The sequence below is a fragment of the Myxocyprinus asiaticus genome, chromosome 15 (genome assembly GCF_019703515.2).
Source record: "Myxocyprinus asiaticus isolate MX2 ecotype Aquarium Trade chromosome 15, UBuf_Myxa_2, whole genome shotgun sequence".
NCBI classification, from domain to species: Eukaryota; Metazoa; Chordata; class Actinopteri; order Cypriniformes; family Catostomidae; genus Myxocyprinus; species Myxocyprinus asiaticus.
The window spans coordinates 16,515,759-16,576,706 of NC_059358.1; the positions used below are offsets into that span (position 1 = coordinate 16,515,759).

The window sequence follows — 60,948 nt, forward strand, 5'->3', positions numbered from 1 at the left end:
CAATTGTAATTTTACAAGCTAACAGTAACGAAGCTTAAAAATGCTGTGATAAATATATTGTTTATTGTTAGTTAATGATACCTAATGCATTAACTAATGTCAACAAATGGCACTTTATTGTAAAGTGTTACCATAACATTTTTTACTTGAATAAAACCAGTTAATTTAGATGTTACCACAGGAAGAACATTTTACATTACCTGCCCAAACATTTTTAGAGTATATAAGATATGCAAGACAGTCCCATTATTAAGAAGCTTTGGTTTCTGAAATACATTTCAGTCAAGATAATGACATATTAGTCGATGTTTTACATGTAATCTTGTGCGTCCTCATATTTAAATGTACTTCTAAATGCCTCCTACAGCTGCGTGGCGGATGTCTGAATGTTTGCAAACATTATGACGTTGCTCAGCTATTTTGAACTTGTTTTTGGCTCTAAACAAAGAACTTATTTGTAAGTATACTGGGGCCTTAATGTGCCATAAGAAGCATGCATGCACTAAATCCTGAGTCTGTTTCTATTTCCCCATTACAAGAGGCTATACTTCTTGTCCTATTTAAAAATAATTAGATTTTTGATTCATAGTGTTGACTACAATGTTACAAACTAATTAAAAGCATTTTCACATTTCCAGTACATGGGCCATGCGTTTAATGTCTGAATCCTCAGTATTCATGAAGCAGTAAGTGAGAAATACCCAGATGACCTTCTTTATTCGGCGAGATTCTGAAGTCCGAATCGACTGGCCACTTTACGATCCCATAATCCCTCAGGAGCTGTGGTGATGTCACATTCAAAATGCTAGTTTTAAAAGAACGCCGTCGAACCACGGGTCGGACGGCTCTTCTTAACTGAAAGTGTTATACACCAAGAAAGTTGTTTCTTGTGCTTAAATTGTGCGTTTAACAAACCCAGCGTGAGTTATTTCTGCAGTTGTTGTTCTTACTTCATATACTCAGGTCACAGGTCAATACCCATGTCGGCAGATGAAATATGTCCGAAATCTATTCATACTACTCACAAGCATACCTCAAATAACGTACTGTTACATACAGTATATACTATGACAGTACGCGGTTTTGGATGCAGGGAATAGTTACAAGAAAAAGTTGACATTAGCTGTGTCTCAAATTATGCACTATATACACTGTGCACTATGCACTCAGCCGTCTTGTATATGAATATTCAAAGGGTAGTATCGTTTAAAATGGTACACTATCTTTACTTTATTATATGGAAGCATTCACAATTTTTCACTTGAAGGAAGTGATGTTTCAAACACATGCAATGTGTTGCTGCTAGCTTTAGCACATTAGCCAACCTCTGTTAAATACTTTTGTCTTAAATAATGTACATAGGCACACAGTGTGGGGTGATGGTAGAGCACTGAACTCCCATTTGTAAGGTGTCATCTTCACAGAAGTTTCGGTAGTAGCAACATTTGCTATTAATGTGAGTGTAACCACACCATGTAACCTCACCCCATCTGCTCTGTAGGTACAGCTGGGACCGTTGAGTGCATAAAGTGTCCAATATTCCACAATCTGATTATGGTTGAAGAAGTTCATGATCCAGGTATACTCATAGTCATAGCACTCTTATGCACTCGCACTACTTGTAACTCTGCACTACTAGCATTATCGTTTGTGCTGAAAAATACGTAACCTTATTTCTCCACTCAATCGGTAAGTCACTGAATTTTGAGTGTGTTGTGAAAGTCCAAGCCAATCAGCATGCCGACACCATAATTAGCATTAGAAGAACTAAAGCCGTTTATTTCCAGATGCTACACAGCAGGGTTGAATGTGGATCTGGAGAGTTATTGTTGCTTTGGATAAAAAGAGTACTTAAGTGAGTGCTAAATAGCCAATTAACAATAGTATGCTCCCTAAATAGTAAGAATATAACATAAGTCTATGTAAAAACAATACTTCAAAAGTATTTGGCTAGCACTTAAGTCTAGTGAAAAATAGCAGAGGCCCATGTAGCATGCCACATACAATACAATGTTTTCTTATGAGATCATTGACCTAGAACTGTTGATTTTCGTGTACAACAGAGACATGCAATATTCCAGTTTCAAATGTTCTCTTAGAGAAATAAACAGAATATGCAGAAAACAAACAAGACTTTGGAATAATAAGCCTGTGTCAGTTGCTGCACTTGCTCACCATGGCATCTGCCCCAGTGAAACATTGAAACCACGAGATGAAGCTGGCAAACCTGTTGCTTATCCCCCGTCTTATTTATATATTTATACCACACAAAACATGTTGAAAAGTATATTTATGGAGCAAGATTGTATGGGTTGTTTCAGATGGTTTCAATTCATCAGTTGGATCATACATCTGTTCCTACTTCAGATAGTGAAAAACATGATTAACTTGAAAAGATATGGGTCACACTTTACAATAAGGTTCCATTTGTTAACATTGGTTAACAACATTAGTTAACATAAACTAATATTGAACAATACTTTTACAGCATTTATTTGCTATTAACTAACATAATTTAACAAAGAACAATTGTATTTTTATTAACTAACATTAACAAAGATTAATAAATGCTGTAAAAATATTTACTGTTAGTTGTTTTATTCATTATACCTAATACATTAACTAATGTTTATAAATGGAACTCCTTTGTAAAGTGTTTCCAAAGATATGTTTAGTTTGGATTACTTTTTCAACAGCCTCTTCCGTCCTAACAAGTTGTCAGTTATGTCCAATAACCAGATCTATGTGTGTATTTTGCACATGCTGAAATCTTGAGTGCAAGCAATGTAATTCGTCTACTTGTAGGGCTTTACTGGTTGTTTAGATCAGTGTTACTATCAGAAATAATTAATAATTATTTCTGTAGTTATTAATTAATATTTAAATTAATCAATTGCATCTAACTCATTAAAACCTCATATGGGGCTCCAGTAAATGTAGTGTGCTACGTTTAGGAGCAAGTTTGGTTATTAGCAATAATTAATAATTATCAAAGATAATTATTAATTATTAAAATCAATAGAATATTAATAAGGATTAACATTGATGGGGCACCACCCTGAAATCAGGGACTAATAACCAGATAGTAAAACAGTCTCAATATTAGATTGTTTTCTTAGGAAAATCGACATCCGAAGAATATCGATTTTCGGGGAAAAAAACAATGAATGAAGGTTTGAATCCGAGCACTGACATCCCGTCAGCATGACACAGGCATATGCAAAACAAACCAAAACACTTCTCTTTGTAATATAAACAAAGTTTTTTATGCAGTAATATCAATTAATAATTAATACAATGCAGTCAATAAACTTCCGACTTACAACTACAAACTAAACAGTGATATGATTAGATATGGAAATAAAAATAATCCTATAACACATAAGGTGTGTGTGTGACAGTGTGTGTGTATGTAAGGAGGGACGCGCACAAAATGGCGGGCGTGACTCTCGTGGAGAGTATGTTACGTGAGACTTCCGGCCAGGGAATATGACCACGAATGGGGGCGGAGAGAAACCAGTCAATGGCGACTGGCGTCTACCAGTTATCGCGTGTATCCACTTGTACGATAGCTTAGGGACAAAGCTGGGCTTTAGCATTTAAGCTATCTACGAGCCAAAATGTGTGCCAGAATGTTTGTGAGGGGTCGTGTGTGTGTGTGTGTGTGTGTGGTTAGTACGAGAGAGAGAGAGAGAAGTGACAGCCCTAAAGCCGATTTTGCGATCGTGGGAGAGAAAGCAGCTGTTAGTTCATCGCTCAGAGACGCGGTGGACGGCTCGTAAACAGTCCCGCGTACTTTGACTATTTAATGGATGAACTCAGTTTACCTGTCTCACCTGCGATGGCGAAATTGCACAACAGTCCAATTTGGTTGGACCACAATACAGCAAAACAAATTCGTGATAATTAATACCCTGAGTATTAATAATGAGCGGACATGGCGGTCCGTAAACTGTACAAGCAAAAACCTTGAAACACAAGAATAACACACTATAATATTCTATCTCTGCCCAGACGTAAACCTCTTACTTGAATCGCATGAAGACACAGGTAGAATGTGTGTTCATCCGTCCTTTAACTCTGACCCAGTTCCTTGAGGCTCGGGTGATGACGGGAGGCCGTTTCCTTGCTCTGTCGGCGGGCGGTACGGCTGTTGATTCTCGGCGGGCCGGCGGAGAACTCAGAAATGTCGACTTGATTGAAGATGGAAGAGAAATCTTTAAGCTCTTCACTTCTGTAGGCAAACGGATGAAGATGCGAATTGCTCGGCGGTCTCCTTCGGATCCGTTAGAGTGTTCGGTTGAACACAGAGTAATCTCAACTCGTCCAGCGAGATGAAGATTGTATGGCCACAGTTTCACGTCGGACGTTACTTCCTTGTGCCACGAGGTTGCACCTGAGAGCAGCGAAGAGCTGCGTCCACACGCTGCAAACAAAGTTGCTGGAAGCAAATCAGGAAAGCATTTCAGAGGTATTTCAACTCCTGATGATGTCATGGTTTGAGGTGCGTTCTGTTGTGTGCCTCATCCAATAGGAGTTGAGAGTTCGATCCTTTAGTGAGCAGGGCTTCATGGGATTTGTAGTCTGTTTTGGACTCCCTTTGTTTGATTTTGGCATGATTTTTATCAGTATAATTTACGACTTGGAATGTGTCAATAAAAAAAAAAAAAAAAAAAATTAACACACCTCATGATAAGATAATGCATTATGATCGATCTACATGTACAGTTCTATCATTATTTGTTCAGCATTGCTGGCAAATAATAAAACATTCTCAGATTTTTTTCCCCTGTATTAACGTCATCATATGATTAATCATATGATTTTGCAAGTTAACAGTGCTGAATTTTGAACTCAAAGTGAAGCAAAACATCCATCAAAATGACAATCAAGGTGTAAAACTAGACAAATGCATGAAGCCAAATGCTCAGAGGTGCTATGGAGTTTCTAACCATAATATCCATTCTACACAATGAACTCATTAGCCTCATAATGTGAAAAGCACAGCAGTTGATACTGGCTGGGACAAGAGGACAAAAAGTGAAAAAGAGGACATTTCAATTGATTAACACCGTTAACAGCTCCAGAACATCTGTGGAGAGGTATTAAGTAAAAATAATACTAATAAATTAGTAATAATAGTAAAATATGATGAGTCAGACATTTATTGGGCGATATGGAGCTTGGAGATTCATGGTGGGGACAAGAAAACATGACAACAGACATAAAAATATTTAATTGCCCCAGTTTTGTTATGAATTATTGCAACATTTAAATTGAATGTTTGCTATTTCAAATGTAATGTTTCTCCTTGGGCCAATAAAAAGAGCTGGTCTACATGATGTTCTATGGAGTAAAAAGAGTGAAATGTTCATCAGTGACTAATGAAATCATGTATGTCTGCATTCACAGCGGGTAAAAACTAATGCAGCATGCTGTCCTAAAACATATTAAAATAACTACAAAAAATAATGAATCCTTCATTTGCAATCACAGAAAATCTATGTTCCAACACTAGCAAAGTACATGAGTGATCTAACAGGACATTTGAGTGGGTATCCAACAAGATAAGATTCCCAAATGACATAGCTTTTTCTTTACGATATTACTTATCATTTTAATATTTCTTGTGTGCTTAAGGAGGGAGATTTTATTGTTTTAATAACTACACGTTTGGAAGCATTAAATATAACTCTGTGATTTCAGTACAGTCCATTCCAGGCAAAACACATTTAGGAAATGTAACAAAAAAATCCTTGTTTCTTTGATGTTTTCCAAAGCAGTGGAAACATGATATACATTGTTAAGAAGAAAAATAGTGGGAGCATTAGAAAAGTGCTTTACTTGGCAACATTTTTTGTTCTTGCCAATATTTGACAACAATAAAAAAATAGGAAAGATGAACCTACAGACAATAATGGTGTTACAAACATCACAAGGCATACCCTAGATTTCTATATGAATTCATTGATATATTTAGTCATTAATCCTTTATCCAAAGTTCTCAGTTCTCAGTAAAGACCTAAGTTAGAAAAAAAAAAAAAAAAAAAATAATAATAATAATAATAATAATAATATATATATATATATATATATATATATATATATATATATATATATATATATATATATATGTATGTATTTTAATCCATTGGTCCCCACACAGCCTAATACAATTTGCAATGAATCTTTGAAAAACACACTGCATGGGTTTGGATTACATTTGTTTTTATTCTGGTTAAGGCAGATGCTTTGTACATATTCGGTTTGATCAAATTCAACCCTCTTAGAAACGATTAAACCATTACAGAAAATATTTTGGTAAGGACAGGTTTCAAGATCACAAATATTCTTGCTCAAACTCTTATAATATTTGCAAACAACTTGAGAGGCTGTGGCTCAGTTAGTACCACAATCTTGTCTGGTACAAGTAATAACACATTTAAGGCCACTGCATGTTGCCTACATTTGTCACGGTGCGGGGAAGGGAGAGACCCAAAAGCAGAGGGAAAGTTCAATAGGAATTTATTTTCAACTCAAACTGTTCTTTTCAAAACTCAAAAGAGCAAAGTCCAGGCGAATCTCCCAAGACGTGGGTAGAAATGCGATGTGAGTGAATGCAAGCAGACAGGTAACCGCACCTCAATAAACAAGCAACCTGCAGACAAATGAGCTTGCTCCAACTACACAAGAGAGAAAGCGTTAGACTTGACCACAAACAATGAAACATGCGAACAGTCACAACTTTCACAATGACAATAACACAACAATGATCCGGCATCGGACATGACACAAGTGGGGGTTTAAATAAGAGAAACAAACACAGGGCAGGTGTCGCTAGCAGCTGAAGGTTGTAACGATCAGCGTTCCCATGGAAACGACCAGGGTTCCCATGGAAACGCTGATTCAGCATGCCAGCAACACCTGAAACACATAAGGGCCAAACATAAACACGCTTTGACAAAACAGACAAGGGATGATGATGCCATGGTCCTACAGGCGCACACACAACCTGGCAAGGTGCCATGACCGTGACATCAACGGAGGGCGCACGGTGGCAAATCGCGCACAACTATAACCCACTACCAGACTCCTGCGCCCACACAAAACATGAAACACAGGACAGACATGGGACGATGATGTCATGATCCTTGTCAGACCAAACCAAACCTGACCGGTTGACAGGACCATGACATCATTGGACAGCGCACGGCAGTAACACGAATCACCTCATTATCAATGATCTGAAATACTTTTGACTGTCAAATCCAAAGGCAATCATCCTTTTTAAAGAATACAGATACTGTATCAGGGAAAGTGTATATTGAATATGAGCTTTTTTCAGACTGAATGTGGGGTTGAATTCAAGAAGCTGATTTGAAAGTGCATGCACCTTTTTCTTTTATCTTTCTGGCATTTGAACTTTCATGCACGCTTTGCTCTATAAATGTAAATCCCGAGCTGTCTTCCGACACACCTGACAAGCATAAAGATTCTCTGCCTGATCCCCCAGAACAGAAACCATCCAGTGTGTATTATAAAAGAATTTGTTATTAGCCAAAAAAAAAAAAAAAAACAAACAAACAAAAAACATATATATATTTTCTGAGGCTTTTACAAATAGACAGAAAGTACACCAGTTCAGTATTGAAATGCATGTATTATACTTATAGTCATTATACTATTTTTTCAATAAATTGGTTATTGTTTTATAAATATTTTATCATTATCTTGGAAGGATATCATGGTTGAACTTGTGGTCAAATAAACTCTTATAGCCCTGAAAAACTGGCTTTTTCTCTTTCTTCAGGTAGGCAAAAAAAATCTTTAAAAGAATCTTCTGCAGTGTCCAATTTGTTGGTTCGCCACCCCTTTGTGTTTCTCTCTTTGTGATCAATGGAGTCTCACTGATACTTGATTGTTGTCTACGCCTACATCAGGTTGGCACACAATAATGTTAGCTATTGTTTGATGCTCCACAAGCTAGTATAGATCATCCTTTTGCACAAAAGCCAGGCAGTTCCTCAGCTTTATGGCGTTGATTTTCAGGGGCTCCACCGTCACCTCAGGCTGTCTTTGCCTCTTGGAGATGAGTAATATCGGTAAAATGAGGGCATAGACTTTGAGTTCAAGCCCAAAGATCTCCAATTTCACCCCAGACATAAATTGCTCTGCTTGTTAGGGCTCTGTAAAAAATGTTGTTGTCTGATTGAAGACAAGAACAGAGAGAGAGAGAGAGAGAGAGAGAGAGAGAGAGAGAGAGAGAGAGAGAGAGAGAGAGAGAGAGAGAGAGAGCAAAAGTTCACAATGATTGAATGACCACCAGTCTTTGAGAGAGATGATTAAAAAAAAAAAGGAAGCCTAATACTCTGTTCCAAAATTCAGTGAGCTGCTTTGCTATCTACAGCCTACATAGAACTGAACTTCATAGAACTACAGCCTAAATCCTAACTGGAATGAAACCTAATAAGGGACTGAATTAGAATGCTACATAGGCAGCAACACAAATAGGGCTCCTTGTGAGAAGTGCATGGGGAGGCTTAACTCACAACTGAATCACAGTTGAGTTTGATATTAGCATGTTGCTAAGCTAACGACATGATTCTTGACATAGCAAACATATTTTGGGTAAACAATCAAAGTATTTTTATCAATACTGTTTAGTATTTCAAAAAATACAGTATAGGTATACAGTCAACATTTCTCTCACTTTATCGAAATGCATTCTGCTGTCTCAGAGAAATTGCCTTTGAATGTGTTGAAACCAGGTAGGGCAGCAAAAGTTGTTGTCTACTTTTTGGGACAAAAGATGCTGGAAATGGCTTAACTGAAGTCTGAGGGTTTTTCTATAAAAGAACCGGAAATTTCATATTTATGAAAGGCCAACAATCTCACGACAGCTCAAAATCACAAGCTCGTCTTGACTTTTATTCACGTAGAGACCAACCAATGAACAAACAGAATTTCAAGTTGATACAATACAAACACATATTTTAGCTAGCCTCCTATCCAAAAATTTTCTTTCATCTGTAGTACACAACAATGATTTTCCAATTAAAATCATGGTTAGTTTAGGGTTTGGGTAAGGGGTTAAACTTATGAACATTCGTAAGAATGCTTTTTCAAAACCTTGATGTGTCAATTTCTTATGACGTAGAGACCAACCAATCAACAAACAGAATTTCAAATTGATACAATACAAACACATATTTTAGCTAGCCTCCTATCCAACACTTTTCTTTCATCTGTAGTACTCAACAGTGATTTTCCTATTGAAATCATGGTTAGTTTAGGGTTTGGGTAAGGGGTCAAACTAAGAATGCTTTTTGAAAACATTGATGTGTCAGTTTCTTATGATTTTACCATCTCGTACTAATTATTATAACATGTTAAGAGACAAGTTTGGAAAGGCCATTGTATTCTTCTGTGGCCTTCACAACATATGCAGGGTGTTTAATCAAGATGGCTCATTAATGCACCTCACTGCATTTCCCTAGTAGGCTAACCATTTTCAAATACATGGAATCAGACTTTATAGCTACAAAAACAGACCAGATCATTGTAATACTATTTTAAATTTCCCTATAAAAGCCAGTCATTTCTAAACACTTTCTTCAAAGGTATTTCTGGAATACCTTTGAAATTCTCCAGACAATACAATGTCTTCATGCTGTTACTTTGGCCCCAGAACCAGGAACTTAAAATGTACCCTATAATTTAATTTAAATGTTTTAGATCACATTCTGAAAAATAGTTTGATGCATTTACACTGATATAAGATTAAACTTGTGAGTGTTTCATGTTTTTCTTTTGAAATTTAAGAGCACATCACTCACACCTGTTTCAAATTGTCTGTGAATAGCACATGTAATGTTTTAGTGTCTCTTGAGAGACAATACTGAGTTAAGTTTGAGGAATGGAAAGGAAATTATAATAGACTGGGCTGCACGATTACAAAAAAACCCTGATGTTCTTGATTAGACATCACACTGAAAGGTGTGCTTGATACATGCTTCTGAAATGAACCTTAAATGATTCTTTGATTCATATCCCTAAGGAGTCATACCTATGTGAACCAAAACAAACAATGTTTGTATATACACTACCGGTCAAAAGTTTTGAAACACTTATTCATTCTTTATTATAATTATTTTTCACAATTTAGAATAATAGTAAAGTCATCAAAACTATGGAATAACATAAATGGAACTATGGGAATTATGTTGTGACTAAACAAAATCCAAAATAAATCAAAACTGTGTTATATTTTAGCATCTTCAAAGTAGTCACCCTTTGCCTAGAATTTGCAGACATGTACTCTTGACATTTTCTCAACCAACGTCTTGAGGTATCACCCTAGGATGCCTTTTAAACAGTATTGAAGGAGTTCCCATCTATGTTGGGCACTTATTGGCTGCTTTTCTTTATTATTTGGTCCAAGTCATCAATTTCAAAAACTTTTTTTAATTACATTTTAGTTTTATATTGAAATAAATTAATATGGTGGCACAATTATATTTTTGTCTACAAAACTAATTACAAACATTTAAGCATACGCCTTCAGATCAAAAGATTTTTAAGATCATGAGAAACATTTCAGTCAAGTGTTTCAAAACTTTTGACCGGTAGTGTATATATATATATATATATATATATAACCAGCAGGTTTGTGTGTGCATGTATTTTCAGTGTAATGTTTTTGTGGAAATATATAACATAGAAACTCTTAAATAAAGTCTTAAATAAAAACTTTATAAAGTCATGACTGGATTATGAACAGAACCAGTGGACAGGCTCTCGGACTGCCAGGGGCTTCCAAAGCCTTAGATAGCGTGGCACTAGACCACTGAACACCGAGGCCCTCGCCAAATACAACACAAGTGTAATACAAAGCTATACTTAATAGAGGGCATATTCCTACTTTGTTATTGTCTATTGAAAGCCAGCTGGATGTCATCTCTTCTATAAAAAAATGCATTTGTTGGAAATGCTAAGGATGAGAGGGAAACAAGGACTGCGAAACCAGCAGGGTACTGGTAAATGTTAGTAGGACTGCTGAATTGATATTGTTTTTGAAAACTTTCGAAGAGTACAGTACATGGTCTTTATTTGACTAATTAAATGTATATCCATCATAGGAAAACATAAGGGTGTGTTAGGCTCTTTGGAGCCATGTCCTTAGTAACAGGAAAGACAAGACAAATGCTGTGGCTACAAAACTTCAGAAGAAAATATGGTCTTTGGTCTGTGTATTTACAAATGTGTTTTTGTTGTTGTTGTTGTTTGTGTTTTGTTTGAGTATGCATTGTGTATGTAACGCATGTAAAAAAAATATTTTTCTTTGAGTATGCACAATTCTGTAACATTTAAATTCATTATAATGCTTTACATATTACAGTACAATTGTTTTGAGGAAGATATACTGTACATAATTATTTTTTATTTTTTTGGATAAAATAAATTCCCTTTGCCTTCTGCTTTTACTGTCTTTCTCTCTTTGCTTGTGTTTGTTGTGCTTTTTGACTTTCTTTAATGTGATTTTGTTATATGTCTGTGATATTATGTAGGCACACTCTGAGCTTGTCCTTTAAAAATAACACTCAGTAAATGCAATACAGCAACAATTGATAAACTTCCACTGGATTGGCCATAGGTAGCAAAGGAGACACCACATGCTGAGAAGAGTCAGCTAAGTGCTGGTAAGTGAACTTGAAGAGTGTGATATTTTTGACTGGTCATATGAGTTACAATGTGGCAAGCACATGTTGGCAGTTGTGATGTTCTGGGCACATTGTTTCCAGCATGATCAATCCTCAGCTTGAAGCAGCGGGAATGGTTTCAAAGAAAATACTTCCCATAACATTCTTGAGTTCCACATACATTTATTCGCATGGCAAGGAAAGATATTATAAGATAATGTTCTCAGTAGATTTTGGATGATTTTTTGATCTGTAAGACAAATTGTGGTAAATGGATAATTGAACTGATCTGCTGATTGCCTCTTATTATTGTCTCTTATTTTCCCTCTTCTATTTAATGCTCTCGTGTTTGCTGTCCTGTGCCAGACTGTCTTGTTAATTACCCTCAAGAAGTCAGCTGTTCTGTTTGTTTCTCTGCTCCAGTCAGCCGGTTCTCTTTCTGCCTGTTTGTTTGTTGGATTGTATCTCCCAGATAATTCCTCCTCACTGTTTCCAGTCACTTACCCGGATTGCCTGCCACTGCAATTTTCATCAGCATCAGCCGTCACCTTTTTGTTCTGGGTCACGCTTTCCAAAGAAAAGTGGCAGCTATGAAACAGAAATGATTTTAGAAACATCTCTAGCACTATTAAGCAGTTCCCTTGGATTCCCAGTCTTCAGCATTAGATGATGGTCATGTTCTTTTTGGAAAGGGGATTAACATTTCTGCAAATGCTGCAGAACCGACTGACCCGATGGCAAACAATATATGAGCTATGGAGGGATTAGGGTGTCTGCATCACACCCTGTTTATACCCCCTGCCTTTCAGCTGAAGTGTGCAGAAATGCCAAATCAGTCAAGATGGAATGCTGCCCAGCCATAAGGGAGCTGTAGGATAAGGTCAAACTCCTGGTGACAGGCTGTATTGCATGCTACATTCATGAAAGTCTGCATTGGTTTTATGTCAGAGCTGATTTGATTTGAATTTCAGATGGCATGTCTCTGTTTTACACTTAATGCTGTTGCCATTTTTGGTTTCTTGGTGTGAAAGGAGAGAAGGATTAATTGGCTTTTATTTCCGTTATATATCAAAATAATGCTATTGTAATCAAGTACAAATGTTTATCATCACAACTAAAGTAGCCTATACATATAAACCAGATTTCTTGGTAAATGTGAACCGATAAATGTATGAAAACTGAGTCTAAGGATTCCTAAGTTTATTGCATTTTTTCCCCATCATAGTGGTTTGTTTGGTCTGATTTATTACAATGATGAAAATATCTCATATGGAGATGACCAGAAAAAGAAAACCAAACAAATTATTGCCTGCTTAATATAAATTATTCTGCCTTTCATTTCTAACACATGTACAAAAAGTGTGTGTCAATGACAACCATATGCAGTAAACTATACAAGCACCTAATGGATAGATGAGACAAGCTTTTACAAGAACACAAGAAGAGGGTTGTGGTGAAGACAGAAAGCAATTATCCACAGCACTGAATATCCTCACAAAGAGACACAAATTATGTTATTATGTAGGCAGTCATGAAGGAAAGTGGAAGACTCTTGTCTTCATTAACTGTATGACTGTTTATGGAAGCAGCAGGCTTCTAATTGTACTGAAACAGCTCCAAATATATCTATACTCCCATGTTCATAATGTACTATAGTAAGCAATGACAAGCAGACACAATGCCAAGGAAACCATATAAATTTGCTTATGAAATTTCAAGGGATGATCCTTGAGCGACGATCCATGTAATAAGTTCTCAAATTCCACGGGCCCAGGTGATGTTAAATAAAGATTCTATTCTATTCTATTCTATTCTATTCTATTCTTAAAACAATGTCCTATTTACATGAGAATGAAGCTACAAATCCAAGGGAGAGCAATATCCCCATTCAGTTTATTCTATTCTATTCTATTCTATTCTTAAAACAATTATCTAATTACATGTGAATGAACCTAGAAATAGAAGGGAGGGCAATATCCCCATGCAATTTGTACTATTCTATTCTATTCTATTCTATTCTATTCTATTCTTAAAACAAGTATCTAATTACATGTGAATGAACCTAGAAATAGAAGGGAGGGCAATATCCCCATGCAATTTGTACTATTCTATTCTATTCTATTCTATTCTTAAAACAAGTATCTAGTTACCTGAGAATGAAGCCACAAATACAAGGGCAATTTCTATTCTATTCTATTTTTTAAAACAGTGATCTAATTAGCTGTAAATGAATCTACAAATAAAATAGAGGGCAAGATCCCTATGCAATTTGCTCTATTATTCTATTCTATTCTATTCTATTCTATTCTTAAACAGTTATCTTATTGCCTGTAAATTAAGCTACAAAAACAAGGGAAAACAAGATCATCATGCAACAACATCCATACTGTAATTTTAAGAAGCATTTAATTTGTATTACATTCAGAGTTTGAGTCCTGCATATCTTGTGTGTGGTTCTATGGTGGATTTAAGTCTCTGAGCCTAATGTCACATATTTGTCACAGCATGGTTTTGGTTTGGTTTTATGTCTCAAAATGTTCTCTCAACTGACAGAATTTTACATTCTCTCTCTCTCTCTCTCTCTCTCTCTCTCTCTCTCTCTCTCTCTCTCTTTCTCTCTCTCTCTTTCTCTCTCTCTCTCTCCCCCTCTCTCCATATAGACATGTTTAAGTCATTTACCAGTGAAAATTGTGCTTTATTTCATGTCTTACTCTGGCCTATTTTTCCTTTCCTTATTTTGGCCAAAGGATTGTTATGGTGTTTTTTAATGATTATGATGCTATGATGGATTTGAAGACCATCCATAAGTTTTATTTTGATGTTCACATCCTGCCATTCTGAATAGTCATATACTGGAGTCATAAAACTATCATTAAACATCTTTAACCCCAGGTCCCTCGTTAAACTGGCCATTCTACAGTCTACCCTGGAGGTATTACAACAACCTTAACAACCATTGGCTGATAGACTTCAGGAAAAATTATTACCTTAATAAAGTCTATTTTATAATATTTGCATGCACAAGCATATTATATCTGACACTGAAAAGACTGTCTGGCTTCATTTAAGTGCTCCCTTGGGGAAGTATCTTGGCAGGCTAATTGATGTGTGGCACTCCCATTTGGAGTAGGACCTCAGTGATGCTTTTGGAGTAAAAATGGGCTCTTAACTTGTCTCACCACATTTTAGGTTAAAGTCCATGTCCTTTCCTTCTCTATTCTTGCCTTCTCCACTACATTGTCTATATAGTTTTTGCTAAAAACATGACAATATTAGTGCAACGCCAATTCATGCAGTAGACCTCCAGAGACTGAATACAGCTGAAGGCGTCTGCAATCACCAAATTTACAAACTGCACCGTAAATTTAATTAACGATCACAGTGAAGCAAGTAAAATTCATTGTCCAAGAACACTGTTTATGGGTATTAAACTTTGACATTTAATAGTGATGATGGTAGGAGATGGCAATGGTATTTGATTAGGGATAGAAAGTGTAAAGAATACTGATGATACTTGCACTACAGGTAAATAGTGCAATTTCACTTCATAGCAAAAATAAAAACAAAACAAATATGAGATTGCTTTCACTACTATCTTATTTTTTTTTTTTTTTTTTTTGTGAGGTTTGAATCTCTAAAGTGAATAATGTCTTTCATCTATACATTGTTGCTAAAGCAGTTAGCAGATGTTCCAGGTAGATCAACCAGCCATACCCAAGCACCTGTACAAATTGTGATCAATCTTTATTTGTGAGTAGCACAGAAAGATGGATACATTTGAATATTATTAATAATAATAAAAATCTCTAATGTAATTCACAAATTACGCAAACTAACTTTTATCTTAAAGATCACAGCTTTTTGACATTTAGTATTACAGGGATCCAGTAAGATAACACAATCAAGGCTAAATGATTCCATGTAGCCTGTTAATTTGTTGAAGGGAATGACAAATTTTCCAAGCCACATGATAATTGCTTTGGCAATTTTAGAGCTTTACTCTCTATTGCTTACTGTGAACGAGGGTTGTCTGAAGCCATAGTAAGCAGACGCCTGGCAATAAACTTTGCAATTCCCTCCCAAATGAAAACCACAGATCATAAATCACATCTCAGTAAAAGCTGTGTTGTCTTTTAAAATCGCCCGTCAAAACATTACAAGATAGAAATGACATACAGTATCTCATGAGTAATACTAATTGGTCCGTAATTGTTAGCACTAATTAAGATGATCAGGGATACTTAAAATATCTTTATGAAGTTTGCCAGGGAAATAGTGTTTATTTGATTGAATTATATGTAGAATTATATGGATCAATAAAAAAAGAAAAAGAAAAAAAAAAGTACAGTCTTTTGAAAGTCTTGGGCGCTCAGACAGGCTTTATTCCCCTGAATGAGCCCCCCACCTCAGCAACCCTTTTCCCACCACCCCCTGAGAGGTAATGCCCTGTTTAATTTCTTGCATCCACAGTAAAATCTTCAACATTCTTCAAAGTCATGCTTAAAGACAGTTATTACACTCGTCTATATGAGAGAGACCACCACTGCTTCCCTTTCTCCACTGTATTGATGGGATTCTTCTCTTCAGCCGGCACTGGATTAAAATCCTAGGGAGGGGGTAGACTATGGCAATAACAGTTTATTCATTTCTCAAGGCTCAAAGGTGCTGTATGATATGTGAGAAAAAGACCAGGACAACAGAACTCCTTCAATGTCTGCAAGAGTCATTGCTGTGTTACTTTACAAAGTGCCAATGAAAAGAAACAGATGCTGTATATCTACTTTGAAAAACAGTGTAAATCACTGCTACCTCTGAGAAATTTTTTATGATCAATGGAACCTATACTCAAAGCTTTCAAGTTGCCTTGAGAACAAAGCCTGCAAGATCAGGTTTAAAGATTAAACTTGATAAGCAATTGAGAAAAAATGTGACAACAGTTTCAGAAACATGTAGATTAATCAAGCAGAGATTCAGCCCATGTCTGGCCAAAACTATACTTAGCGAAATAAGGAATGTTTTATATTGAATGTGGTATAATTTAAGAAAAGCCTTTGCCAATATTAACATCAGTTATCCAGGTTATATTGTAAAAAAAAATTATACTTAAGGTGGAGAAAGCAGCACAATGTTGGAGGGCTGATAATAATGCAGAAGTATGTCAATGCATCTACCAGAATAATCAAATCCACTGCAAACATATTTCATCTGAGACAAAACTATAGTCTATATGAAAGCTTCAATTCACAATAGACAGAGAGAAAAACAGTTAATTAGTTGTGCTTAATCGCACATACATGCTAAATGCTAGGAAATATTCGGCACAGCATTCAAATATTCTGCATATATTCTAACCCATCCCGCACCGCTTGTGCTACAGACAAGAATGATACCTCAAATCGTGATACCTCAAATTAAATTAATGTGAATTCTGAAACAGTAGGTTGACATTTCTTGAGCTAAACTCGGTCTGTACTTAACGAAATTCAAAGCACTGCCCCCAGTGGCCAAAGTGGGAAGTGTTTTTTAATGTAAGAGCACGTGAGCTTTAGTTTCCAAGTGCAATGTCCACAGAGGGGCGCCAAAAGCGACCTGTTTTTTGCTGTAAATTACTGTATGTAATACAGAGAAGAGAAATGCATATTTTACTTTCTCTAGCCCCATACCCAATCCCCATCCCTAAACCTAACAATCAGTGAAACAAAATTGTAATCTTAGAGCGAAAATGGAAGCTCAGAATCGTGCTCGCCACTGATTATGTAAACGTGATTACTTTCTATACATGCTCTTGGGAATGTCCTGGGAAAAGGCAAACATGGTTCAACTGATGCAAAAAGGTCTGATAGGATATGATACTTGACAGTAGCTCGGCAGAATGTCAGGCCAATGTCAGGTTACTGGAACATTCGTAGCAACATGCCGAATTCACCACCACCACCACCATCTATTTGAACATGTTGATTACTTTTACATTTATTTTTAAAAGGTCCAACTCACATACTACTGGAGTTGAATGTACCAGCAAAGCAACTGCCATTAGGATGAATGGGAATGTTTATGGATATCTTTCTTCAGGTATATTAGAACTTCTTGGCTGTGACTGAGACTAACAGACCTGGCTAATGCGATTGTAGCTCAGCTTTGTCCAGCATGTTTAAACAATAATAGAGACATTTTATGATATTCCAAAAAATACAATTCTGCACCTTTAAGAGGAGGAATGCATCAAAATACTTCTTAATAAAACATTTCATGTAATTGGTTTGTAAAAAAGGAAATGTATATTTAATGAATCTACTAATAATTTCATAATAATTGCCATCACCATCTACATTAAGATCTAGACCTATTTTAAAACATATGATGGGAGATTCAAAAACACATGAATGTAATGCACTGATTGTTTCAGAGTCTGTTATATCTCACTCCACATTCAGTTCAGTTGAATTAAAATTTTAGATAGAATGTCAGAAAAGACTGAAAATCTCAAGTACACTGATCAACGTTTACAAGGGTATCTGGTCAGAAAAATCTCCAGTAACTGCTGTTTATGGCCCCCTGTTGGATTGTGAGGAAATGGAAAGTGCTTTAAGATTGATGTTAACTTCAGATACGCAGTCAGGTCAGTTCAGCTTGTAGCTGCTGTGAATGGACCATAAAAATACTGAATGCTGATCGCAGAACTGCACTCTCACCAACCAATATAAATAGGCATATAGGTATCCAAATAACTATTGTTAACTTCCCAATTACAGATGCAGAAGAAAAAATATAGGGAGGGGGGGGGGGGGTGTTGGAATTGTGCTGTCAGCTAACTTTTGTGCTGCAGTGGAAACCTTTGACAAAACGTCTATCCTTGAATTAGGAGAAACTTTTAGTATGACTCCATGTCATGCAATATTGGTTTATATAAGGCCAGTTCTGGTGAAAACAATACATATTTTCGTAGTCCAGCCAAAACTCAGAAAACTCTCCTGCTCTTTATTAGACAATGGCACGCACTCTCAACTTTGTCCTTACAAACGAAAAACAATGCAAGGATTAGACGAGAAGACAAGCTGAAACAATGAAGGAAATCTTTATGTTGGGCTTTAAAATCATCATGATAGTATGTTGTTTAACTGTTAAAAACAGGTTTCTTTGGTTAGCTTGCCCCTGCTGTAGATTTTCATTTGGATAAAAAGCTGCACTAAATGGCAAGTAGCTCATACACTACAAACTCTAGTTCACCTGAAGATGACAAGTCTGTCATCATTTACTCACCCATATGTTATTCCAAACCCTTTCTATCTTTCAAAAATATTTATTTCCATCCTATATTAAGTTGATAGTTACATTAAGAGTTATATTAAGAGTTGAACAAAGGCTCATACGAGTTCTATAAAGAACCATTTCTTCTGAGAGTGAATGCCATTTTTAGTTCTTATATCCAATTGTTTGTGTGTTGTTAAAATTCTTTACAATGAACTGAACTTTGAAAGAGCACATCTAAAATTGTTTTGTGTATATTTTCAGGGGTGAATAATATCTGGGCAAAGAGTTTTAAATCAACCTAATAGGATAGGATCTTAACAACTGTCAAAACTATACATTTTGCAAGAGAGTATTATTAAGGAACTAACCAGGGTTGGGAAGGTTACTTTTGAAATGTATTCCACTACAGATTACAGAATACATGCTGTAAAATGTAATTTGTACGTATTTCGTTAGATTACTCAAGGTAACGTATTCTAAATACTTTGAATTACTTCTTCAGCACTGGTAGATTTTTTCACTTGTTTTGACTATAAAAACTCTGCCAGTACAGTAAGACAAAATACACATGTTAAAAATACATTCCCTGAAAAACCTAAATATCTTATGCAGTGTTGTTTATAAAACAAGATAAATCAAACTGATCTTGTTTTAAGGATTTTTAGATATTTTTACAGGAAAACAATAAAAAAATTATTATCAAGAATACGATTTTTGCCCTAATATCAAAGGTCTTACTAGAAATTATGATCCAGCATGAATTTTCTTGATAAAAAAAAAATATGTTTGTGCCTGGTAACATGTGCATGTAAAATGGCTAGAAATAGCATTTTAGCTTAGCGTAAAGCTGACAATTTACACAAGGTTTATTTCTATTTCTTCTGCTCCAAACTTACTGCAAACTTACCTCTATCTGCTCATATGAATGTAACACTTTATAAGAAAGTGTTTCACCGCTGTTCAAATGCACTTTGGATCACATCATTTATATGTATAAATGTTTTCCTTCTGAAAGGATTAAATATTAAATGAAACAAATGACAATAAAATGCAAAGTAATCTCTTCAGTAATCAAAATACTTTTTGAATGTAACTGTATTCTAATTAACAATGATATAAATTGTAACTCTAGTGGAATACAGTTACTTATATTTTGTATTTTAAATGCGTATTCCTGTTACATGTATTCCGTTACTCCCCAACCCTGGAACTAACCAACCTTAAAATTTCCATCACAGATTCAGCACAGTGGTGGCCACTTTTGGAAAACATTGACATTGTCTTGCCCCTGTTTTGTCTTGCCAGTTGAGCAAATAGTAAACCAGTCCCTATAATCTGCCTGGTTTCCCTGTCTGGGCAACTTAAATAAATAAAAAAAATAAAATAAAAAAACAGCTCTTCGACCCTGTGTATTCAAGGCAGTATCGAATGAATGCAGAGAAGAGATACTATGATGGCTTTACTGGCAATCATAGTTCTTGAAAATGTAATTTTGCTAGTCAGTCCAATGACTTCATAAATTACCTTGTCATTACTTTGTGACTTCTTACCTATTTGAGCTTTGATCCATAACATCCAGACAGGCACTATTAAAAACATTTTAGATTACCTATATTTTAGATAACTGTATTTATAGCCTGTTTACTAATATTAAATAATGTTAATACTAAAGACATAATGGCACAACCACTGTCTACACCTATGTTAGGATATTATATTACTCAAACATCATCATTTGATCATTCAGAAAAAAAGATCTTTGGTGATAGATAGATAGATAGATAGACAGATAAACAGATAGGTAGATAGATAGATAGATAGATAGATAGATAGATAGATAGATAGATAGATAGAGAGGTAACCCCCAATAATCAAAACAAGCAAGTACAACCCCCCAATATTTATACCATGATCAATGGAAACATATAAATGCTTCACGCTGCAACACCCCCCCCCCCAATGTTCAAACCGAATCTACGCCATTGATTAAAACAGTGAAATATTCTTTTAGAAGCACTTGCAATGCTTCTTGGGAGAGTGTTGTTGGATGTAGTGTTTTTGAAAGAGTTGTAAAACAATTAACTATCTTATTAGTCTCATAGTTTATGTTAGCATGACTTTCCTGTTGCTAGCATAGATTAATAGCTCACTGGCAGGTAAAGGATTTTTGTTAAATAATTTGACAGGGTTTATAATGAAAGCATTAACAATCTGATTTTTGCTGCTTAATGCGTTGCTCTGAACCATGGCATGCAATGAATGTTATTTTTTCATTGTTTTCTTTTTAGATTTATATTTGTTTACTTTATAAACAGTCTCTTGGAGACAAAAGATCAAAATGACATTGTCATCATGGTGCCAGTAAGTAAAAGTAAAAAGCAAAGTCGGCACACAGTGAATATCATGTCTAGTACCAAAGTCCAATATCCATCTGAAATAAACTTTGAAACAAGGATTACTCATTCTTTTTTAATGTGAAAGGTTTTTTTAAGAATCAAGTAACTGTTTACCTTTTCTTTATTGAAAACAATTTTCCTATTTTTGTGGTTAACAAGTGCGGTAAAGAGTTTGCATTCTGATTTACGTTTATTGGCTGGCAGCACAAGATACAAATTTAAAAGGAGTTTCTCGGATCATTCAACCAAGCATGTTTTAAACTTTTAGTTCACTTACTGGCCAAATTACCATAATTGCATGAAGTCAATCTCAATTGTCTAGTAGTGCCCCGTTAGTTACCTAATGCAGACATTCCAATAAAATGTCCTGGAATAGTGCCAATCTAATGAAGACAAAACCATAGAAATAAACGCTCAAAGGCTGGTCTTTTACAACAATAATTCTCGGTTATGTTTCATTTTAAGATTAAAAGATTACAATTGGTCACAGATGCTTCTCCAAAATTACCTCAAGAAAAATAGAAATAGACCAAATGAGATGTGAGGAGCTTCTGTGAGAAAATTTGTTAAAATAGTCAAAACAGTTTAAGAAACATTTTAGATAACTGCATTTATAGCCTGTTTACTAATATTAAATAATGTTAATACTAAAGACCCAATGGCACAACCACTGTCTACACCTATGTTAGGATATTATATTACTCAAACATCATCATTTGATCATTCAGAAAACAAAACAAAAAAAGATATTTGGTGATGGTGATATATATATATATATATATATTGTTTGGACAAATAGGACAACAAAAAACCTGTGGAGTTGTATCGGAATGATGTTTGTTTACATGTTGTCCTATTTGTCCAAACAATATATATATATATATATATATATATATATATATATATATATATATACATACACACACACACACACACACACACACACACACACATATATATATATATATATATATATATATTGTTTGGACAAATAGGACAACATGTAAACAAACATCATTCCGATACAACTCCATCACAGGTTTTTTGTCTCTCAGTATATGATGTCTGATGGGTGGGGCCATCTCAACCTTCAGCACTCCGAAACTGCTCTAGATGGAGTTGGACGCAAACTTCTTGAGGGAGAAGCTCTTCACAAACTCTTGGATGCTGTCCGGTGTTTAAAAGTGGATTTATGTGGGACTCGCTTCAGAATTACGACAGAACCGAAAAATAAAACCAGGTCCCTGGTTGCTGTATTATAAACGCAGTTCAGTGGAATTATAGGGAATTTATCCGAGGGATTTTCTATTTGAAGTAAATTTTTGTTGTTATCTTTCTTTTCTTTTCTCCCTCCCCACTCAGATTACGCACGGGAACACTGATGTGAGCAAATGGTTATGCCATTTATACAGAAGTCCAAGCAAATTAAGAAACGCTTGTCCCATAACACAGTTGACAATCTGTTGCTCACCCGATGGTGGTATCTGAGAGCCTCGCGCGGAGATCCCCATATTAAACACATTTAAAGCCTCGCGCTCTGTGGATCAGTATGAGGCGCGCGGTACAATGTTGGTAGGTTATTCTGTCGGCGTCTTTCTGTGCAACATTTCTAGTGCATCAGAACAATGCTTCACATCATGGGTTTATTTAAACAGTTTGGTGAGGGCCAATTTAATTAGATTATTACTATAATCGTAGAGCTTTTTCATAATCTTGCTCGCTTATAGTACACAAAACATAGAGATCACTTGAGTGGATTTTATATTTTTATCTGACCAATTTTTTTTGTTGTTTTATTAATTTGATTGCATGGTGGCTTGTATTAATATATTTGAGCATTATTATTTTATTATACATTTTTAAAAGATTGCTCCTACACTTTTTTTCTTTGTTCCTTTTATCTTCCCTTCCTAATTATTAGACTACATTATTATTATTATTATTATTATTATTATTACCAATTCAGTCATTCTGAAAAGTACTGCTTACAATATAGTTGATTTGAATTTTAATAACCTTATCAATGACATGTTCTGTGTGTGTTTTATTTTTTTGGGGTCAAATCCCTGAAGCTCAACTGGTAGAGCACTAGGAACAGTTGTGAGTTCAATTCACAGGAAACACAAACTGGCAAAATGTTTATCTTGAGTGCATTGTCGCAAGTTGCTTTGTATAAAAGTGTCTGCCAAATAAATAAAAGTTTATTTGAGAAGTGAGACCCAATGCACCCATGTGAATTCATCAGGTTCCATTTCAGTAGCTAATCAAGGACATTAAAATCTTAAAAAAAAAAAAAAAAAAATAGAGGGATTTCCAAGTGTTGAGCTGCCTTTCTATAATCCACCTCTTACGGCTTTTAAAAAAAAAACTGCCTCTGGCCCAGTCTCAGATAATCTGGCACCAGCATTCTGTACTAAAACCAGTTTTGTTGAGAGACAGGTCCAGAGCGAGATATGACGCTAGGGATAAAGACAGGTGCAGTCTGACAGCTGCATCCATGGTGCCAGTAAACAGATTTAACAGTATCATTGTCTGTTGGTTCTGACTCAACAGTCCTGATTTGTATGGAGTGCAGGACAGGACGGTGCTGGGTTTGTGTTCCTCGGATAAAGAGAGAGTGTGATGTTGAGGGCAAAGAGAAGGAAGGCCAGGATAGATCCACATCTGCTGTCCATTTCACTCAGATCTAAAGATACAGCACAAAACACATTAACTTAACTTAAGCTTTTTCGGAAAAAGAGTGTGTTTGTACTCATATAACCAGTCACCCCTAGGTGTGCTGTGTCACATGCTTGCTTTGGATTGCTTTGTGCTGACTTTGTTAACTTAGATTTATTTTCTTGTTTTTTCCTCTCTGTTTTCCCATTAATGTATTTGTCAATAGAATTTGTGACCAATCTGGTTTATATTTATCTGTGACCAATCTGGTTATATAGTATATTCCAATTTTCTCCATACAGTGTAAGGCAGCATTCAGTATAAGGTGCAAAGGCAGCATTTTTTCAGCGTTTGAACGCAGCCGTTACCATTTTTGCTTTTGAGTCTAGTCCATTAGCTTTTATCTTAAGCTGTTTGGTGTGGATGTTGAAGGCTTAACTGTCGTTGTTCATTTCTCTGGAGAGAATGAATTTCAGGGGGTCTGGCCAGTGGTTTCAGAACAGACCAGACATCCATTCTGCTTTTACTGTGCTTTATTACATACTCTGTTTATGGCCTGTTTACTGCTTTGACCTGTTTCATGGTTCCGCCTGAACTTGCTGCCTAATACAACTGCTAGCACACATGTTCAGCAGAGTACTGGGCTTTTGGCCTTTGACACAAAAGATGGGAAATGACAGAATTCAGAACTGATGGAAAAAAATGATTGCGGATATACTAAAGAAGGCTAGCACATTGTGGAGCTGAACTAATTGAGAGAATTTAGGGGCCGTTCACACATAATTTTTTCTTGCATTAAAAAAGCTAGGCACAGCACAACAAATAGAACAGAATGCAGGTGTCTCGAGACCTGTTTTTAAAAGTTAAATTACTTTGACACTGCATATAAAAAATGCTGCACTTATGGCATGAGATGCTGCATGTTAACATAAAAAAATATTTCAATACAGAACAGGTGGATGCAAAAATGCCCCTTAGATGTGTTCTTTATAGCATTCTCTTTATATTTACATTATATTTATGCATTTGGCAGACTCATTTATCCAAAGCAGCCTACAGTGCATTCAAGGTATACGTTTTTATCAGCAAGTGTGTTCCCTGAGAATTAAATCTGACCTTGGCATTGTTAGCACCATGCTCTAACAATTGAGCTACAGGTATGCTCACTTAGTGGTGGCTTATAAGTGTAGATAACTGATGTATCAATGGAATGAACTCTGAATGAACACAAGCATGAGAAGGCAAAGACAGCGTTCACTCCTAACACAAAAAGGTGTCAAAGTGCCATAAGAAAACCAAAGACGCAGAGAGGCTTATTTAGGCAATGAGAGAATCATTTATTAAAGCTTTGCTTAGATTAGATTTAATGGAAGCAAAACATTATTGATTGAAAAGAGGAAGTTTTAAACTTTGTTTTTGTTTGGCTTTTTCCTTTTTGCTTTAGTAAGCACTTTCCTTTGCTTTCTGTACCTTACCTGCAGATATTTTCCCTTTTAGATTTCACCTGACAAAAGGAAGAGCCCTCTTTTTCCTCTTGTGAGAATGTAAACTTTTGGGCGTAATCTCTTAACTCTGGAGAAACCCTCCCATTTCTTATTCGAGGGCGATGGCATATCAGTGCATCAGACTTGACATGTCTCTCCTAATTAACATTGCTGGCGAGTGCCTCAAACAGCCGGAAAGGTTTTTTTGGCTCTGGCTAATAAATACAGAGAAGGTGTCTAAGACGTTTAACTATTATTCATCATTTAAGATAAATAAACATTGGTAGAAGAGAAATCCTGTGGGACAAATTTTGGTGGAGAAAGAGAGGTGGTTATAAGAAGATAACATCTTATTTCTTCTCATCTCTCTAATGCTTGATAAAGGAGATAAATGTTATTTGCTTATGGGTTCTCCATTATTTTTGCTTCTTTCCTTTTTAAAACATAGGAAATATGTTATGTTTATTTGAAATACATCCACAACCACATCTGTGTGTGTGGTTTGTTAATCTGTGCTGTATCACAATGCTGTGCGCAAAAGATCTTGTCAACATAGAAAAATAATCCACTCAGACATTACTTCTAAAATGTATATTTTACTATTACAGTTACAGTTCTCATTTGTAATATTTCACAGTGACATGGCATAGTTCCACATAGGGGCTTTTTAGCTTTATATTTTCATCAACTCACACATATTTTCACCTATTGCTGTTGAGAGGCTTTCTAGTCAAGTGCACATATGATCAAATTAGTTTTGTATTAATCTGTAAACCAAACTGAGGGAAAATCATGTTTGTCTTTTATGTTGGTTCAATTATTTTTAATGATTAATGTTCATTAAACTGAAACATTTACCTTCAACTGCTTGTCTGTACAAAAAATATATATAGTCTGTAGCTTTGTCTGCATTTTAAAGTACTTTTTGGTATGTTAAGTATTATCAAATGATGCCTTCACTTATAAAAAATGATGTAAGATCTAAAGAACCTGTAGCCAAATATGGTCCTCCTATCCTGATACGTCCAAGCATGATGTCTCTCTTACGTAAATCCAGAACGCTCATCCATTTCTGCTGGAATGTGATTAAGAATCATTTTATAAACATATCTCTTTCATAGCTAGGAACAATTTTGATCTCTATCTTTTCCTATGCTTCTTGAGACTCATATTTTTTTCTGACCACCATGCTTTTTTTCTGTAGGATAGGATAAACTTGTTTTTCCATTCATTATTTCTCTCAACAAGGCATTTTGCAGTGACTAAACGTTATTGTGGTTTCACTGTGCCCTATTTTCAGTAGAATAAGCTTAAGTGACAGCACTTTTTAGCCTTGTCAATCTTAATAAGGGCATTACAATGAAAAGAAAATATTTTGTTTGCTTTCCCTGCTCATGGATCTATCTGACCAAGGAAAAATAAGCATGGCAAGAATGTGTGGTTTTAACTGACAAAATACCAGTTTTGGGTTATGTTGCACAAACTGTTGTGTCAGACTTCCATTAATCAATTTAACAAATTTGGAACGCAGAAAAGCTGAACTTTGTTGAGAAAGTGCAGTGATAGAGATGAAAGAATGCAGTTATGTAAGAACTGAGTAAGCCGTTTTTCCATTCTTCTCCTTTTCCTTGATTCCAAAAAGAATATTTTATTATAGTTTACAGAAAATGTAGAGATCGTCTTTTTGAAGTATTTTGTTTTTGAAAGCACAAAATTGAGTTTGTAGCTTAAAAAATTGTGGCAAAATATTATGACTTTCTTTTGACATGCTGACTTTATAAAGTACTGTTGTATATACATGTCTCATTGTACTCTTCTCCCCCCGTTCACCCTCTCCTCTCAACATCCAACTCCCTCCTTCTCTCTGTCTGTCTGTTTCTCTCTCCCGCTCTCTGTCTCTCCGCAACAGATCTTGGCACTGACAAATGCATTGTCACGCGTAGGAGTCCAGAACCTCTCTCCATCTCTCTCGTTTTTTCGGCACACCCCCTCCTCCTCCCAGCATCCCTAATAAGACACATGCTCCTAGGCTGGGTTGCTCACTCACATTAGGATCTCCTGGCTGAGACCGCTGTAGGCTTCTCTCTCCTCTCAGTTTTGCCCGGCTTCATGGGTTGAAGGGCAGATTGCATTGTCCACAAGATCACATCTATCCCCACTTCTGAGTTTTGCACCCAACCTTCAACATCTCCATCATCTTGAGTGCTATGGTTTGTCCTCCAGGCATGTTTGGACTTGCAGTAGCAGAGGCCTCCAGCGAAGGGGGCTGTGACTGGCTGTAGTTGGCTTTTTCAGTGCATCTGGTTTGAGAGTGGCAACACCAGCGGTCCACCTGCCACAGCGTGAAAGGGGCCCCCTCAGCTGTGATCTGTCTGCCTGCAAGGGGGTCCCAGCGGCAGGGACTATGCATTTGGGACTGGTGGCGCTGGCAGTGGTCTTCCTAAGCTTCCTCACCATGGGTCATGGCGATAACCTCAAGGTCTCCAAAGGACGAAGACAGAGACGGAGTGAGTCATCACATATGTGCTACTTGAGTTCTCTCTCTCTCACACTTTCTCTTTCTTTCTTCATGTCTCATAACTGAGTGGCTGCCAAGTGGTTCACTGTCCATTAAGGCATTTTGGCAACTTGAAACTGCTGCAGTAAAGAATGCATTTTGTTTATTATTTTCATTCCTATTATTTGGCATGCCAATGTGGCTCACTAGAGCTTTTCTGACTTCCTGGCATGTTTTTAATCTTTGTTTAACTCTCATGCCAGTTTTAGTGGTGCATTAGGCTGATTATCATCTGGAACATACTGTACCTTTTTAAGGCAAATTGTTAATGAGTATGTCATGTTCCAAAGCTTGGCCAAATTGCACACGTTCCTGTCTGAATACCTAAATATAATTCCTAGCCTAGCATATAGTATTTTATTGTAAATTTATCTGGCTTCTGAGCAACTCTAACCGTACATGTTTTATGACATTTTGAAAATGTTGTTTTTTATTGTTTTGTTTCTTTTATGGAAAAGTTAGTTTTGAAACTCCCACATTGCAACAAATCTCACTCTGAAATATTGTATCTGGTCTCTTATGTGCGCGCACATCTCATAGTAAGAGCGCTGATGACATTTGCGTGGATGGGAGAAGGCTTATCTCAGTAAAAAGTACTTATCATTGCTGTGCCTTTTGTGTGTGTGTGTGTGTGTGTGTTTGTGTGTGTGTGTGTGTTTTGTATTCCTTTAATATACTCAAACAATAAGTAGATCCTTTGGGGCTTTGATATAATCAGATACATTTCTGATCATAAGGTGGCCGGAGTTGTTTTTTGTTGGGGTTGTGTTGGTTTCTCTCTAGAGAAATTTATAGCAAATTAACCTTTCTACACACTGAAGCAAATTAACAAATCTGTAACATTGGATTTTCTGTAGGTTTCAACTTGTTAATCGGCAGTAGTTATCAACAGGCAATAGTATTAAAACATCTGCATTTATTTGTTTGCCAGACACTTTATTACCATATTGACAGAAAGAGCATATATTGTGTTGTGGCAATCTCGACAGGTTGCCAAATCTAATACCATAAGAAGATTAGAAGTGGAAATCAAACAGCACCAATAATGATCTGTAGAGAAATAAACAGTAAGTTGCTTGTTGAAATAAATCTGCAGATGCTTCACAATCTCATGACCTCACTGTATCTGATATGAGCACTCCACCTTCTGAATAGTAGTCATTATTTTCTTGCTGTTTTATCAACGAAATTGAAGCAAACTTCCCTGACAACTGTTATTGCACACTTGATTGATCATCTATCAGAATTTAGTGCCTGTCGGCACTTTCCTGTGTTTCTCTCTCTCTAAAAATATCCCAACCAAACCCACAAAAACATCTATATTTAATTTTGCCTAAGTGTTTAGTTACGTTATGTTATAAACTATCTTAAATTGTTATACTGCTCTGTACATTCGTTCTATGGCACGGTGCCTAATGCAATTTCTGCTCCAAGAAAGGAGGGATCCAGCTTTTCTGCCCACTCACAGAGGTGAGAGATGAAAACAGATGCATGTTTTCATAAGAGTCATGCTTAAGAATTCATCCCCCTTTCTATAATCCTCTGGTGTAGTCTGCTTTTAGACTGAGGTATGTTGTCCACATCTGTGGATAAATTAAAACAAAAAAGGGACATGAGGACGTGAGCTCATCAGCTGAACTTCTGGTTACCTTTGTGAGATTGTGTGACAGATGCGTCTGAAATAAAAGGAATTGTTTGCCCAGAAATTAAAATTCTATCGTTAATCACACTCATGTTCCAAACCCATATGCATTTCTTCTGTGGATTTTTTTTTTTTTTTTTATATTCTTCATGCAGGTCTTTTCTCAGCCTGATCTCATGAAAATTATATGATAGTGGCAATTTTTTTGCAAAATGATATTATGTCGTTCATTACATGTTTCACTGTAGTTTTAAGGTTAAATCTCCACTGAGGGGTGCTAATAGTGAGTTAATGTTCTCCCAAAAAAATGAGGTTTTTAAAGCTACACTATGTAACCTTTGGCCCTCTATCGGTTAAAAAATAAAACTAGATGTGTCTTGCGGAAGAACATTGTTTTGGTAATGACGTAAGTCGTGCTTCGGCTCTGCTCCTCTGCGTGGATGAATGTGGTTCGAGGCACCAGTGTACACAAGGATACAGGACATCTTATCAGAGCAAATGGACAAATAACTAACGAAAGAAAGGAAAAAATGGATATCCGAAAACATGTCATCTGAGCAGGTAAGTGCCATATCTTATGCTGTTGTTTTGACTTATTGGAAACATTGATGTTTTGAAATAAATGACGTTACAAAAGTTAGACAACGTTTGTTAACATTAGACACAATGATTGCTAGTCTGATAAAGTCAAAGGTTCTTAAGTTTTTATAACTGCAGGATATTCTGTGCCAAATAGACCACAGTAGTAACTAATTTATAGATTGTCATTGTTACCAACCAGTGGTCAACATTTCAAGACTTACTGTACATGTCCTTGGCAAGCCTAGGACTAAAGGATTTATTTATATAAATTATTGCCGTTATAAAGAAAAATAAACACGTGTGCTAGCAAGTGAAATGTTCTGCACCGATTGCAGTATAATTATTGTATTTCACTACAGGTGTGTGATTACACAACTATACAGTACATAAACCATATCAATAAAATATCTTACCTGTTGAGTAAGAAAAAAGCCATCTCTGGGTCGTTTTTAAATCCTTTCAGATTTCGGAGTTGTCGCCACCTCTGAAAAACCAAGCCGATGTTGATTCAGGTTTTATTACGGACTCTGTTGCTTTCCATTTTTGCTTGTAGACTCTGCTCTGTTCGGGGTTTCTTTGTTTTTACAACTGGTGATTCCCCGGAGGTTTGCCATTTTGAATGATACATGGTCAATTTTTCTTGTTCGTTGTGACAACAAACTTTCAGCTTCAGCTACTCCCACACACGCGCTACAGTAGATCTTATTTTCTCTATGTACAGATATGATGTGACACGCACGGGTCATTGACGTATGTATGCAATTTCCTGCTAAATCCGTCCTGACAGCTCTAAAATATAAATCATTATTATAGGTTTATCAAAGTGTATTTGGGTAAAGACATGGTTTGGTAGATGGATTTGGTTGTTTTTTAACAAAAGAAAGTTACATAGTGTAGCTTTAAGGTTAATGCTCTATGGAGTTTTAAATGAATAAAACCTACCTCCCTAACCTAGACCTTTAAAAGAAACTTATCCAATTGTGTCATTAAAAAACCAAACAGAGATAATTTTTTTCTATTTTGAAATGAACAAAACTGATGTCCCTACCCTACATGCAACATCTAAACCTAACTGATAGTGTGATAAAAGCAAATGTGAGGTGAACAAAACAAACATCAATTACCTAAACCCGACACCTAAACCTAACCGATAGTGTCATGTCAGATGAAAAAGCAATAGCTGAAGCAGCCACATCATTTCATGGCACTTCTGTGACACTTTGGGCTTACGTATAAATTAAAGTCATAACTTTTGGGATAGTATCATTTACTCACCCTCATGCAATCCCAGAAGACTTTCATTCTTCTGCTGAACACAAACAATGATTTTTTTAGAGAATATTTCAGCTCTGTAAATTATTTCAATGCAAGTGAATGGAAGCTCCAAAAATCAGATAATGGAAAGATTAAAGTAGTCCATTCAAATTCAATAGTATAATCAATGTCTTATGAAGTGATCCAGTTGGTTTTGGGTGAGAACAGACCAAAATATAACTCCTTTTTCAGTGTACAGCTTGCCGTTGCAGTCTCTAGACACAATCATGATTTCAAGCTCGATTACACTTCTTATAGCACCATCTAGTGCTCTGCATATGTGTCAAGCACTAGGAAGTGTAATCAAGCTTGAAATCATGACTGTGCCTAGAGATTGCAATGGCAAGTTGTACACTGAAAAAGGAGTTATATTTTGATCTGTTCTCACCCAAAACCAACTGGATCACTTCATAAGACATTGATTAACCCACTGGAGTCTTATGGATTACTTTAATGCTGCCTTTATCTGCCTTTTTGAGCTTCAAAGGTATGGCAACCATTCACTTGCATTTTATGGACCTACAGAGCTGAGATATTCTTCTAAAAATCTTAATTTGTGTTCTGCAGAAGAAAGAAAGTCATACACATCTGGGATGGCATGAGGGTGAGTAAAGCCTGATTTATACTATGGAAGAAGCCAAACTGTTTTCTCCTGGACGAACTAAAGCCCCCTAGCCAAATAAAGGCGACGTTTATAGTATGCGCAACATTTTAAAATGCTGGTTTTTCTCTCCGTGGATCAACACATTTAGCGCTGTTTTGCTTCTTTGCTTTATTAAACTTGTCACGGAGCCCATCCACTTTTGCTGACAGGTTATTTGATTCAATAACTCCAATCTCTCTCCACGCATATGTTGTGGCCACGCTGTCTTTGTGGAGTTTGTGCTTTGAATCAAGTAAAAAAGTATACTTCTGCACCATCTCTAAGAGACGGGCTTCAAAGTTATCTATTTTAACGACAATAACCTAGGTAACAACTCCTCAGCTGGCACACACGATTGTAAATAAAATAACATCACGTCCAATCCACACCCACAATTAGTTTTAGCCAGTTATCAATGCTCTTTGACCAGCCGAGTTCTCCTAGTCAAGAATTTCAGAGATGTGCGCAAACAGGAGAAACATCACCAAACCAAAACCAAAACATCACTGCATTTCATCATAATTTGTAGCAAACTAAGCAAAGCCTGTTGTTCCAGTAAGTATAAATTATTATAAAATTGTTACAGTAACATTTTTATTATGAGACTGTAATTAAGCTTCTCAGGCGAGTTGAAGTTGTGAACCCAAGTGCAGAGTGTTTATTAGGAAAAACATAACAATACATGAGCAAAACGTAAAACACAATTGAAACAAGGTCAATAACTCCCCAAAAGAACCTACTATAGCAAGCAAAGCTAGACAAAGGAACATGAGCAAACACTGGGGTATATACAGTAAACGCACACAGACTAATGGGGGAAACAGTACACAACTAGAAACACTCAGGAAGGGAACTGGAAAGAGAGACGACAAGAACTTTATAATAAAATTCCCAAACCTTCTAGCGACCCCTACTGGCCATTAGAGGAAAATCCCATGCCTGAAATGGGCGGCTCCCGACGCCCTTTCACAAACCAAACAGAACAAAAGAAATTGAGCAAGCAGGGGCAGGCAAAAGGCAGGTGACCATAAGGATGTTAGCTGCAGGCCAAGGGACCACGGGGGAGGAGGCGGCGTTAGAAGCCACAAGGGAGCCAGCAATCAACCCGGACATCAGGGTGGAGCTGGTAGGCGAGCTGGAGACCAGGGGGAGCCAGCTGATGAGCTGAAAACCAGGGTGGAGCCGGCAGATAGCCTGGAGCCACAGATGCACTGGCTGGTGAACTGCAAGTGCAAGGACCTCCGGGATAACCAAAACAGGGAGCAAAGGAAACTCAATAACGATGACCTCCAAGACCATTGGAGCATTGAACGAAGAAGCCTCCATCCCAGGGACCTCCGAGACCTCTGTCAAAGGGAGCAAAGGGACCTCCATGATTGGGACCTCAAGGACCACTGGAGCTGGGAGAGGAGGGGCCTCCAACGCAGGGACCTCTGGGACCACTGGAACAGGGAATGAAATGGCCTCTGTGGCAGGAATCTCTGGGACCACTGGAGCTGGGAGCAGGGGGTCCTCTATGTGGAGTGGAGGATGAAGGCCCGCCCCAGCAGGTAGTAGCGGATGGTTAGGACCGCCCACTTGATGGCAAGGCACTCTTTCTCGATGGTGCTGTACTTAGTCTCTCTCAAAGAGAGCTTACGACTAATGTACAGCACGGGGCACTCCACACCCTCCACCTCCTGCGAGAGCATGGCCCCCAACCCCCTCTCTGATGCATCCATCTGTAAAATAAAGGGGAGAGGGAAGTTAGGAGCATGTAAAAGTGGCCCACCACAGAGTGCAGATTTCACTCTCGTGAAAGCCTGTTGGCATGCCTCCATCCACTGGACCGGATCTGGTGTCCCCTTTTTAGTGAGATCAGTCAAGGGGCTGGTGACATCGGAAAAATTAGGAACAAACCTTCTGTAATAGCCAGCCAGCCCCATAAACTGCCTCACCTCCTTTTTGGACTTGGGATGTGGGCAGGCTGCTATTGCTGCGGTCTTATCAATTTGGGGACGTACCTGCCCATTACCCAAGTGGAAGCCCAGATACCGTACTTCCACCCGCCCAATATCACTGTGCGATTCGGTAACATTTTATTTTGATGGTCCCAAATAGATATTTAACTAACTATAAGTGACTTATCAACTGGCTTGCTATAGCTAGTTTCAACAAACATTCAGTAGACTTTCAATAGCCTGTATAACAGCAGCAAAATAACAGCTTATTGACTGACTTGCTATAGGTAGTAAACAGTGTTTCAACAAACATTCAGTAGACTTTCAGTAGCCTGTATATAGATCTTTATTAATGACCTCTTAATGAACTGATGTTCTCAACAATAATGTAAGTTGGTCATTAATAGAGATCTATATACAGGCTACTGAAAGTCTACTGAATGTTTGTTGAAACACTGTTTATTAGTTATAGCAAGTCAGTTGCTAAATGTAAGTAGGTCATTAATAGTGATGTATATATAGGCAACTGAAAGTCTACTGAATATTTGTTGAAACACTGTTTACTAGCTATAGCAAGTCAGTTGATAAATGTAAGTAGGTCATTAATAAAGATCTATATACAGGCTACTGATAGTCTACTGAATGTTTGTTGAAACACTGTTTACTAGCTATAGCAAGCCAGTTGATAAGTCACTTATAGTCAGTTAAATATCTATTTGTGACCATCAAAATAAAGTGTTACCTGCGATTCTTCTATTACCCCCATCTCGAGCATTGCCTCTAATTCGTCCCGAATCACCTTTTTCTTGTGTTTGGGTACGCAGTATGGCTGACTTCGCACTTCCACTCCCAGTGGGGTCTCGATATGGTGTTGTATGAGGTTAGTCCAACCGGGAAGAGGAGAGAACATGGCCGCAAACTCATATTGCAACCTGGCCACCTCCGTGAGCTGGGACGGTGAGAGGTGGTCTCCACGGGGGAATGGATTGGCTTTAAACTTCACCTCTGGTCCCTGCTTTCTGGAACTACCGTCGCCATGGACACGTGGACCGCCTCTCTCCATAATTTAAGGAGGTTGAGGTGGTAAATTTGATGTGCCCCGCCTCTATCTGTTCGTTTAACTTCATAATCGAGGTCCAAGACTCGCCGTGTAACCTCAAAGGGTCCTTGCCACTTGGCGAGTAATTTCGAGCTTGATGTGGGGAGTAATACAAGTACTTTGTCTCCCGGTGCAAATTCCTGTAGCTGGGAACCCCTATTATACAGCCGCTTTGTGTCTCTTGAGCTTGGAGCAAATTCTGTTGTGACAACTGACCCAGTGTGTGTAGCTTTGCTCAAAGATCAAGGACATAATGAGTTCTGAATTCATTTTTGCTCTGGGAAGATCCCTCCTTCCACGCCTCCTGTATGATGTCAAGCACCCCGCGGGGCCGGCTCGACGGGGGAAAACCCTGTGGAGGCTTGCAGGACCTCCCTGACTGCAAATAATAGGGGGTCCAGCCACTTGTTCCAATTTCTAGCGTCCTCGTGTACGAACTTACAAATCATGTTTTTTAGGGTGCGATTAAATCGTTTCACCAGCCTGTCAGTTTGTGGGTGATAAACGCTAGTGCAAATCTATTTAATCCCCAGCAATTCATAATGTTTGCGTAGTGTGCGTGACATAAACGTAGTGCCCTGGTCAGTGAGGATTTCTTTCGGCATCCCCACCCGGGAGATAATTTTAAAGAGTGCCTCCGCAACACTGCATGCTGAGATGTTGCGCAGGGGCACTGCTTCCGGATATCGTGTTGCGTAATCCACCAGGACTAACACAAACCGATATCCGCGTGCTGACCATTGTAATGGCCTGACGAGGTCCATGCCAATTCTTCCGAAGGGGACCTCGATTAGCGGTAACGGGTGCAATGGTGCTCTTGGGGTTGCGGTGGATTCACCAACTGACATTCGTGGCATGCCACACACCATCTGCGCACATCCCCGTGAATACCCGGCCAATAAAAGCGGGCCATTAAACGGTGTAGTGTTCTTTCTTGCCCTAAGTGACCCGCCATAGGATTGTGATGAGCAACCTGCAAAAGTGTTTCCAACGGCTCCTCGGGACTAATAACTGGGTTGTATTTTCATGGGTTTGAGTGTCCTGCATCACTCGATTAATCCGGTCCTTATTAATTGAAAAATATGGATATGTGAGTGCGACATCAGGCTGGAGCTGCTGGCCATCGATTACTCTCACTTGGTCAATGGTGTGCCTAAGGGTTTCGTCACACGACTGCTCTAGATGGAAGTCCCCATCCGAGAATTCCCTAAGGGCGGGAATGCCGGAGGGTTCTCTCCTGCGTCATTCTGACGCTGAGCAGATGCGGACGGCCCCGGCTCCGCCTCCCCAATCATCGTGTCACAAATCACACACCGTGTTTTGGTTTGCAGGACCCACCCACACACAGTGTCTTTAATAGTCTTTTAAACCCTGGCCAATTGGTTCCCAGAATCAGTGGATGAGTGAAGCCGCAGCCTCCACTCTATGCTTTACTCCCGAAATTGAATAACAGTAGTCACTACCGGGTATTTGTGAACATCCCCATGCACACACCTCACCATCACCTTGTGTTTTGTACCCAAAGCCCCGTCATGAACCAAGCCGTGGTGGATTGAGGTTTGATTACAACCAGAATCCACCAGGGCTTGGTATGTACGGCCCTTAATTTTTACCGGTATCCTGTACGTCCCTGCTTGACCAGGGGCAGACTGTGGCATGTCGGGGACCCGATTCCACGTCTCCACCTCCATCACTGGACGCCGGTCTTGGACGCGACCCGGCTCCCCGCAACCCTGACAGATCGGCCCAGGCTTCCCAGCTGCACCCATGGCAGCGAACACATCAACCTGGGAAGAACGATGGAGAGGGGTAGGGGAGGGGGCCGGCACATAGTGCCATTTACGGGGAGCGGGTGTAGGGTGAGAGGGAGGGGCAAGAGGAGGAGGAGGAGCAAGAGGGAGTGAGAGAGAGAGAGAGAGAGAGAGAGAGAGAGAGAGAACTGGACTGCAGCTCGCCGGCTTCCGGGTAGGCCACCATGTGGGCTTTGGCCAGCTGGACGGCGTCATCCACCAACGTGGGGTGATGGCACTGGACCCATTCTGCTGTTCCTCGGGGCAGGCGAATGGTTAGCTGCTCCAGTACCATCAAGTCGATAAGATCCTCCACGCCGCGCCCTTCCTTGGCCAGCACCCATCTATGGCATGCATCACGGAACTGTTGGGCAAACGCGAACAGGTGGCCGGCATTGCTCAAGGTGAGGGGGCAGAATCGCTGATGGTGTTGTTTGGGGCTCCGGCCAACCCATTGCAGGACAGCAGTCTTTAGCTTGATGTAGTCCAGGCAGTCCTCAGCTTGAAGTTGCTGTGCTGCGAGCTGGGCCTCCCCGGAAAGCAGCGACAGCAGGTGGAGGGCCCACTGGGTTCACGGCCAGCCGGAGGCGGTGGCCGACTGCTCGAAGAAATTAAGGTACGCCTCCGGCTCGTCCTGGGGGCCCATCTTTTGGAGCAACACTGCTTCCGGGGCCGCGGTGGAGGAACTGCCTGGACCTAACCAGCTCCGCAAGGCCTGCTGATCCTCCGCTTGGACTTGGAGGAGATCCTGGAGGCGCCCAGTCTTCTTCCTTATCCCGGGTTGCGGCACCAGTGTAGAAGAATCAACAATAAGGAAGCAGGAAGTGGGGTGATAGTCCAGGTAACACAAGTTTTAATTGTTTACCAGTCCAACAAACAGTCTTTGGTTTTTCAGCTTCACAGCAGTGCATTTACTCTTCAGCTTCTCAACAAGGTATCTACTCTAACCTTAGTCATAAGAGACAACACAAACTCCCTCACTGGCATTCCCGGCGGCCTTTTCAAGCCTATCTCTGTCATCACTGTAATGAGACACAGGTGTTATGTATCATCAGGGTTGGGGAGTAATGAAATACATGTAACAGGAATACATATTTAAAATACAAAATATAAGTAACTGTATTCCACTACAGTTACAATTTAAATCATTGGTATTTAGAATACAGTTACATTCAAAAAGTATTTTGATTACTGAAGAGATTACTTTGCATTTATTGTCATTTGTTTCATTTAAAATTTAGTCCTTTCAGATGGAAAAATATATACATATAAATGATGCGATCCAAAGTGCATTTGAACAGAAGTGAAACACTTTCTTATGATGTGTTACATTCATACGAGCAGACAGAGAAGTACGTTTGAAGAAAGTTTGGAGCAGAAGAAATAGAAATAAACCTTGTGTAAATTGTCAGCTTTACGCTAAGCTAAAATGCTATTTCTAGCCATTTTACATGCACATGTTACCAGGCACGATCATATTTTTTTTATCAATAAAATTCACATTGGATCATCATTTCTTTTTTCTAGTAAGACCTTTGATATTAGGGCAAAAATCATATTCTTGATGATAATTTTTTTTATTGTTTTCCTGTAAAAATATCTAAAAATCCAAAAGTTTGATCTTGTTTTAGAAACAACACTGCATAAGATATTTAAGTTTTTCAGATGTATTTTTAACATGTGTATTTTGTCTTATTGTACTGGCAGAGTTTTTATAGTCAAAACAATTGAAAAAAATCTACCAGTGCTGAAGAAGTAATCCAAAGTATTTTGAATACGTTACTGACCTTGAGTAATCAACGGAATACGTTACAAATGACATTTTACAGCATGTATTCTGTAATCTGTAGTGGAATACATTTCAAAAGTAACCCTCCCAACCCTGCGTATCATTAATCACCAGGTGATGGCCCTTACCGCTTCCTCTCTCCCCAGTGACAGACACATGACCACGTCCTGCTCCACATACTGCAACATGAAACAGCTGTTAGACCTATTTATCACCCAGGGATGCATCCTTACCGCTTCCTCTCTCCCTGGATGGATGCTCAACCATGCCCTCGCCACACTACATTTTTAAGAAATGCTTTTTACATGGCTCATGGTACATATCACGCCAGTTTCCTGGTGAAACAAACACTAGAGCTGCTACAACAACAACTTTTATTCAAATGACTTGTAATGTGATACATTTTAATATTTGCTTTACAAAATAATTTACATTTACAGGCATGTTTAACCGCTATCAAATTGTGCGATAGCTCAACTAATAGTGCGTACTTGCTATGCAAAGAACTGTGGTATGAGTCCAGAAGAGCATGTGAGTCGACACGTGAGGTGAAAGTATCAAAAACCACAAAATGATGCTTTAGCAATCATGTTTTTCATCTCACATTTTCTTTTTATGACACTATTGATTAGGTTTTGGCTTAAGATTTAGGGCAGTTTTCTGAATGTTAAAACTTGATAGAGACTTAACCTTAAAAACCTCATCTGTTTTTCATCTCACATTTGCTTTTTATGACACCATTGGTTAGGTTTATGTTTAAGGTTTATGTTTGTGAGGTAGGTTTTGTTCATTTAACAGTACTCAATAGAGCATCAACCTTAAAAACCTTATCTGTTTGGGAGACCAGTTAAAGCGATGGGTCACCCAAAAGTAAAAATTCTCTCATCATTTACTTACCCTCAGCTCTGTAGGTCCTCACAATGGGTTTAGGGTTAGGTTAGGGCAAGTGAGTGGGTACAAAATGTTGATGCTCCAAAAGCACATAAAGGCAGCATAGAAGTAAATCCATATCTTAAAAAGTGACATGATAAGTGTGGTTCAGAAACAGATAAATATTTAAGTCCTTTTTTACTATCAATCTCCACTTTCACTTTCACATCTGTTTTTGGTGATTCGCATTCTTCATGCATATCTCCACCTACTGGGCAGTGAAAAGAATTTATACCATAAAAGGGCTTACTGTAAATATTGATCTGTTTCTCGCCCCCACGCCTCATATCACATCACATCATATCGCTTCTGAAGATATAGATTTACCAACTGGAGTCTTTTGGATTACTTTTATGTTGCCTTTATGTGCATTTTGGAGCTTCAAAATGTTGGTACCCATTCACTTATATAGAGAGGACCTACAGAGTTAAAATATTCTTCTAAAAATCTTTGTTTGTGTTCACCAGAAGACAGAAAGTCACATCTGGAATGGCATGAGGGTGAGTAAATGATGAGAGAATGTTACTGTTGATTCAAAGTATATTATTAAACATAATCTTAACCAACAGATTTGGAGATTGTTCTTTCCACATTCAAGTAGATAGGAGCTATGCTTGTATACCAGGGTTCCCCAAAATTTTCACCAAAGGCCAAATTCTGTCAACAATAAAAAGTCAAGGGCCACATCCCTCGATGTAATGACAAAGTGTTTGTGCTGCTGCTGCTGCTACTATTATTATTATTGGTGATGTTGTTATTATTACTACTATTGTTGTTTTTATTATTAAAAGAGTCTTGGCATAAATATTTTTTTAATAGTTCTTTTTCTCAGTATTAGTAGCCTGTTTTATTTATTCAAACAATTATGAACACTTTGTTTGTATACATATACACAAAACTACACAACTTTGCCTGCTGAAAAAAAAATAAAAAAAATAAAAAAATAAAAGAACAATCTGGATCTCCATGTCCTCCATGCGAGTCAACTGTTGCTCATCTACAAACGGGATCTACTCTCTGCCCTTCCCTAATTGCAGATTCAATTATTAGACCTATTAGCATTAATATTGTTATTGTTCGGATAATATAACAAAGTATTAGAATAATTTCAATAAAGAAAAAGACAGTGAGCCAGTGTTTTCTTATATGTATATTATTTTTACTACTAGGCTATGCATCATATTTTATAATGCACTATTCATGTTATTCTTAATGTGCACTATTCCATGTGCAAATCGGACCACTCTTCCATTCTGCTTCTGCCTGCTTACAGGCAGAAACTGAAACAGGAAGCACCCACCCTCAGAACGATCCAGTGCTGGTCGGACCAATCAGATTCTACGCTACAAGACTGTTTTGATCACACGGACTGGGAGATGTTCCGGTCCGCCTCTGATGACGACATCGAGCTTTATGCTGATAGCGTAATGTGTTTCATCAGAACGTGCGTAGAGGACGTCGTTCCGACCAGAACTGTACGAATCTATCCGAATCAGAAACCTTGGATCAATAGCGATGTTCGCGCGGCACTTAATGTGCGGACCTCCGCTTTTAATTCCGGGAACGTGGAGGAGCATAAACAAGCCAGTTATGCCCTCCCAAAAACCGCATCAGAACCGCAAAACGCCAGTACAGGAGCAAGATTGAAGGACAGTTTAACACCACCAAGCATGTGGCAGGGAATTAACATCATCACGGACTTTAAAGGGAATAAAAACTCCGCCATGAACACCGCTGCCTCTCTACCGGATGAGCTAAATACTTTTTATGCTCGTTTCGAGGGAAATAACACCGCCCTCGCGGAGAGAGCTCTCGCGGCTGAAGCTACAGAGGTTAGTTCACTCTCCGTCTCTGTAGCGGATGTAACCCAATCCTTCCGACAGATGAATATCCGCAAAGCCGTGGGTCCAGACGGCATTCCGGGGCGCGTCATCAGAGCGTGCGCGAACCAGCTGGCTGGTGTTTTTACGGACATTTTCAACCTTTCCCTCTCTTTGTCTGTAGTCCCCACATGCTTTAAAACAACCACCATTGTGCCTGTTCCAAAACAATCAAAAATAACTTGTTTAAATGACTGGCATCCTGTTGCTTTGACCCCCATCATCAGCAAATGTTTTGAGAGGCTAATCAGAGATTACATCTGCTCTGTATTGCCACTCTCTCTTGACCCGCTGCAGTTTGCTTACCGCAACAACCGCTCCACTGATGATGCCATTGCATCTACAATACACACTGCTCTCTCCCACCTGGAAAAAAAGAACACTTATGTGAGAATGCTGTTTGTAGACTACAGCTCAGCATTCAACACCATAGTGCCCTCCAAGCTAGATGAGAAACTCCGGGCTCTGGGCTTAAACAGCTCGCTGTGCAGCTGGATCCTGGACTTCCTGTCAAGCAGACGCCAGGTGGTTAGAATAGGCAGCAACATCTCCTTATCACTGACCCTCAACACTGGAGCCCCACAGGGCTGTGTTCTCAGCCCACTACTGTATTCCTTGTACACACATGACTGTGTGGCAACACATAGCCCCAATGCCATCATTAAGTTTGCTGATGACACGACGGTGGTAGGTCTGATCACTGACAATGATGAAACAGCCTACAGAGAGGAGGTGCACACTCTGACACACTGGTGTCAGGAGCACAACCTCTCCCTCAACGTCAGTAAGACAAAGGAGCTTGTGGTGGACTTCAGAAGAAAAGACAGAAAACACAGTCCCATCACCATCAATGGAGCACCAGTGGAGAGAGTCAGCAGCTTCAAGTTCCTGGGTGTCCACATCACTGAGGAACTCACATGGTCCATCCACACTGAAGTCGTTGTGAAGAAGGCTCATCAGCGCCTCTTCTTCCTGAGACGGCTGAGGAGGTTTGGAATGAACCGCCACATCCTCACACGGTTCTACACCTGCACTGTGGAGAGCATCCTGACTGGCTGCATCTCCGCCTGGTACGGCAATAGCACCGCCCACAACCGCAAAGCACTGCAAAGGGTGGTGCGAACTGCCAGATACATCATCGGAGGTGAGCTTCCCTCCCTCCAGGAAATATATACAAGGCGGTGTGTGAAAAAAGCTCGAAGGATCATCAGAGACTCCAGCCACCCGAGCCACGGGCTTTTCTCACTGCTACCATCAGGTAGGCGGTATCGCAGCATCAGGACCCGCATCAGCCGACTCCATGATAGCTTCTTCCCCCAAGCAATCAGACTTTTGAACTCTTGATCTCCCACGATCAAAATACATCAACACCGCACTTTATTACCCTTACTCTTATATCTCACACCGGACTGTCATAAATTATATTATTATTATTATATTATGTTCTCTCTTAACAACTGACTATCAACTGACAGCCTGAATGTCAATACAGTACAATACTGTACATTCTATATATATATATATATATATATATATATATACTTTTTTATATATTTCTATTTTTTATTTTTATTGAATAATGTGTATCTATATAGTGTGTATTGTATACTGTACAGTGTATGTTATTATTTGTATACTGTTGAGTGTAATTATGTGTATATCAGATGTTTAAATTGTGTAGTGTTAATTTGATGTTATTGTAAATTGGTATATGTCTCATCACTGTCACGACTGCTATGTTGATCGGAACTGCACCCAAGAATTTCACACACCATTGCACTTGTGTATATGGCAGTGTGACAATAAAGTGATTTGATTTGATTTGATTTGATTTGTATTAGTATCAGAGTACCTTGTGTTATATTATCCAGGCATTAACACAGACATTGTAAAAAGAGTATTTGGCTTCGTGAGTCTGTTTGGAATATACTCATAGCAAAATACATGTGCAAATATAAATAGGAGGTATATTTATGCAACAGTGCTATTTACTCAACTCAATCACATGAAAACACAGATTATACTCCTCAAAATGCATCAACACCACGGAAAGAACATAATGAATGCCAAATTAGGTAAATAAATGCTTTAACAGCGATCAATATATAAATCTCTAGCATTGACAGCTGGGCAGGGCAAGAGACTGGTATAAATGTTTGAAGAACAGCAACAGCGCCGCCTAATGTATAGGGGTGTAATTGTTTTTCGTTTCTATTTTTACGGACTCTGTGTGTATAGACCTTTCATTGGAAGTTTGTCTCGCAAAATTGTCAAGTATTTGGTGTGAACAGGCCTTTAGCGTGGGCCAAACATTTGTTTCTTGCAGGCCGGATGTGGCCCGTGGGCCGCCGTTTGAGGAACCCTGTTGTATACCTATTACATACATTGACAATAGCTGCCCGGGGGCATTACCAAGATTACTAAACTTGTCTTAAAGCGACTTTGACTATACCTACTGAGTTAATTTTATTACATGTACAGTAAACTTGCTGAAAAGCATTATGCTGTGTTTTGGATGCTGATCCCAAGCATGTGATGTTGGTGTGCTGATGTCACCATCAGGCTACTTAGCTTGCTATTTCAGCTTGACTTCCATGGCCAACAGACTCATTTCACAGTGAAATCGGAAACAGTAGGTTGACTTTTCTTTCACTAAAATTTATCTGTGCTTATCGAAATGCAAAACACTGCCCCCATGGCCAAAGCAGTAAGTTTTCTGGGTGAAATGTCCACGGAGGTGCGCCAAAAGTGAGTTCTGAAGCAAATTGTTTTCAGCTGTACTGGCTGTAATACAATTAAGAGGAATGCATATTTTATAAACTGTATCCCCCAACCCAACCATCCAACCCTAAAATTTAAAGTTATAGAAAAATGCAACCTCCGAACCACACTTGCGCTTACTTCCTGATTTTAATTTGGGATCCGAACTTGTGTCTCCCACGCTGCTGACACAACACGCTTCCGGTATTGCCACAAGGGAAGGTAAACATGCTGGAGCCGATGCAAAAATGTCTGATAGGAGATGCCGCTTGTTGGTGAGTCAGCAAAATGTGGCCGATCCTGGGGTACCACAACTCTCGGAAACAACATATTGACTTACAATGCGATCATGCAAAAAACAAGCTTCACCTAAAATACAATGCTGGTCGATTAGTCTCATCAGTTTTGCCTGTTAAAAGCTTGGCTTTGCTGGTCCACCAGCTAGACCAGCACAAGAGCAGAATGGAAATTCTTGCTTGTCTGGGTCAGTCTTTTCAGGAGGGAAGGTGCGGAGATTATACCATATTTTCATTTGGTCATGATATTTGGGGGTGTAGGGTAAGAACTTAGGATGCTCAATCAAAGATTGCAGCTTCAAATTCAGGTAGGGTTGATGAGATTGTAACCTCTTGGTAACTACTCATTAAGCACTTTGTATAAAAGCACTTTGGTGTCTGCGAAATGGTAAGGAAATATGGCCAATATCATACTCACTTTCTTTTTCTCTTTCTCTGTTCCATCAGTTAGCACTGAAGTACCACCATCATGCTCGAATGGCTGTGAAATCTGCTCGGAGTACAACGGCTGTCTTAAATGTCGGCCCAGGCTTTTCATCCTACTGGAGCGGAATGACATCCGTCAGATAGGTGTTTGCCTTGCTGCCTGTCCTGTTGGATATTATGGCATTCGAAATCGGGATATGAACAAATGCACACGTGAGTCTTTGCTCTTCTGACTCAGTTTCAAAACTGTAAATCAACAAGGACTGTTAAATGAAGATAGTTGCACAGTTGGACTATATTGTCTCTAACCAGAGTCTTAAAATTACCTTTTTCTGAACATGTACCTTTATAAGCTCTCTTTAAAGGGGTCATGTATCATAAGAAATTAAATTTCCCTCGATCTTATGAGATAAGAGCTTAAAGTACTTTGAAAACTTATCACTATTTTCTCCCTAGTCCAGTATGAGAATTTATTGAAAATTCTGCAACCCAGTTACCCAGTTTTTATTATTCGTTTCACAGGTTTTAAAGTCAGTTACTCTATCATTAACATAAGTTACACAGGTTTTAATGTCAGTTACCTGGTTTGTTATATCATTTTCACAGGTTTTTACATCTGTTACTCCTTTTTTTATATCAGTTTCACAGGTTTTAAAGTCCATTTCTCGATTTTTAACATAAGTTTCACAGGTTTTTTACATCAGTTACCTATGTGTGTGTGTATATATATATATATATATATATATATATATATATATATATATATATATATATATATATATATTAAAGTTGGGGTATTCGAGTTTGGTCTCAGACTCGAGTCCGAGTCACGAGTCCAATTTGAATGGAATTGGACTTGTCACGGACTTGGATGTATTTAGACTTGGACTTGACTCGGACTCGAGCCTTTGGGACTCCACTCCAGCGAAGTCCATGACATTTGTGATGCAGTGAAATAAACAAATAAATAAATAACAAAACAGAAATGAATGAACACCTCTCTGTCTGCATGCAGCTGTATTAGCCCCTGAAGCCGTAGACGTAGCCAGAGTTGTTTCACTGTTTAAGCAAACACATGCACACGTACATACGCACGTGCACAGGCACACTCATCAGTCAACCAATACGCTTGAATGTTACTACAGAGACTGCTGTATAACATTGACTACCGAGATGGCTGGCATGACAAAAACATAAAGACGGGTATGTATCCAATGTAATAGAATCTAAACAAGGCAGTTTCACACGACACGGGTAAAATTGTGTGTGGCGTTTGTGCAGCCAGGAAGGTGCTCGCATTGCAGTTTCATCGTGGTTAAAAACTTAAAATCAAGAACCTCATTGAGTCAAGTCACCTACATCATGTCTCTCAAAGTTTACTAAAAACAGCATACCGAAATAAAAATACATAAAAATAGTATTTATATTGGATATTAAGTCTTTTTAGGCGTAATGTATCTACACATGTAGGCTTCTGTTGTCTCTTGTGGTCCACATAGTGTTGTAAGCTTGAACTGGTCCATAATAGCTTGATGAGTTAACTGTGTAACTGTTTTAATAGTCTGGGGAAAAAAGTGTTATTGCAGACAGCAACTCTAAACAGATAAACAGCATTTATTATTGACTGATTATTTTCAAAGCATTGACGAGCTGTTTAAAATGTATTCTTTAACAGCATTTGTCCACCATTCACAATATTCAACCATGCACGACAAAATATTAGGATATTTTGTGCAGTGAAATGTTTTGTTTATAATTGAATTATAGACTATAAAATAAATGTATTATTTGATGACAGAGTTTGTGTATGAAGCTAAACTTCATGTTACGATTTGAATTTAGTTGGTTATGACGTCTATATCTCTGACACTTTTGAAGGACAATTCTGTTAAATTTATGACTCAAAATTATTATTCTCCATGTTTTTGCGGTTAAAGAAGAGCTCAATGAAATTTTCTTTGGTCGGTATTTAAAGATTTCAGACTGATTGCAGACCAACACGGCTGTTTGCTCAAGCAAATATCAATTATTATTATTTTTTTGTCTTCGGCGGCATCTGCTGCAAGACGCACACGGACGCATCAGTGATTTAAATACAAGAACAGCACGCAGAACTGCCCTGCATTGTGCGGTTTCCTGCAAATTAACTAGAATATCATGTCCGTGACAACATGGCCCTAATATTATCAGTGGGCTTTTCCAGTGTTTTTGGATGTAGCATTCAGTCAGCAGATAGAGAAAATACCAGCTTCACGGGTTTTTTCATCAATTTCTCATTTTTTAACATCAGTTACATGGTTCTTAATATCAGTTTCTCAGGTTTTAACATCAGTTACCCAATTTATTACAGTATATCACTTTCACAGGTTTTAACGTCAGTTACAAATGTTTTAACATAAGCAGGAAAATGGTAAAAATTATGCAACTGAAAAACAGTTATATTGTTCAATATATTCACAGTACTGTATTCCATTGGCATTAAACCAGCAATTCTGAACTAGGGATGCCAAATACTGAGCCAGTGATCTGTTTTCTCTTACTTTGTGGGTAAAAAAACATGGTTGGGGGAAAACATCCAAAGGAAAACACTGGTAATACACTGTTTGTCTGTTTCTGCTAGGTAGTTTATGTTATTACATTAGGCCATAAATACACAGTTTATGCTAGTTCAGCTCTGACCACATTTTTCCTTTCTTCTATGCAAAACCCCACACAAAAAGTCTAATGAGGATTTACCTCCAATCATAGTCTTTGTTTTAATAGTGTGCTCTCTAGGTCTTCAGATGGAGACCCTATGGTCTACATTATACATGTGTGTGAGCATTTTTACTAAAAGAAAGCAGGGGAGAACTGTGGATAAACAAGGGAATACCTCTCATAAATTGATTGGTGGTACCTTTTTACTCCTGTTGCGGGAGGAAATTATTAGCTTTGTTTGAGCCTTTTCTAACTTCAACCCACCAAAGCTTTTCCAGTTGTAAATTGAACATACTGCTTCCTTTTCTAGCATGTTTTGATAGCCAATTAGCGGGAACCACAGCTTGGAGTCATTATATTTTGTTATAGGAAGAAAATACTTTTGTTACCAAGATACACTCTTGCATCACACCCTGTAATACCTCTCAGATGTTTTTGGTTTAAGCTTTCATTCTAGATAACCTTAAATTTGAATGTTAGCATCAAGGGAAGTGAGAGTGGAGTGGTGTTTTTATTTCACAATACTCTAGAGCCTTTAATTCATCAATTCTTGACTGCATTCTTTGAAATACCATATGCAGCTGTCTGATTGTTAGCCTAAGTATCTTTATGACCCACACACTGAGCCTGAGATAAGTTGTATCCACACAGGTGTTGACTCCTTCACAAATTACTCTAATAGTCAAAACTCTTGTCACAGGGCTTCTTACTGTTAACAGCTTCTATCACTGAACCTTAAACCTTGATGTTTTCAAGTGTTTTTGCATGTGTGGGTCTGATATATGCCATTTTTTGCTGGACTTTTTGAAAGACGTCTGTGTGAAAGCGTCTTTCTCTCTGTTCTTCTCAGGCCTCTGAGTGGCTGGCCCACTGCAATTATTCAGTCAGCTGTGCACATTTGATTTCCCTCCAAATCCCCATGATGTCTTGATAACAACATTTGTCTTGCATTAAGGGTACATTTGTAAATGCTTGAGTGTAAAATAATTTGCTCCAAACATTACTAATGTCAAATTTACTTGTCAGGCATTTAAAGTAGTAATTGAGAGCAGGTTATAACAGAAAACATGGCTGAAGAAAGTTGTTAGGGTCTCTACTGTTTTTGACCAGGCTGATATGCGTGTGCTGCTGCTGCGAGAGTGTCCCGGATCTTCAGTGAAATTTAAGAACTTTTATTTTTACACATTTTAGCATATGTCATGACAATTAATTGGAATATTCTTTGTGTAATGATGTGCAGTCTTTCTTGATTTAGAGTTTAATTGTTGTAGCTGCCAATTAATCATTATAGGCAATCAGAAGATTGAGAATATTGGATGTGTGAAGGAAACCTTTAATCATGATATTTATCACCTTGGGTTTACAAGACCAAAGGAAATGATGGAGATGGAGATGTAAGATAATTTTTTGCTTTAAACAGACTATGATAATGATGATAATTGTAAAAAAAAAAAAAGTGTTTGGGGAAGTGGATTCTGTCTCATTGGTAGGTGTCTTGTTTTCATTCTGCCAAAATTCGTAATTGCCCCCAATTTGAGGCAGTTTGACCAAAGAATCAGAATTTGTAATGAAGTATGTGGAAGCCATGAGAATCTTGATGCTTTGGTGTCATGAATGGAGAACATTTTGGATAAGAAACTGAATGTGTAATTGAAAGAGGTGGATGCACACTATTGATAATCGTGGTATTGTTCGAAAGATATTTTAATGCTTGCATGCATGCATCATTTTTTCCGTTAATCTTCACCTTACCCACCCCAAACAATAAATCAGCAGATGGGGGTATTCAGTCATCTCATTAAAAGCTGAAGTGTGTGTTTTCTTTTCTGCACCATTAGCATCACCAAATGGAATTTCAAAATGAATCACTGTTTTCAAACAGTTTTCAGAAAACTTCCCCTTATTGCTTTGGTTGTACTAACAGATTTTCTGGCCCCAAACTCACCATTGGTCAAGCTAATGTTGCACCAATGAGGCCAATGAGGGGCCACTCAAACAAGCAGAGGAATTTTTTCAAAACACCACAGAGTCATATTGTTACACATTTTTAGGTAAAGTCAATTGATAAAGTGAGTGCTGTATAACTCTTCATATTTGTTTTTCTTCATTTCAGAATGCAAAATAGAAAACTGTGAGGCGTGTTTTAGCCGAAATTTTTGCACAAAATGTAAGGAGGGCTTGTACTCACACAGAGGGCGGTGTTACTCCAGCTGTCCCGATGGATTGAGCACCGTCAATGATACTATGGAGTGTGTAGGTGAGTGACTTCCACATGGCAGGTTTGGGATAGTTCACCCAAAAAGGAAAATTCTGTAATCGAACTCACCATGATCTCGTTCCAAAGCTGTATGATTTTTTGTGTTTCTTTGTGTACACAATAGTAGAATTTTTGAGGAATTTATTGATCATGTTTTCCAATACAATTAGAATTAAACTGGAGCTTTCAGTTTTCAAAAAGGATGCAAATGCACCAAAAAGTAGTCCAAATGACTTGTGAGCTATATTCCAAGTCTTCTGAAGTCATACAATTGCTCTGTATGAGTAACAGATTGACATTAAAGTTGTTGCTTATAGTGATATCTTGTAGAGGTAGGGGCAATAGTTATAGGGTACAATTTGTCAACTAATGCAAATAATTTTGAGACAGCCAGATGCTTTTATGAGTAACAAATGAAGATAATGTTAATTCAAAATAACTACTTCAGAAAAGAGTGCACAATTTCCTATTAATTTCAAACACATTTGGCATTTTATAACATTTCAAGTATTCTATAAACAAATTAATCTCCATTGTGACTGGATCAGTCAATGTGAGCCCACTTTGAAAAATGTTCATAAATCTATTCCCCCCACTTAAGAAAAACAAAGAGTTTTATAGGGGCCTTTAGCCCCTGGAACAGGGGGGCTTTTTACCCCAAATGCCATCCTCTCACTTATTGGACAGTTATTAAAAAACTTTTGATTCTATCGCTTTGAACAAATCTGAAAAATAAGTATTTTGTCTCAAAATAAATATGAGAATTTCAGGGATTTTCATTAGCTACATAAATTTACAACATTTAAAAACATATGACATATTAGATCAAATTGCCTCAAAATCAACCTTTAGACATTACACACAATGATCTCATGGATCAGAGAAGATTTTGCAGTGCATAGTGACAAACAGGTGTTTAGGAAGTACTGTGATGTGCCTTTTACCCCGGGGAGCCTTCAGCCCTGTCGTACCCTATCTGTTATGGGTACAACTCCGAAAGCTCTTGAAAGTATTTTACAAATTTAACTCCTTGTTATGAGAAGACACTTTTTTCCAAACATGAAACAATTAGATAAAAGCTGAAAATGCTGAAACTACATGAGACCATATGCTTTGTGGCCTTCAAATGTTATCAAGAGGATGTGTTTTTGAGCTAAAAGGATAGTTCACCCAAAAATGAAAATTATGTCTTCATTTACTTACCATCGTTTTTTTTTTCAAACCCATACAAATTTCTTTCTTCCATGGAACATGAAAGGAGATTGTAGACAGTATGTTAGTCTCAGTCACCATTCACATTCATTGCATCATTTTTTTCCCATTTAATGTAAATGAAAGGTGACTGAGGCTGTCATTCTGCCTAACATCAACTTTTGTGTTCCACAGAAGTTATACAGGTTTAAAATATGAGGGTGTGTAAATGATGACAGAAGTTTCATTTTTGGGTGAACTATCACTTTAATACACATTCCCTCTACATTTGCATTATACAGCTTTTTGTCATTTCATAAATCAGTTATGCTGATGGAATGATGAAATAGGAAACTCGAAAGTTCTCGAATACCTTATAATTTTTAATTCCCACAAGTTCTGTTTTCTTTTTCACTGTGGTTTCTCAATCGCTGTTGAGAGGACCATTGGCAAAAGGCCTGCTGGATGATAAGTGTTTTAATGATTTATTTTAAAAATATTTCTGTCAGAAGCAAGCAAACACTGCGCTAAAAGCATTACTCGCATTGGTGGTGCTGGCTCCTCCAGGCTGCTTGGCCTTTAAATGCAGAGACTCAACTTCCAGTGTGATATTTTGCCAAGGCTTGTGATGCATTACCTTTGTCAAATGGTCAAACTAACACTTTGTCGTGTGTATTTTCGGCCGGTGATTGTTTTTGGCAGAGACAAGTGACCTTCTCTTTGACCTTCCTGCCCAAAGAAATAAAAAAAGAATGAAAACACATTTAGACGTCTACACATTTAGAATGAAACTTCAGAACAGCTCATTCTAGTTGAAAGCCTGGAGCTTGACAGCTTGTCATTACGTCTAATAAAAATTAAGCCTACCTCATACAATCATAACACAGGCTCTCCTTTTAACAAAAAGTAATTGGAAAATATAAGTGATGTAAATGTAAGCAGTCTGAGACTCTCTTGTGAATTCTTTGGGGTTTCCTAATATAATGTCTTCTACATTTTGTTTGGAATAACTTGTTTCTCAGACCCCTATGCAGAGGAACAAAATGTTCAAACACTAAATAATTTTTGCTCTTTTCCCATGATCTAAAAATATATATTTATATATATATATATATTCAATTGTGTAATTGTTTTTTTATTTATTTTTTTTATCCCCTTTTCTCCCCAATTTGGAATGCCCAATTCCCACTACTTAGTAGGTCCTCGTGGTGGCGCGGTTACTCACCTCAATCTGGGTAGCGGAGGACAAGTCTCAGTTGCCTCCGCTTCAGAGACAGTCAGTCCGTGCATCTTATCATGTGGCTCGTTGTGCATGACACCGCAGAGACTCCCAGCATGGGGAGGCTCATGCTACACTCCGTGATCCATGCACAATTACCACGTGCCCCATTGAGAGCGAGAACCACTAATCGCAACCACGAGGAGGTTACCCCATGTGACTCTACCCTCCCTAGCAACCAGGCCAGTTTGGTTGCTTAGGAGACCTGGCCGGAGTCACTCAGCACACCCTGGATTCGAACTTACGACTCCAGGAGTGGTAGTCAGCGTCAGTACTAGCTGAGCTACCCAGGCCCCCCTCAATTGTGTAATTGTTGCATTCTACATTCATTCTGAAAATTGGTAATTTTGATTCTTCTCTGTTGCAGTTCAGTGTGATCTAAGTGAATGGAGTTCTTGGGGTCCCTGTATGAAGAAGAACAAAACATGTGGCTTTAAAAAGGGTAACCAGACCCGTACCAGGGAGCCCGTACAGCTTCCAAGTCCTGCCATTTCCACTGGAACTGCTCCTCCCTCGGGCTGTGTCCCGGAGAAACAGACCCAAAGATGTACCGTGCAAAAAAAGATCTCTTGCAAAGGTAAATCAGCGAAAAAAAAAAAAGAAAAAAAAAGAAAACTGAACATTTTTTGGAAAGACAAAGGATAGGAAATACTTGCACCATAGGGAATCTATTCTATGATGCATGTGTTTGCAAATTACAGATTTGTTGACTTATTGATCATTTATCTTTTTTGGCCAGTCCGAAACACATAAACAGTATTCTGAAACTAATTTGATTTAGTCTATTTACGTTTCAGACACAACACATTGAAAATAAATCCTTGCGTGTACCCAGTAAAGAAAACAGAAGCCCAGCTGGTTTGTAATCTTTCCGTCACTGGCCACAGATCTGAAGGCGGCTTTTTGTTTGTTGCTTTAGCTTACTGGAAAGTGAAGTTAACAACAATATGCTGTTCTGGCTCTTGAGAGGGACAGAACGTTAGTGGACATGTAGCGGACCTGTTGGCTGGATAAGCTGTTTATAAACATTTTAAGCCTATAAGAGAAAGTTGGAACATGTTGTTTCTTTCAACATATCCAGTTGGCCCCTTCTCCATCATTTCCCTGGATCGCTTCTGGAAGAAAACAGTAGTTCATATCATGACTCTCCAGAATAACCTTCAGCTGCCCTATTAAGAATTTAGTTTTCTGATCATTGGCTAATTCGTTATGACATTTGTTTAATAGTAAGCACAACAATCTGCCTTGCTGCTCATCTCTTTGCATGAATTGCAACGGAAATAAAGATATCTTGTTTGATTAGCTTGTTTTCATGAATGCTGTAATTTACTTATTAGCTTATAACAGACTTCGCAACATTTCAGTGAGCTAAGCCCTGTAAGATTTACATTTCAGAGGTCAAACCAGCCTAATAAGACAGACTGATCACATTGTGAATTTGGCCTGTTTACTTAAATTTGAACCAATGCTCCCAGTGGCCGAACATGGAAGTGTTGTTGAACATATGGGTAGCCTACATTTGAGCTCCAGTTTCTGGGTGAAATGTCCACAGAGTGGTGCCAAAAGTGAGTTGTATTTCTAGTTGTAAATTAAGTGATACCGTCTACAGGAATGCACATTTTAGTAACCATTTGTCCTAATCCAAACCCCAACCCTAAATCCAATCATAAGTAGAGTAAAAATGATATTTTAAAAAAGGAATTTTAGAGTCTATTTCTGGGTACATTAACTTTTGGAAGCAACATGTCGATTTCCTGTGGGATCACGTTGAATAAGAATTGCTGACATATTATACTGCTTTCATTGGTATTAGTGTAATTTTTTATTTATTTTATTTCTTCCTGTAGATAATTCCCAAAACATGAGAATGTAGAGATTCTTAAACAAATCCTTTGTTCGCATTAAGGTGCTGCAGTTTGTGTGGAAAAAGTGTGGACAGTGTGTACCACAAATTCTTATCAGTTTGTCTACTTGTGTTTAGGGAATTACATAACACATCATTCAGTCTACTGTATACGCTATAGCTCATATATCAGAACTCACCTTTAGGTAATTGTTTTAAAGTCACCCGTTGAGTGGTTCTTAAAACAAATGTTAGGATATCTGTTCCGTTTTTTTTTTTTTTTTTTTTTTTGGGGGAAAGTTGAGAAACAGTGTGTTCCTGGAAATTATGTTTCTACGTGTGAACAGCCTCAGTGGGATCAAGCGCTTGCCGTTCTTCTTTGGGGAGAAGTGGGCTCCATGCTGGACTAGGTATGACATTGCCATTTGAGAAATGAGAGGCAAATTTACTCTGCATGACGCCTGTATTGTGGAAAGAATTTCCACCCAGGGTCCATAAGAATAATTAACTATGAAATATTATAAACTGCCCCATAAAAGTGCTGTATCGCCTGCCAAATTTCTAAATTTAGAGTCCACTTGTCGGAAAGCAAGCAAAGAGATGTTGAACTAATAGGGCTGGACACGAAAAATCATTTGTTTGTAGTTCAATCTCATAATATCATGCACAATTTTACATCTTGGTTTTGATAGACCTTGTGATGCTTAACGATGTTAAGATATTATCAGTTAGCAAAGAGTTCTCTTGGCTGGAGCGAAAACATGGAATGTTTTCAACTACACAAGCTTCTTATCCTTGCGGTGCAAAGCAAACCAGCAACAGCCACTTTTCAGGGGTAAAAGAATTAATATAACTCAGGTGTTAAAGACCACGCATGGGTTGCATGACCGGAATGTCCTCTTTTTCCCAGTGCATAAACATGCTAAATTAGCAAGGCTGTGAATGTATCTGCAGAAATTGGCTGACAGGGCTGCTGTAAAAATCACAGGGGGCAGTGCTTGTATAACACCGGTGATTTACTGGTCTGTGGATCTCACGCTTTGTGTTGATTTTGCCAAGCCTCCCCTTTCTCTTCCCCTTCGTGCAGCTTAATAAATGTCTTTGCATGAAAACTGAATGCGCTAAATGCGTGATTGCCTTTGTCAAGCGATGGTGTTTAGGTTGGATTGAGCAGCACTGTAATCATTGCTGTCATAAATGAGAGATCCTCCCCAAGTGCTGTTACCACTGTTATCAAAGCTAACATGTGGATCCAAAGTTTAAAGCTCCACTTCCTTTGAGTTCTTTTGAGTGCAGAGACCATGTTTTTATGTGTTTCGACTCTATGGTTTTTAAATCATGATTAAATTGACACCAGAATGGAGGAGTTTTGTGAACTCAAGGCCTCTAAATTCCTCATGCGAATAATGTTGTTCTCCTTAGAGTAAAGAAAACTTGCAAACAATTTTACATCTTGGTTTTGATAGACCTTGTGATGCTTTGTGTGTGGAACTCCACAGGAATCTTCTTATTGTTAAGCCGATGATATGTGTTTTTTTATCATGTGGCTCTCTGGTATAATCTGTTTTGATAGGTCAGTCACAGCATATCTTATTATACATTTTTATATAATTGGGAAAATGGAAAATAAACCTTTTCAGGGTGATACAAGACCCCTCTGCTTTGTGTCTGAGTCCCAATCACCTTGTGAGGGTTTATTTTGCGATAATGACAGGGTGACTACACATAATCCCTTACATATTTAGTTGTAGATGTAAATTATGTAATATGTTTATGATCATATACTCAATATGTCTTTTCAAGTGAAAAGTCTGTCAAACGTGTACAAATAATTTTATACAATTAGTGAACCCAGAAGGGTTCTTTTTTTCGTTTTGTTTTCCCCCTTTCCGTTCTATTTTTAATCCTGCATTTTATGTAAAAATGCATAATAGTATGTGGTGGAATATCAGGGGCTTGAGATGAGCAGAGAGGCAGTTTCAGGAGCCACAAAGTGGCTGTGTATGTGTCATGTTATCAAATGCAGAGCAAATGCTCTCCAGCCCTATATGAGTGTTGACTTTGGTTTCCAGGGAACACTGAGACTCACAACACCAACTTCATAACAAATATCAGTCAGTTCGGAGGCCCAGACTCCCCCTTATTTAAAGCAAGTCTAATGGGAAATGAACTAACCTGTGTTACCGTTTGGTGGTGGGGGCGTGGTTAAGTACCGGTTTGTGAATGGAGAGCGAGATCAGGAGATGAGAACGGTAAGGATAATCACCTGGCAATGATTGTCTCTAACAGCTGTTTGCCATTGCAGTGAGAGTGGAGTAGGGCTTTAAGAGCGAGCCAGACGCCAGTCCCAGGAGAAAGAGAGCTGAGCTTACAGCATGTGTGAACCAGATAGCAGTTCTGCTGAAAAGCAAACATTGAGTGTGTTAAATACTGAAAAGTATATAAATAAATGTACCTTTTGAGTTGGATTTCCCCGTCTCCCGCTTCCTCCTTGCCCCCATCCTAAGAACTTTGTTACATACTGTTTTATTCATGTATTTATTTTTTGGACCATACTGTTGTTCGATATAAATGTTTTTAGTATTTATTTGTATGATTTATAGTATTAAACTTTTGTATTCTCTAGCATCAAACTCAGCTTTGCAGTCTCTACGCATACCTCACATATAGAGTAACTTTTGAACTCCCTCTTAAGAGTCTTTCAGCTTTCAAACTTTGCCATGCTTCTTATAAATGGGTAAAACCTTACAATAAGTTTCCATTCATTAACTTTAGTTAATGCATTAGGTATCATAAACAAACAATTAACAATATATATATATATATTTGTTATATAAAATATATTTATATATCTTTGTTAGTGTTTTTTAGTTCATAGTGAATTAACTAATGTTAAATAATATAACTTTTGATTTTAAAAAATGTATTATATTTTATAATTAATATTAACTAAGATTAATAAATGCTGTAAAAGTATTGTTAATTCATATTAACTTATAATGTTAACAAATGGAACCTTATTGTAAAGTGTTACTATTAAATGTTTGCATTGATGGTGTTACTATGCTCTTTCAACATGATATCAACATTGACCCTATTCACTTTCTTAATGCACCATGTGTGCACATTATTCCAAGTGCATAAAATGTTTGACTTTATAATCTTTTATCAAAATGAAATAACTTTCTTTGCCTCTGAAACTGCTTTCCTTTCTTCGGCTGACGTCACAAATCTTTCTTACATACAAATCCCTCCAACCACTTGTCTCCATTCTAGTATGTACAGCTGAAAGTTTCATATTTGTTGTCCCAGTGAAGGAACTTTTAAAATTGAGCGTTTCTCCTCAGATGAAAAAAATAAATAAATCTTTGTGATTTGATCTCGAGTTTTCTAATGGTATTTATTTATTTATTTTATTCAGGAGAAAATAAGAAGAACTCGCGAAATCGTGCAGATAAAAATGGCAAGAACCGTGGCCAGGACTCCAAGGAGGGTAGCAGAGGGGGAAATAAGAGAAGAAAAAACCCACAAAAAGAACCCACCACTGCCCCCGCCTTAACGACAAGCATGGTGACCTAACCCTATAATGGTGTCAGGTTGGCCTAAGAATGGAGGACGTCTGGTAATCCCACATGGGCTGCAGAAAAACAGTATTTGATTGTGACAATATCGTGATGAGGAAAAAAGAGGAATAACGCTGCTACACATTAAAAAATTGCCCGATGGGAACGGGAGGATTGCTGTAATAATTATTGAACTGTGTTAACTAGGTAAAGCTTATGAGAATCAAGGAGCCGGGTTGGTTATTCTTATGCTATTGGAAGCACCCAGAGAGACTGTGTGTGTGCAAGGATGTCTTTTCATAAGTCTTCTCACAGGAAACAGCATTGTTTGTGGTTGCTGAAATGTTCCATATGTTCCTTTTTAGACCTATCAAAAGGCCTTGGTCTCTTCTTGAGCTATAGACGACACTGCAAATGAGTGCCACCATCCTTACATGGCTTTAAGAAATGTAAAATACATAAGAATCCGATACAGTTCACGTAATCACATTATTTCTTCCAAAATTGGCTCCCCTAATGTTCGTGACAGGTAGCAAACAGTCTGGAGTCTGTCTGCAAGCATTTTCTAAAACAGACTTGGAGTGAAAAGTATTATAATTCTCTTTTTTTATATCTGTCCCCCCCCCCCCCCCCGTTGTTTATAACAAAAGAAAGGCACTGGAACAGAAATTGTGGTTTACAGAGAGAATGTGGAGAAAGATTAACTTTTACGATGATTTTTGTTTGTTTTTATTTTTTTTGAGAAAACGATCCAAAAAATCACCAAAAAGTGATTAGAGACAAACAGGACTGGTAGACCAGTTTTAATTGTTTTTGCAGTCATTGTACAGTAAAAGAAATGTCTTTTTTGATTAGTGGAAAATAAATACAGTATTTTCTGCATAAAAAAGGCAGCAGAAATATGAGGAATGTTCAACGTTTAAGGATGTGTATGAGAGATTGTGTACATGTCTGATGTATGTCAAATTGTATGTTCATGAATCTGTTTCCTTGCGTGCTTCTTTATGTTTTAACGTGTGGAAAGACAGAGGCAAAAAAACTGTCTACTTGCAAATGCTTTGGGTCAGTTCTACATAAACAGTATGTAGCAATGATTGTAAGTGAGATTGTCAACAGAAGTCTACTATACACTTCTTTGTGACCTAGCCATTGAAAAAACTGCACCAGCATAATGCTTTTAAAAAGCTGCAGTTGCCACAAGCCTCTGAATATAAGATTTATCCATATAGGCTATTCATTGTTCACTTATCATGTTTGCAACAGGGTCGATATAGCACATAATTCATAATGCAACACACAGTACAGTTTTATCAAAGGAATAATACATTTATCATACACTTATTTAAATGTAACAACCAGTGACACTTTTTGTAGCTTTTGTAGTCTGTTTGCTTTCCACAGCATATTGAGATAATCAGTGGGTATAACATATACACCCCTAATGAGAAATATGACACTGAAAATGTCAGCCTCCGTTTATCTTGATGCAGCCTATGTATTGTTATTATATATCTATTTCTATAAATGTTTTGCATACAATTAAAAGGAAAGGTACAATTGAATAAACATTTAAATGCAGTTAATATTTACAAAGAACTTGAGGCATCTTTTTTGTGTTATGTGTAATCAGGTTTATGTACATTCTTGGGGCATATCTATGTGTAATTTCTGAACCACTAGCGCCAACGAATGGCGTTGCAAAAATAAACACTGTTCAAACAGCCTTCCGAAAACACCCTGGTCTTCTGGTAATCAAACAAACAGATAGCCCCACCCTCAGCTCACGCCATTGGTTGAGCTAATGTTGCTGTGTAGGGCTGGAGGGGTTGCTCCAGACAAAAAGGATTTTTGTTGTTATTGTGCCACACAGAAACAGTGTTTACAGTTTTTCACAAAATTAACATGCACATGGCTTACTTGTAATTGTCTCTGAATATTAAGCTGGGACAGGAGAAAGTATTTTAACAACGAAAAAGTTACACACTTCAGATTTAAAGGGAAACACATCACATTATCACTTTAAACTTTGGTGATCTATGCATCCAGGCCATGGCTGCACGATGGGAGACAATATTTGGGAGGAAGGGTGTTTTGTGAGTGTACATGTGCGTGCGCTGCATTAAAGAAACATAGAGACTGTGGGTCAAATTCAGAATGCACTGCAATATTTAGTTCCCGGGCAAGGGCCATATAACTTCAGACAAAAATAAAAACTATTTAAAAAAAAAAAGATGCATAAACTATATTTAAAAAAAAGGGTCATCGCCGGGGGGTGGGGGTGTTACACTTAACCATGACTGCACCCTCCAAACGCAACAGCCGTTTCTCATTACAGAGGGGAGGGCAGAAGAATGGTAGAGAGTGGGCTGTAAATTAAATTTTCATCCCCCTTCCTCACCATAAATTCTTGCGCCGGCTCCATGGGACAAAGCTCTCCCTCTTGTTCACCCTCTTTTGCTACTCTCCCTTCTCTCCCAACCTCTCTCTCCCTTGCACCCTTTACACTTTTCGTCTTGTACCCTTCACGGTTTCCCCTTCTCTCCCTCTTTTTGCCCTTATTTCACCATGTTTCTCATTTCATCAGCTATTGCTTCCTTGTTTATCGGCCTATAGAATAAAAAAGCCATATACGTAGGAGAGACCAGGACTAGTTGTCACACTGGGGTATATCTCAGTAACTACATAGTTTTGAGTCAAAAGTCCAATTAGACAAATGTGTTTTCACTAGCAGAGAATGTGAATAAGGGTTTAAAACATGTAGTTCAAAATAAGAATATTTTTGTGAATTCTATCCTTCAGACTCATCCAGTATCCTCATATTTTTCCTCTAGCTGTTGGGTAAACAAGTGAATGTAATAAAAATTCATTTAAAAAGGCAAGGGTCAAATATAAGATACATTTTAACTTAAAGGCTGAACTTTGTTCTAAGGACAAGGATCAGGTTGGACCAAGTTTTCCCATGTGTTCATATGAATTTTATAC

General features: G+C 38.0%; 1 protein-coding gene across 1 annotated transcript; it reads left to right on the forward strand.

Moving 5' to 3' along the window:
* The first annotated feature begins 22,480 nt into the window (after nt 1-22,480).
* Nucleotides 22,481-59,666, forward strand: LOC127453334 (R-spondin-1-like). Its single transcript, XM_051719665.1, has 6 exons — nt 22,481-22,918; nt 27,398-27,995; nt 45,158-45,349; nt 49,947-50,090; nt 52,928-53,137; nt 57,825-59,666. The coding sequence occupies exons 2-6, from the start codon at nt 27,893-27,895 to the stop codon at nt 57,980-57,982; spliced, it is 807 nt and encodes a 268-aa protein (XP_051575625.1). The 5' UTR covers nt 22,481-22,918; nt 27,398-27,892; the 3' UTR covers nt 57,983-59,666.
* The last annotated feature ends 1,282 nt before the right edge of the window (nt 59,667-60,948 follow it).

What these genes read in the sequence shown, in the direction of transcription:
- LOC127453334 (XM_051719665.1), top strand. Translation starts at nt 27,893, where the DNA reads ATGCATTTGGGACTGGTGGCGCTGGCAGTGGTCTTCCTAAGCTTCCTC. An exon ending in AGGACGAAGACAGAGACGGA is followed by an intron (nt 27,996 to 45,157) that starts GTGAGTCATCAC and finishes CTGTTCCATCAG; the next exon opens with TTAGCACTGAAGTACCACCA. An exon ending in TGATACTATGGAGTGTGTAG is followed by an intron (nt 50,091 to 52,927) that starts GTGAGTGACTTC and finishes TCTCTGTTGCAG; the next exon opens with TTCAGTGTGATCTAAGTGAA.